This window comes from Magnolia sinica, chromosome 13 (assembly GCF_029962835.1).
Source record: "Magnolia sinica isolate HGM2019 chromosome 13, MsV1, whole genome shotgun sequence".
NCBI lineage: Eukaryota > Viridiplantae > Streptophyta > Magnoliopsida > Magnoliales > Magnoliaceae > Magnolia > Magnolia sinica.
In genome coordinates, this window is record NC_080585.1 from 4295184 (window position 1) to 4367272 (window position 72089).

Sequence of the window (72089 nt, forward strand, 5' to 3'; positions counted from 1 at the left end):
TCACTCAAGTAGTGTCGGGCAAACAATCCAGACCGTTGGTTTTTCTTGGACAAACCATCCAGTCTCGTGTGTTGGTTTTCCCGAGTTCAACATCCAAAATCACCTGGTAGTCGCCCTTGAATTTTTTTTATGAAAATGTTATATGCTTCAGACATCCTAGCATTTAAATTCTGACGGCTGAGGTGGCCTGCTGTATATATCTGTAATAGGAGTTTAGCATGTGATAGGTGAGGCCAGATCCTTTTTGTTGAGGCCCACCCAAATGGCTGTAAATCCCCTGTTTTGCATCTACCACCTTGAAAAAAAAATAATCTGACAGCTGGGGTGCACGTCTTGCTAATCCAAACCGTTGGTTTTTCTTTATACACGCACCTTTGTAGTCCATCATAATCCAGGCCATCGGTGTCTCAATTCTTAGACGTTCAGCATGCTAAAATTACATCATGAAAAACCAATATAAACCCTAATTCAGTGGCCATGTAAATGTGATCCAGTCAATCTAAGCCTTTGATCTTAATTACATAAATTCTTTTATATAATTTACCCTAACTAATACACAGCGTTGCCTTAAACTTATGTGATGTGCATTAATAGACTTCGCTCACATTAAAATATAATATAAAGAAGTTCATATGATGATGGAGAACCATATATACTCAATTCTCTGGAAACCTAACCCTTCCTTATATTAATACCATGTTATAAAAAATAGCTGATGAAAGCGAAAAGTTAGGAATATACTCTCTTGACTGTTATAATTTAGAGAGAGAAAAGAAGTGTTTTCTTTTATCATCCTTCCATCTTCTCCTTCACATGTGGTATGTGTAGTTCACCTTGTGGATGGTGTATGTCTTCCTTTTTACAATATAGATGCGGTGATCAATTGGACCTTTGATTGAGTAACATCTTTTTTCTTTTTCTTTTTTATTGACCTCCTCCTTAATCTGCAGGAGGTCAAATTCAGATTGCAGTTCAAGTCCGAAGTTGTTTTATTGTGATTTGGACATTACAAGAACAGAATCACACTTTGTAGGATTTGAACCTCCGACATTGGGTCTTGGAGACCCACGTTCTACCGAACTGAACTAAGAGGGCTTTTTTATGACAGCATATACAACTGTCAAGGAAAGGATTCATTCCCCAATACATTTTGCATACATTGCATATAGTATCATAAGATAAAGATTATGTCTAATTTTCATCAATCTCAATTGACCCCTCATTACTGCCCAAAGGAGAAATAATAGGTAATGATGACAGGATTTGAACCCGTGACATTTTGTACCCAAAACCAACAGGCTACCAAGCTACGCTACATCCCTTTTAATTGTTGTACAATGTCATTGTAGAGAATCCCTGTCTTGTTTTCCACATCGTTGGACCCCTACCAATGTCGTAGACAGATTAAGAATCGTTAGAGAATTGCCATCCGCAACATCTTGTAGAAAAATTATTATCATGGTCGTGATTGCATTGAGGTAAAATCTGAATCATCCTTTACATTTATAGTAGTAGAAATCTGAGATTATGGGGATCATGGGAATAAATTTAATTAATTAAAAATTTTGAAAAACATTTCCTCAGCTGCATTTTCAAGGTTAAAATCCAACACAATACGTCATGATGAGCACATTATCTGATCAGTTCCATGAAGTTGGTTGTAGATGATAACTCATTCTCAAAACAATATAAATTTATAGAAAAAAAGTTTCTTTATCGCATCGACGTTCATCACAAAACAAACGGATCTGAATTGGATCCGACGATGGACAATACAAACCAACCCAACAAAAGAAGAAAATGAAAAATGTAAAGACAAATCCAACCAGCATTCATTTTTCTTCTTATTCCTTCCTTTGAGAGTCTTCTTTCTTTCTTTTTCTCGTGAGGTCTACTGCATGTAAAAGGCGAAGAAGGACAGGATCGAGGCCCCGACCAGCCCGAGGGTAGGTGCGACCATGGCGGACCCGCTGTGCATGGCAGGCCCGGGCGCAGGGGCCAAATTCTCCTCGGCAGCAAGGACTGCGGTAGCTGAGGCAGCAGCGATGATGACAGCGCAGGAGATCTTTCTCATGTCCATGATGGAGAGTGGGAGAGTGAGAAAGATCACGAAAGCAGCCGGAAGAATTTAAAGGGCTGTGATTTCTCAACCTTTTTCTTCTTCTTCTTCTTTCTTAGACCTGAGGAGGGAAGGTGGGGTTGAAAGGGCATTTATAGGTTTGTCTATGGGGTTGCTGTTGTAAAACAGTCGGAAGTTTGTTTCAGGAGTTTGGGTTTTCGTGGAGGGGAAGGATCCATGTGTTATTACGGGAAAGAGGGAGGTGGATTGACTGAAGACCCGGTCACAGGGGGATGTGGATTGCCTCCTACCCCTGCCATGGCGGACTGGGTCCTGGCAGAGCCTTGTGGGGCTAACATAATGTATGTGTTTATCCACTCTGTCCATCCATTTTGGAAGATCATACAAGATATGATCCCAAAAATGAAGAAGATTAAGTCTCAAGTGGACCACATTATAGTAAACAGCGGGAATTGAACACTTACCGTTGAAAACTTTTCGGGGGCTACATAAGTTTATGATCAAGTTTATATTTGTGTTTTCCCATCATCAAGATACATACGACCTTTTGAACAGGTTGAATAGCAAATAAAAATCAGTGGGCCGTAGTAAGGTTTCAACAATGGCATTAGTATCACCGCTTCTTCCTGTAGTGTGGCCCACGTAGGCCTTGGATATGACTTCTTTTTGTGATCTCATCTTAAAATGATATTTTAAAATTTATAGACGGAATGAATACAGAACATACATCACGGTGGGCCCTGTAGAGCCCCTGTCGGGATCGAGTCTGTCGTGGTGGGGTAGGACGCAATCCGCATGGGTCACCGGAGTTACCTCTGTCACGCGTCTCTTGGGGTCTGAATGCCTACCGTTGAAAACTTCTTTTCATCTATGTCTTTTTTAATATTATGAACTGTTGGATGGAAAATAAACATTATAGTGAGCCCTCTAAGGGCCTATTTGGCCGGACCGATCCCACGGTATTAGGTGGGATAGGATTTAAAAAACATCATTATTATCCATGGCAGGGACTGTTCATTTGATACCATGGGATAAGCTTAAACCTTTTTTTTGTTTGTAATACGGTGGTACATTGAAGGGAGATACCCACCATCATTTGAAACTATTGACAATAACATACATGTGTTATATCCGAACCGTTCATTTGTTTTGTAACCTCATTTTGTGGCATCGGCTTAAAAATGAGGCAGATCCAAAACTTATGTGGACCCAAAGAAATTTTCAACGGTAAGTATTCAGTCTCCATTGCTTTCTATGTTGGGGTCTACTTGAGCTTTAGATCTACTTGCTTTTTTGGCCCATGCTCTAAAATGATCTCAAAAAATGGGTGGACGGTGTGGATATAGTCCACACATCATGGTGGGACCTACACATTTTGCTAACATTGAGTGATATTAACATGGCACCCGATATGATTCCATCTAGCCTGCTTCCAAGCTTTTCCACTCTTCCCAAACATGGAGTGAAATTGGCACAGGACCAAATGCAATTCCGTCCCACCTAAGCCCATGTAATCCAGCCGGCCAAACAGGCCCTAAAGTTTTTCAAGTGTGGGCGTCACCATTCCCACCGTTTCCTGCGGTGTGGCCGACTTAAGATTTGGATCTTTCTCAGTTTTGGACTCATAACGAAAAATAATTGGACGGCATGGATAAAACGCATATGTCATGGTGGGCCCTGCAGAGTCGTGACCGTGTCTCCACGCAATCTGTGTCCGAGAAAAAGTCATGTGTTGGATCGGAGAATAGTTCAAAAAACGCACTGATTGGACGCTCGTAACCATCTGATATTGGCCGTTGAATCTGGAACCTCTCCATGGATGGTTAGAATCACTGGACGAGCGAATCTTCGAGATACGCTGCATACTTCGTGCGCCCACGATTTAGGCAGTCTTGATTGATGTACATGTATGCCACGTGTACGGTGTATGAGTCGCTTTAGTTTCACAAATGGTAGAAATGCACGCTGCTGTCTAGCCCCATGGTGGACTTGTTCATGTCTTGCACGCAGAGAAAAAGATCCGTCCGTTAAAAATTGAGGAAGGCTTTTATACTCTGGCAGAGTTTGATGGATGATGCGCAGGCACTTACAAATTACTCACAAATTGCACACGTGGTATGGAATTAAGTCAAATTAAATTATCTAAATTATGGGTGAGGGGTGCTTCAAATATAAAGTAAGCTATATTGTATCCATAGTTTAAAGACACGGAAACTTGACTCGCCTGAGTTAACTCAGCGCAAGTGGAGAAGGGCTGACTCGATTGAAAAACTCGTTTACGTGGAGTTTTTCATCGAAACTCGTTTGACTCATCGAGTTATGATGAAAACTTGAACGAGTCGAGTCAATACATACATTTAGACCGAGTTGCTTCTCAGTTTGAGACGTTTTTAAACATGAGATGGTCTCTAGTACAACCGGTTGGATTATAATATCCACCGTCCACCTGATGAATAGCTTCTAAACTATCATGTGTGTGTGACATCCAAGCCGTCCAGTACATTGTCCGCATCATGAAGATCACCTTATGTAAAAGTCAGCCATATCCACTCATCAGGTCAAGCACACTTTTATGTGTGTATAAAAACACAATTGTCTGGATTATCCAATTAAGAGGCTCACTTATCAGAAATTGAACAAGGAATGGTTCGGATTATACTTAATTTTCAACATAATATATTGTTTTATTTAATTTTCAATATAATATATTTTTATTTAATTTTCAATATAATATATTTTCTTGAGCTTTTCAGTAATTTACCCTAGTGTTTTTAGTAGACTTGACTCAGTTGCGTCAAATTTTCGAGTTTTTAAACTATGATTGTACCTTTTAATAATATTATTTTTTTCCTTTGAATCTTTTATGCAGGGTTCCTTTTCATTGATCGGCCCAAAAATCATGCCAGTCCACTCACCGAATAGATCTATTTGCATTGAATATCGACTGAGTTGTTTTCTTTTGCTGTTGTTTTTCTTGTTCATGTGTGATGAATGGACAGGTACTCTGATTTTCAGGTGTAGGCTTGTCCATCGTGGGCCCCACCTAATGAATAGTCTGGATCTCATACAGTGTGCCACATTGGCCAATGTGAAAAGAATCACCTCCTTTGATTCGTTAAAACTTGAAAAAACTCAACGAGCCGACTCAACCTGATTCGATTTAACCTGGACTTGTGCTATCTGGTCATGGAAAACTTGAGAAAAACTCAGCAAAATGGACAAAAATGAAAACTCTCAACACAACTCAGCATTGTTTATTTATTGTTTATACTATTTTAAATAATAATTAACACTAAAGAAACTCAAAAAACACATGCAAGTTTTCAAGAAACTCGCTCGAGCTTTCTGAGCCAATTTGACTCGACTGGGTTGTGTAGTTGAGCTTTCATGTTTCTAATGTATGATTTGATCTTTCCTTGTACGAATCACCTTAGCATTTATCATCTCATTTTGCATGGTGGGCCCACCAAAATACACCAACCATGCGCCATCCATCAATGTTAGAGAAAAAGGAACTAACTCACGAGTAGAATTTTAAAGATGAATGATACAGCCAAAACCGCAGGATTGCAAAATATTTAAAGCTGCGTTTGGATGGGACACAAAGTTGCCTAATATTGCCAGTTTTTCATGAAGAGTAATATTACCATATAAAAAATATACACCAAACTCGGTATAAAATCTACCAAACAAGTATCAAACAATTCATGTAAGTGGGCCATCTCTATCATGTAAGATTGCATGAAAATGCCCTAACAATTGGATGTTATACCGTCCATTTAAAGTTGCTGTGACATTTATCTCATTCTTTTCATTATATCATGCTATTATTCAGTTGGTGGTGGCAAGTCAATCATCAAGCACCTTGTTTTCTATCATTGTAGGTTCAACAACCAGCTATATCCCTTGGGATCTGTGGTTCCTACTTGTCCTGCTCTTCCTCCTTGGATCTCTTTTTTGAAATGGTGTTAGACTTCTTTGAAGCTGATTGTAGACAATTTTCCAAGGCTTGTTTAGATTGAGGATTACCATAAAAAAGTCATGAAAATTGCAATGATTAAAAATTTCTTTACGCATCTAAAAATATATGCATTTGATAGAGGATTACTATGTTTGGTTCATTGATGGTAAAATCTTAATGAATGTACTTTTTCATTACTTTTAATATTAAATTATCAAACCTATATATTCATTTGTATGTTTGGATTCAAAATTTTCACAATTAATTGCACAGATAAAAAGTGCAATGATTATAAATTCTTTTATCTATCTCTTTGAAATACTTGCTTTTGAATATTAATGATTATTATGTTTAGTTTTGTTGGTGATAAAATCATAATACTTTTCCATTACATTACTAAGGTAATTCTCAATCTAAATAGGCCCAAGGAAATCTTGGTAGTGGTCCCAAACAAATGTTGTAGGGATATTTACTTGTGCCTTTTATTTTATTTTATTGGGTAGCTCACATAGTTCACAAACTTGCTTTTTTCTGTTAAATTGATTTCTTTATTCATATAGCATTTAGTCATTTCTTAGATTCTCAGGAGTTAGTAGTTTTGCTATAATCATATAAGCCAATGATCTCATATATATCAATGGAGTCACCTAATTGCTCACACAGGTGTACATAGAAGTCATATAGGTATGATATGGTAGCTCTTGATCTCTTTTGACCATTCAGAATAGGAGAGCATCTATAGGCTGCTCACCTGCTGAATCACTGTTTATAAGTGGTTATTCATCCTTGCCTATAACCACTAAGTTGATTCAGTACCAATATGTGTGCTAATCTACTTTCAAAGATTACTTAGATTAGGTTTCTACCTATACATAATTCATTATGTAGATTTAGTTGGAACCCTATTTAGGTTATACATAGTCATGCTTGGGCTTCTTTTCAAAAGGTGTTAAGCAAACTAGCATGTGCCAGCATGGACCTAGGCATATCTAGAAGGGTTCAGTTGTGCCTTCTGCTACATTTTATTGATGTGTATAAGTCATTGTAATACGATGCTTAATTGCATATATCTTTCTGAGAACTTTGATGGTTCTTCCTAATTGATTTTCTATTTTCCTTTTATATCCTAAAATGTTTTCAAGGCCTTTGATTTCTTCCTAATTATATATAATGTTTTTGTGAGTTTTTACATTAAGAGTACCACAATTATCTCAATGTACAACATACAACAACTTTGATGCTCTATTTTTTATAGGAAAATGTTTTCTGGTTATATTATCATAAAATAATGCTCACTTGTCTGGAATTATACTTTGTTTAGATAAGGTATCAAACCCTTATTTAATAGTCTTTTCATTTTATCTTTTCCAGTGTGCCCAACAATAGAAGCCATTGCATCTATTACCAAAAATAAATAAATCTTGTCACTTAAATGACCCTGGACGAATACATTGCCATGCTTTTCGATGAATATTTTCAATGTTTGGAAATAAATATTGAAACCTTTTACAAACCAAAAGTGGACCGAGACATTATTGAGTCATATACCGGCACAAAGAACATATCATTAGAATAAAGTCCAGTTTTTCAAATTTCAATTCCCAGGTTCTCAAATCTAGTATATCGAAGTGGGTGTTATTTTTCATGTAGATCCGCTTCTCTCTAGCTTTAAATTCTACAAAGGTCTTTTAAGCTTCCAATATACCAATTAGCCCCTATGTCAACTCACTAACTCTTCTTTTCTTGTTTAGCGAATAGGTGGTTTGAAAGAACCTAGAGCACCTTATTGGTTCTGATTCTTATTTTCGATTTCACTCCCATTGTTAATTTGATTGTATGGAAATTTTTTTTCATTGACATCAGACTAGTGGCTTTTGATAAATTATTTTCAATCTTTTCTTATGTCATGGTAAAGTTTGTGCTAATTTTTTTTTTTGATTGTGTTTACCAACCAATAGTTAAAAAAAATAAAAATAAAATCAAAACAACTAACCGATTTTTGTCAAAAAAGGGTTACCTTTACTGTTGATGGGCCCCACCTGTCCTGATGATCAGCACCTTCATATATCTTGATTGCTTGATAAGCTCCTTATATTATATGAGCCTTGATTAGACAGTCATGCCGGTTCTAATGCATTGAAAATCCAAGTACGGATGATGAAAATATGGCCCAAGGAAGATTTGGATGGAAGATTGGCTTAAAAATGGGCCCAATCAAAATATGGGCCTTAATGACAGGCTTGAGCTGGATCTTAATACTGGTTTGGAATCTTCAATTTAAGTTAGGCTTGGGCTCAATTTGGTCTTAATCCTGGGTCCGTGCTTGAGTGGCCTTCGTATGAAAATTCGGCTTGTCTCTTCGCTTGGATGGGTATACCAAGTCTATGAATAAAATAATAATAATAACTATTTCCAAACGCTGTTCAATTTTCAAGATGTGAATAGTATTTTTAATTATATATTGCTTTTCAAAAGCCATAAAGTGATTATATTATTCCCATAAAGGCATGATATCCTTTCTGTAAAGGATTACCATGGTACTACTGTCATGATTTTAACACTTTGAGTAGATATTTTTAGAAAATGTATGCATTTAACCTGCTTTTAGAAAAGGTAAAAGAAATTGTAATCATTGCTCTTTTTATTTGATTAGTGTGGTAATTTCAATTCCAAACAAGCACATTAGGGTATGAATTTGATTATTTAGCATTAAAGTAATGAAAAAGCGTCATCATTATATTCTTATCACCAATAAACTAAACACAACAATCCTCAATCAAATACATTTTTTTAAAAAAAATAATTCGGGGATATAATCCGTTGATTTTAGCCATCCTGTAACCCATGGCGAGAGAGAGTAAGAGGGTGAGCATAGAATTAAAGCTTGGCTTAATTCCCGTGTCCAATGATTCTGCAGGGGGTAAAATCTAGATATACTACAGAAATGCGTTTTCTATTTCTGTTATTGGCATGTGCTATACCCATATCCTAAACGGTACCATTCCGAAAGCTTCCGCGGTCCTCTCGGTCGAATTCCAGCGACCCGCGACGCGTAGATAGCAGTTGCGCGCGATCCTGAGTCGTATCCCATATTCCAGAGTTGGCTCGACCCGAGACTTGTATCCTTGCGACCGCGCCATCGCCGCGTCTCGCGCGCTGAGGTGATACCCGAGCCAGGAGATGTGAGCCCGCGTTCAGTTCGAGAAAAACGCCGTGCGTTGCAAATCCCAAGAGAATATATTTCATCAATCAAGTACACATCACACATCAAATATCAAGTACAACACCATCCCCAAAGTCAACTCTCTCTCTTACAACCCTTACCTATCAAGTACACCCATCACTCACCCATCTCTCTCTCTTACAACCTCTCTCTCTCATCTCTCTCTCTCTCTCTTTCTCTCTCTCTCTCTCATTCTCTCAAACAACCCAACGTCCAAGCATTCCATGAGAGGAGGAAAAGCTAGTATGGCGTACCTTCCTACCATCCAATCCCACCCTCCAAAGATCATCTCAACCGATGAAATGCATCCCTTGGAGCTCTAGAACGCATCAGTGGAAGGAGAAGTCTATGATCAAAGGTGGGTGTTCATAAGCATTTGGTTTTGATGATTTGAGGGCCCACTTATGGTAGGACCCATCTTGATGTCTGCATTGGATAGAGAGGGGCCCATAGTGGCAGGGTCCCTCCCCTTCTCACGTTTATCTCTCTCTCTCTCTCTCTCTCTCTCTCTCTCTTGATGTGTGGCCCACCAATGATGCATGCGTTTCATCCAAGTTGTGGGGCCAACCGTGATGTTTATACCTTGCATCTGCACCGTCCAGAGACGGTGGAAACCCATCTAAATGTATGTGTTGTATCTGTACATTGTCCATCCATGTTGATGTGGACCCACCTTGGATGTATGTATTTTATATCCACACCGTCCAGATTGTGCTAGACGGTGCTAGACAGCATGGATGGTGCTGTGCAAGGCCCCACCACTGATGTAAGTGTTTTATCTGATGCCGTCCATCTGGACCACACCTTATATAGCTATTTGATCTCCACTGTCCAGGGATGCACCGTGATGCATGTCCCGCATCCAGGCCGTCCATCTAGGCCTGGACGCTAGATGGAGCCCTTTATTAATATTATTATTAATAATAAATATACATTCATAATATCTGGTGGGCCCCACGTGGGGACCCACTGCTAAGAAGCAGATTGGTTGGTGTATTTCACACTAGCTATACAGTTGATGTGGGACGTCAGCAAGTCCCGTGGACCCCACCTATGTTGTATGTGTTACTACATCCCGTCCTGGATGGTTTAGGCAAGCCACATGTGTGGGATCCTCACCGTCCAGGCCTTGGACGGTGGGACCCACCATGATGTATGTGTTATATCCTCATCGTCCAATCAACTGGACGGTGGGAGTAGACTGGCTGGAGTACCTCACGCCAGCTATATCTGCTGGATGAAGTCAGCAAGTTCTGTGGGTCCCGTATGATGTACGTGCTACATCCAAACCGTCCATATGCACGAACGTCCGCAGTTCTGAGGGTCCGATCATGTGGGACCCACCTTGATGTATTAGGCCCATGTCATGCAGCCTATTGTGATGTGTATTAGGCCCATGTCATGTGGCCCCTTATGATGAATTTTCGGCCCATATGTGTGGCCTATTATGATGTATTCAAGGCTTATGCGATGCGGCCCATTATGATGTATATATGGCCCATTATGATATATTTGAGGCCCATATGATGAGGCTGGTATGATGTATTCAAGGCCATGACTAAGGCCCAATGTGATGTATATACGACCCATGTGATGCCGCCCACGTGCCGTATATTAGGCCCATGTGATGTGGCCCATTGTGATGTGTATTAGGCCCATGTCACGTGGCCCATTATGATGAATTTTTGGCCCATATGATGTGGCCCATTGTGATGTATTCAAGGCCCATGCGATGTGGTCCACTTGATGTATATGTGGCCCGTGTGATGCAGTCCATTGTGATGTGTATTTGGCCCATGTGATGAGGTCGGTCATGATGCATATGTAGTCCTTGTATAAGGCCCAAGTGATGTATGTTAGGTCCTTGTATGAGGCCATGGGCCCACTATAAGTTAGGCTCTATGTGGGCCACTCCTTGGGAGCAATGTTAATTAAATGTCCAAATTGATAGGCAATGATGGTTAAATGTCCTCATTGTGACCTTCCCTTAGGCCTTGTTAGGCCCATTCTCATCATTTTCTAAGTGGGTTGACCCTAATTATTGGGCCTCATAGGAAGTCTAGTTTATTACACGATAGAGAGGGTAAGGAAGGCCACTTATCACTACGCCAAAATGGTCAATTTGCGACGTATTTGCAAAAATCTCTTGGTTTAACGACGGATTTAATCCGTCGCTAACTGAAAAGGTCCGTCGCTAAACTCGTCTTTCTCGAATATCCGTTAAGTCCGAATGTCGCGGAATTTAGCGACGGATGTTAATCCGTTGCTAAACTTTGATTTACGACGTATTTACGACGGATTTTTGTCCGTCGTAACAAGGCGACGGATGAACTTCGTCGCAAATTTTGATTGGCCAACGGGAAACTGAGTTAAAAATTCCCGCCCAAAATACCAAACGGGGCGTTTTTCAATTGCTTTTGCGACGGATCATGGTCCGTCGTAAAAGGACTTTTGCCTTGACAATTTTTTTTTTTTCATTTTTTTAAGAATATGGTGAAAAATTAAGTTTTCTTGTAGTCTAATAATTGTTTTTTAATAGAATTTCAGTAGTTTAATTGTACATATTTGTATTTAAGATTATTTTTTAACAATTGATTGAATGCAAAAAGAAAATTTATTTTGTTTTTATAACAAATGAGTGGAATTTTTATTTTATTTTTTAATTTAAAACTAATATTTAAATGATTTGTAATATCACATGAAAATGAATATTGAGAAGTATAAAAAATTTAACAATGTTTGAGAAAAAAAATTAGATTTTGAAAAAAATAAAAATCATGATTTAATAAAAATCTATTTTGTGGGAACAAAAAAGAATATTTAATTAAGTTGATAAATTTGAAAAAAAAAAGTATTTGATTTTGAGGAAAAATAATATACTGAAAAAGAAAATTAAAAATATTTTAAAAAATGTGAAAAATTTCAGAATGTTGAAAAATGAAAATATTTTTAAAAAGAAAATTGGGGGTTTGAAATTTGAAAAATAAAATATAAATTGTGAAGTTCAATAAAAATTGACAAGTTCGAATAAAATGGTTTTAAAAAAATGGAGAAGTGAAAAAGAATTGAAAATTTTAAAATAAAACAATATTAAAAAATTGATACTTTATCAAAAAAACAAACATTTTGAAACGAAAAATAAATAAGTTGAAAATTTTTGTGATTTTGAAAATTAATTGAAAATGTTCGAAATTCAAAATTCAAAGAAAAAGTTATTTATAAAAACACTAAGATTTTGAAAAAATATATATATAATTTAAAAAAAAAATTTGAAAAGTTGAAAACAACATGATGCTTTTGAAGAAAAAAAATCGGCATTTTGGAATTTTTAGGAAAAGAAATTAAAAATTGTGAAAATTTAAGATATTTTGAAAATAAAAATTCAGAATTTGTATTTTAATTTATTTTTTGAAATATTTTATAATAAAAATGAGATTTTGTTAAAATTTTTCAAAGAAAAAATTAAGAGTAAAAAAATATACGTTTTGAAAAAAAATGTTAAATGGAAATTGAAAATTATCTATGAAAAAAATATTTTTTCATAAATTATTAGGCACATCCATTAATCGAACATTTAACCGTTTTTGGACAATCGAATTAGTCCAGATTGAAGAGTAAATAACTTCATATGTTTAAATCAAATTTCACTCAAATTGTTGATCAATCTTGTATTCCCAATACCTTTCTCACATGTAGTTAACCTGATTGGGGCGAGTAACTAGTCAAATTGAGGGTATTGATCAATAAAATAGAGTGAATGGACTATACATATAAAATATGGTAAATATTATTGTCAAAATTGTGACCCAACTTATTGATCTTGCAGGAACCTAAAAATTGATGTTAATAAGTTTTGTGGGCCCCATCATGATGTGTATCGAACATCAACACTGTGCATTTAATGTGTCCCCTTTAGGTTATGAGATATCTCAAAAATCATCCGTAAACGAAACTCAGGTGGGCCATACCATCTAAAACCATACCAAGACATCTTAAAAAATATAAAAGCACTTGGTGGGCCCCACATGAGTTTTGGATGCGGCTAAAACTTGGTCTGACCCCTCATCCAAGTGGGACATATAATGAGTGGGTTGGATATATGAATCACATTAAGGCAAGCCCAATATATGATTATGAATGTTTTAAGGAAACCCCTTTACATTTAGGTGAGTTAGTCATTACCCTTACCAGAGTAAACTTTGTGGGGTCCACCGTTATTTATTTATTTTATCCATTCCGTTTATCCATGTAAACAAATAATTTGAGGTCTAAAGAACAAAAATGAAGCATATCCAAAGCTCAAGTGGACCACACCACAGGAAATAGTGTGATTGAACCTTTACCATTGAAAAATTCTTGGAGGCCATAGAAGTTTTGGATCAAGCTGATGTTTGTGTTTTTTCTTCATTCATATATATTTGATATTATGAATAGGTTGGATGGCAAATAAACGTTACTGTGGGCGCATTAAAATCCATCTTAAGGCCCACTGTACTGTTTATTCGACATCCAATTTGTTGATTAGGTCATACATGACCAGATGAACGGAAAAACCAAAGATTAGCTTGATCCAAAACTTTTATGGCCCCCAAAAGGTTTTTAATGGTCCACGCTCTTTCAACATTGTTTCTATAATGTGATCCATTTGAGATTGGGATATACCTCAGTTTTGGTCTTATACCATAAAATTATCTGGAAAATTAGATAGACGGCGTGGATGAAACACGTACGTCATGTTGGGACCCACAGAGCACCGACCACTAGCCATTGGCTGGTTGCCACTTTGAATGAGGGACGCGAAAAGAGCCCTTGGCATGAATTTCCTGCATAAGGATGCTGGGTGAGGCCCAACACCGTGTGTTTGGAAAATCTACTCCGTTAATCCATTCTTAGATATCATTTGAAGACGAGACCAAAAATGACTTGGATCCAAAAAACAAGTGGGTCACCTGATAGGAAACAATGGGGAAACAAATACCTATGGTTGAAAACTTCTTGGGCTCCACCTTGATGTTTATATGCCATCCAAACCGTTGATAAGGTCATTAACACTGGGATGAAGTGAAAATACAAAAGAAATAAGAAAAAAAAGCCTGAAACAAAGCTTTTTTATGGCCATAAGAATGTTTCAACGGTTCTCACTGAATCCCCACTGTTTCATCTCGTGTGGCCCACTTGAGTTTTGGATCCACTTAATTTTTGGTATATTTTTCTAAAATGAGCTCTATAAACGGATTAACGGAGTAGATTTCCCGTGAACATGGTGGTGGGCCCCACCCAGCATCCTTTCGCAGGAACCTATCTGTAAAAGGCTTTAGCACGCGGAACGCTCACCTGCGAACCAGTTCACACGGACCACGTACTAACTTTTTTGAGAACTCATCATACATGATGGGTCTCTAAAATCTGAATGGTACACATGAAGCAGAACCTCATAAAACCCTCTGGCATCAATTTTTATTTTGAACCAAGACTTCGGTGGGCTATAAAAAATGCAAACAATTTCTTCCCTTGATTTGCATTTCTCTTTTCTATGGCCCACCAGAATCTTAGATCAGGGTGAAAATTCACCCCCTAGGATTTCATGGGATTATACATCTTATGGACCGTTCGGATTCAACACTCATGACACGTGTGAAAAGGTGCACACGTGCGTAGGTGAGCATGCCTCCTTCAGCACGAAATCGACGTTTGAGCTTTGAGGACTGGTTAGGGCGCCGCCACCCTCTGTTTCAATCCCTCTCTCACACGCTCTCCTCTCTCCCTTCCTACAGATCTCTCCTTCCTCTCTCTCTTCCTGTCGATCTCTCTCCCTCCTCTCTCTCTTCATGGTGAAAATCTGGTGACTCGCCTGATGGCAAAGGTGGATTTGAAGCTCGGGTTAAATCAGATTCACACAGGTGAAAGTATTTCTCTCTCTCTCTCTCTCAATATTAATGCCGATTTAGGAATTTGGGAGTTAGTAGTTTGTAGATTCCCGATTTGAATGTGGACCCTTATTTCAGGATCTGGAGATTTTTGGGTTTACAGATTTGAATGTGGACCCCAAATTGGGGATTTAGGGATTTTAGGATTTCGGGGATTTGCGGACTTTTAAAATTGGGGATTTTCTGATTTTACAAATTGGGATTTTCTGATTTTATGGTTTTTTTTTTTTAACACTCTGTTGCTGTTCTCTTTCTAATTTTCACGATGGATCCTAAAAATCAAGGCCACGCCACAAGGAATAGTGTCAAATCATGCTAAATTTACTATATATGGCCAAGATGAGTCTTGGAATATCCTGATTTTCGGGGAATCCATTCATCCCAGTGTGGCAAATCATATAAGTAGATTGGAAGGCATATAAATATCAGGGTGGAACCTGTATGTACTTTGGACGATTTTGGTGGTGGGAATTACTATTTCAACTGTACCCCGATATTACAGCTGATTAAAAAAATTCACCTTCATTGCTCCATATAAGAATCACAGGTAGTTGCCTTTTTATGTTTTGTTCTGGAACACTACTGATGTTATGCTGTTTCATGTGTCATATATTTTGGCAGGGAGATGTTGTAGAGTCTGCATTGCTATACACGCATGTTTTTTGCTAATTAATTTCATTGCCCTTCCTATGTCACAGAATCTTATTGTGATGGTTCTTGTGAATTTTATGCAGTTGTTTTCTATTAAATTTTTTTTAATTATTAGATGTGTGTGTGTATGCATGCATGGCATTGTGTTGTGATGATTCTTGCGGATTTTATCTAGCTGCTTTCTGAAAAAAGAAAAAGATATGCTCGTTCACATGCACATGTGCAGATACTTTTTAGATATTTTGTTTCCTTTTTGCATTCTACATTTATAGATGAATACATGTAAATGTGCAATGGGTTGATTGTTTTGAACTTGACACAATGACAGATTTATTAACTTACAACTATACCCTACACAATTATTCAATTGATAATACCATGATTAGTACTACTTTTCTTGGTGCATATTCACAAAAAGTGGATGATTGATGATTTTCTTTTTTATTTATTTATAAATTTTTAAAACTTTTTTCCAATTTTTTATAAAGAAAATTGGAGTAAAAAAATCTTATGATTAGACTGATTATAATTTGCAATATGATAACAACAATAACAATTATGACAACATTGGGAACAATGGTTTCCATGAATTAAATCAGCTGGATTCGACCATAAGCCATTAGCTATTGTGCTAGAAAATGGCAAGAGAAACTCAAGCTTTTGCGACTTCAAACAATCACTCCCTTTTGTTGAACATGTAATCAAGGGCTTATAGAATGAAGTACAATCCTTGCTTCTCATCCTAGTCATATATCCTAACACCAGTGGACTCTATCTACAAATCACAAACTACCTAATAACTAAAATACCCATGGTAATGGAGATTGCAACTAAAAACATGTCCAATTCAAGAAAACAGCAGAAGCAAAAAGAAGGGAAGAGGTGTAGGTTGGCTGGACTTTGGGAGATGGCTTGGGTCGAGGAGAAGTCTCATGTAGCACCTTTCACATCATCTCCAGCAGGCCCAGTAGCGTCCATCCTAAACTGAGACAATAATCCACATGCTCAGTTTGGGTCTGTCCTGTGGACCCCAGTGATCCAGATTGCACAATAATCCTGGTCATCTGATCTTCTTGGGCTGATGCAAATGGTCCGTGTAGTGTTCTGCATCATCATGGTTGTATTTTGTCTAATGAATTTTGAAAGGGCGAACTATCTCCCAAACCACTGATCCTTTTTGGCTGCAATTCAGTTTTTGTGCATGAAGCAGTTCAGAGTGGATTAGATGATCCTGGAATCGATTTATCTACCAATGGGGACAAAGGAAGATCTTATATATGGTCTCTCTCATTCTTAAAGAAGATTTGGTCAATATATGATTAAAGGAATCACAAAACAATCATGAATGTACCTCCCAGTGTCAATCAAGTTACTGATAGAGTGAAAAGTAGTGTAATCTCATGGACTAGGTCTTTAAAAAGAGTTCAACATCAGTGAAGAAATTGTATTGTTTACTTGTTGTATCACTTTGGTTGTCATTTCTTCTTGCTGCGTTTTGAATAAAATCCCACTCATATAGTTGAGACAAGGCTATGATTCTTTCTTCCTTCTTGATTGACAAAACAGGTTCTGTAAACTGAACCCAAAATAGCTGAGACAAGGCTATGACGATGATGGTGTTTCTTATTCTTCTTTTTCAATATGTACACTGCTATGTACACTTATAATATTTCATCTCTATATCAAGGTTATGTGTGCTTTTTTTCTTGTTATATTGATCTCTATGTTTGTGTTGCCTTAGATGGGAACTGTAGATGCTATTATTGATATTGTAAGTACTGGAACAACATTACGTGAAAACAGTTTAAAAGAAATTGAAGGTGGAGTTGTCTTAGAAAGCCAGGCAATTCCTTAGTCCTACACCATACTGTGGGATTCTCTAACCATGCATTAGCCTAAGCGAGGTACTAGATTTCAGTACCAAATAGGGCAGCTGCTTCATCTCTTTCTGAGTTCACCGAACCAACCGGTGCTCTATTTTTCCACAGGCTGTACTTGTTGCAAGAAAGAAATCATCCAGCAGAATGGTGCCCTTGATACTACCCGTGAGATTCTTGAAAGACTTGAAGCGCATCTTAGGGCACTTGATCAATCCATGGTATTGTTATAGTTTAAGGGCGTGTTTGGGGTGTCTTCTTGTTCCTGTTTCTTTTTGTTCCAAAAAGCAAGTGGACGTTTGCTGATGACAACTCAGCAGTACTTGTCTAGTGGTAGTACCCTCTTGTTCCTAGAATGTGGGCATTCCTACCTGTTTAGAAATCCACCTTCTTGAAATGAGAGGTGGCTCCTGCTACATGACAGCCTACTGCTGAGTTTGTTGTTTGGTGGGTCCCACATGCTTCTAGAACTAAAAGATGGAGGAAACGTATGTACACTTAGAGAAAATAGTTAATTGTGTCTACTATATAATATAATCAGATTTTTTTTCCAATGGTTTAAACATTGCATTATCTCGTTTGGCATCTCTACTCTAATGGAATAAGAACTTTTAAAATAAGAGCTACTCTAATAACCTCTTTTTGTTCTAGCAGTTGTTTTAAATAAGCTCATTTCGTAAAATTACTTTTTCAAATATGAAAACAGCTCTTATTTAAAATAAGCATGTTTGGTAACATGTTGAAATAAGGGCATTTTTTAAGGGCAATAGATATCATTTTTAAAAAAAAATAAAAATTACAACATGGCTGTGTGTTGATTCATTTAAGAACCTCCTGTTTATTTTTATTTTTTGTAGGGTTTGAAGATAGAAAAAAAAAAGTTTGAATCATTAACCTTGATCATCAATCATTTAGGCCACGTATGATTGATAATAACTCTTGGGAACTACTTTGATTGGATGAATCCAGCCATTTAATCAGTGGTCATTGATCAAATGGCTTGCATTTTTGTTGTCAATTATGTGGGTGGAGAAAAAACATGAGCATCACACCCACTTTTCAATGATCTAACAGTTACGCTTTAGAAGTGGACAATGTTCTCTTCTCTAAGTAACTGATATGCTACTCTCAGCTTATCCTTTTGTAACTGATATGCTTGAGAACACACAAAGCTGAACTACACTTTGCGGGGAACAAAGTATAAGGGAATGTTCAAAAGAGCTGCCTTGATAAGCTTTGTGGGCCAGATTGTGCATTCTTATTTGCCAAACATCTTTCAGGAAGTTTTACATCTGTGATTTATCACAATCTTATGGTTGGATGCAAAGTATGAGCTTCAGAAGTTTCAGTCCAATAACCAAGAAAATTCAGGCATTTTGATTTCCTGTTAGATATCCATGTGTAGTGTCAGCTTTATTTGGATTAGTATTCATATTTAGATTAATTAACACAAAATTCTGTTACTAGTTAAAGATTACTGCTCCCAATTCCCAAGATAGAAACTGTGATACACAAAATTCTGCCTTTGTGAACTAACTCCAAGAATGATTTCGATAATGCTGAAAGGAGTACGTGCTCTCTTTGTTGCAAGGTGGATAGATATAAATGAGCTATTTAGGTGCATTTTTTTTTTTTAAAATCTTTCCACAAAACCAGTGAATAAGACTTCCCTTCCCTTTTTCAACCAATAATTAGGACTTGGCTTAGGCAATTTACACAACTCTGCTTTATGGGCTCCCATCCCATGTGAAATATTGAATATCACGGTACTATTATATAGGCTTTAACCATGTAGAGCATCATGATTGATTTCTACTTTATAATGAGGCATGTTGGAAATGTTTTCCATGATATCTGATTCGGGAGTTGGTTTTCCATGTTGACTATTTTATTTTATTTTTGCACCTTATACTAGTCTTCTTGATGTGATTCTTCGACCCATAACCCAGATTGCGTGTTTATTTCTTGTCCTAATAAGTTGCAGTCTCCTTTGATAGGCAATAGCCTACATACTTTTGAAATATTCTGACACAACAATGTTACCTAAATTGCCAACACCACTATATTTTCCAGTTTGAATTGCCCCCGATTATGGACCATTTACAATTACGCATCAACTATTTTGTCTCTCTATTATCGCTTACTTTCATTTATTTTCCAAATGTATTGTTTCTCATTCGTCTTTCCATTATCTTTCTATCTAGCCTTTAATTATCTATCTTGGGATCTTCCAATGTAGAAATTTTCTTCTAAAAAGTTGTATGTACATTTCAGATCTGTTGCAATTAGTTAGATTTCAATCCTAGTTGCTTCATCTATCTTGGGATCTTCCCTTGTGGAATTTTCAACATGCATGCGCGCAATTTTCTCATATATATGCGGCCCCTCTCAGCAATTTTGGGTTGGCTTTTATATAAAAGTTGTGCTGCCATGTTTGGATATGAATTTGTTGCTCAAATTTACTAAAACTTTTCCTTTATGGCGATCATGAATGTTTTGATGGGTGGCTTCCAGTGTTACTATGACACTTCCAAGGCAGCATATGAGCTCATTCAAAAGATACTACTTGCAGGACTGGAGCCTGGAGCAGTTGATGTGTTTCTTGATTTCATTTACTACTCAGGTGGTCCTCTACCTGACGAACTGCTCACCCAAGTTAAGGTTAGGCATCACCCCACATGATGTCAAATTCTATTTCTTTTAGCCTTTCGGTTCCTCCAATTCATGAAGCTGGTTCTGCATTTCTATGTATTGTTTTCTTCTTTCTTTGAAGTCAAGGTTTGTGTTATTTTGTTGATATAATTTAGAAAATTTTCTGCATCAGTATGCAATCGTTCTTCAAAGCATTTTCTTTTATAAGATGTTATCAGTTGTTCTTTATCTTTATTCAATTTCCTTAGTGCTATTCAATTTTTTCTCATGCCTCATCTTGAAATAAGGTTTTTCTAATGGAGTTATTTTGTTATAACCAGGGAATTCATGTTTCAGAGGACTTTGTTGCCGAGCAATTGAGGTCCATGATTTCTGATATGTAGGTTGATGTGGTAAGTGACAAGTACTCAAAAGCAAGTTATGATAATGATGGTGGAAAAGGATTCATGTAGCTGACCCCAATTAGTTGGGATAAGGCTTAAATGATGATAATGATGGTCTTCCTTATTTTGCTTTAGGTCACTCAGGTTGGCAGCTGGTATACAGGAAGTCAAGTTGAAATGGTAAATGGTTTCCTTTATTCGCTCCATTTTTATACATGCAAATTGATTTTCACATTGTCCTTCATTTGATATGATTGTGTGCCAGAAAATGATGCCCATCCCAAGCATTACAACAAATATGATGTTGAATTGTGGTGCCAATTATTTCCATTGTTAGTTATTATGTTGGAGGTAACTTCGATTTTTTTCAGCTAGCGGTATTGAGGGATTCATTGAGCTAACTGGATTGTATACAGGAACTAGGGTCCATTTAGCTACAAGTGTACTTATACTTCTAAGATGTGAAACTATAGATGAGCCTGAGTCTCTTCTTTGTTGATTTGTCCTAGGTTCCATTGTCTTTCATAAGGTTGATAATCGAGATATTTTTCTAAAAAAAAAATTAATGCTTAATCTTTTGGAGCGCAGTTTTCTCGTTGTTGTTCTTTGTTTCTAAAATGTATTGCTTTCTTGCAGGTATGGGCAAACAAAGCCAGTTTATGCATATCGTTTGATGGCACATGGAACTATGGAAGAAAAAATATATAAACGGCAGGTACAGACAACATGACTACTAATAAATGATGTGTATGAGGCTTTACCATCACATTGTGAAACTCTAGATCTCATTTTATTTTCAAATCTTTCTTCTACAATCAAAGTTTGGAAGAAAATGTTTTTCGTTTCTTTTTCTTTTTTTTTTTTGTGATTTTTTGTTACTGCAATAGGTGACAAAAGAGGGACATGCTGCAAAGGGTGGTTGATAGGCAACAAATACATCGGACCATTTTTAAGTAAGGAGGTCCTGCATCTCTTGGATTTGTATTTTAATTGATGGGACATAATTATGATGATCATTTGTTAAGTTTTCAAGGAAAATGATATTCTTTACATTATCTTATTTCATCAGTAGCTGACCTAATTTTGGCTATTTACTATATATTTAGATCAGTTTCTATTTCAGGCCTTTTGAGCATCCAAACACATTGATATTTAGTCCAGTTCCATATTCATTCTTATCTTGTGAATGTTAAACAATCTTGTGAATTATTTTTTGAATGACTATCAGGTGTAAGATATAAAAAAAATAAAATAAAAAAATCTGATATATATTTTGTTAATCACAGATATTTTAGCGACGGACCAAATCCGTCGTTAATTTCTGAACGTTGAATAAACGACGGATTTGAGGTCCGTCGCTCTAATCATATTAGCGACGGATCTTTCCGTCGCTAATATTTTAATGACGACGTATTTTTCGAATTTTAGCGACATACGAAATCCGTCTTTTATTTGGTTTTATGACGGATTTGGTCCGTCGTAAATTCGTGATTTTAGCGTAGTGTACTACACTTAGACTCGGATCTACCTTCGGTGGGGGATATGGTGATACTCTATCACTGTGATCACATGTGGGCGGGCGCACGTGGGCGGACATTGAGTGGGCAGGGCATGAGGACCTGAGCGAGCAACCAGTGATTAGCAGGCTACTGTGCACACAGTGAAGGCAGAACTTTGTCCCACATCGGGAGCATCGTCCGATGTCATGGTGGCTATAAGTTGGATTCTTTCCTTAACTATCGTGACGCATTTTAAATTAGTGAGCCTATCTTGATATTTGGATTAGATCCGCCGTCCTTCTGTGGACTCCCATCATTCGTATGCATGTTGTGATGGATGATTGATTAAAATAGAGGTCATTGGGCTGAGATATTTATGGGACTCCTTGTAAGACAGAGTTATCCCCACATGATTGCCAGATATGTGCAGGTTTGATGTATGGCCTAGATGAGGTTGATGGTATTTGTGGCTCTTTAGGATTTGCATATTGCATTGAATCATCGGCATCTGATATTTGACTCTCTATGATTTTGTATTTGCATAGCTGATCCGCATTGCGTGCATATTCTGATATTGAATGATTTATAGACTTGCCAGTATTTCCGCTTACTCTGATATTTGCGTGCTTAACACTTACGTTGCGCACATACTTTCACCACCCTCTAAGCTTTCTATAAGCCTATGCACGATAGAAGCGTGCAGGTGGCGTTAGGTCGCAGCAGCGTTGAGCTTGGAGCGTGCAGTTGTCCTCTGGAGCTTTGATTTTTCTATATATGTATTTCTTTTTCAGCATTGTATTCAAATGTTTATATTAGTGGATATGTGATGATGATATTGTCTTTGTGATTTGGGTAAATTTGTGGTTATGCTTCTTACGAGATAAATGTACGTTGGAAAATCTTCCTTATAGGATCCCAGGATCGGAATCTGGGGTATGCACACTGGGAGCCGAGAATGGGGTACTACGGTGGCTGTCGGCACCTGATTCGATGATCAAGAATTTCATGAGCTCGGTTTCTGAGTTTGGGGCGTGACAACATGTCTAACCAAATTATCTCTTTAGATGTGTGTCTTCATAATCAGCCTGACACTTGTAGGCTTTCTTTCGTGTATGCGAAGTGTTTTAGGTACAGCAGAAGATTCCTCTAAGAGGCCTTGGAATCCCTTGCCTCAACCATGGTTGGCCCTTGGGCAGTCAGCGGTGACTTCAATGCGATGGTGGACAATTCTGAAAGGTTGGGGAATAGGACCCTAGACACGGCTAGTGTTGCGGAATTCAGAGAAGCGATTGATAAGGCCGGGTTGTTGGATGCAGGGTTTGAAGGCAATAAGTTCACTTGGTGTAATAATCAAGTAGGGAATTTGAGAGTTTGGGCTAGGCTAGATAGAGTGCTTTGCAATGGGGACTAGGTGAACAAATTCCCGGGTTTCCTAGTTCAACATTTGCCTAGGATGAGCTTAGACCATGCCCCTCTGCTTCTGCGCTTTCCCTGCCCCTTCTCTCAGGTTGCTAGGCCCTTCCGTTTTCAAAGAATGTGGTTGCTTGACCGCTCTTTCCCTCAGCTGATTAAGGATTCCTAGAGCCAAGATATGTCAGATCTGCCCATGACTAATATTCTGCTGAAAACTAAGAAAGTTAAGTAGCGGCTTAAAGTTTGGAACAGAGATGTGCTCGGGAACATTTTTCAGAATCTTAAAAATGCAGTACAGGAGCAAATTCAGCTAGAAGTTAGAGCTCAATCCCCTGATTTGGTGGTCAGCCCGGAGGTGATTAGCGCAGCTAAATTTAAGGTTGGACAGATGGAGCTTGCGGAAGAAATTTTCTGGAAATAAAAGGCTTGCAATAACTGGCTTGAGGAAGGTGATAGGAATACTAAGTTCTTTCACCTTTCCGCCTTTGAGAAAATTAGAAGATCTGGGATCCATGAGATCCAACTGAGCTCAGGAGAATCTACGTCAGACCAGGCTACAATCCAAAGGAAAACAGTCTCCTTTCCTCAATCTTTTCTCTCCTCGAAATCTTCCCCATCCTCGTCCTCGGCAGGTGTGGACCTTTTGGGCTGCATCCCTCATCTCATCTCGGATGAGGACAATACTCATCTCATGAGAATCCCCTCCCTGGACGAGGAAAGGATAGAAGTGTTCGCCCTTCCTAAGGACGGTGCCCCGTGTCCAGATTGTGAAGCCCATATCCTAGACCGTACCATTCCATAGGCTTTCGCAGTCCTCTCGGTCGAATTTCGGTGACCTGCGACATGTAGATAGCATTTGCCCACATCCCTGAGTCGTACCCTGTCAATTTGAGTCGGCTCAACCCGAGACTTGTATCCTTATAACCGCACCGTCGCCGCGGTTCCAACGCCGTGTCTCGCGTGCCGATGCGATACTTAGGCTAGGAGTTGTGGGCCCACGCTCTTTTCGAGGAAAATGCCCGCGTTGCGAATTTCAAGAGAATCTCTACAACCCATCACATCAATCCATCAATCAATCAAGTCAAGTACATATCCCATCATACCCATCCCTCTCTCGCCCAAAGTCAATAACACCATTACGTAGCCATTCCTTTCTTACCAACAAGTCAATGGGACCCATACCTTCCATGTCATACACATCACTTCTCTCTCTCATTTCACACTCCATTTCAAGCAACTCCCAAGGGTGGACGTCCAAGCTTTCCAAGAGGAGAGCAAGTGTGGCCCACTTCCTACCCCAAAATCCTCACCATCTAACCCTTTAATTCTCATCACTCACCATCAAAGGGATAGACAAGGAGCTAAGGAGTCCATGAAGCCTAGAAGAAGTGGAATCGGTGGGTGATCCACCGTTGATTTCATTTGAGGGCCCACTTGTGGTAGGACCCATCTTGATGTATGCATGTGCATGGAGGAGCTTATAGTGGCGAAGCTCCTCGCATCTCCACGTTTCTCTCTCTCTCTCTCTCTCTCCCCTTCCCTCCCCTTGTGATGATGTGTGTGGCCCACCTGTGATATGGTATGATGATCTAGACCGTTCAAGTGTTGGGCCCCACCTTGCTGCCTGTCCATTTGGACAGGCCTGGATGAAGTAAAAATACAAATATCAGCTTGATGCGAATGTGGGGCCCACCTCGTGCCGCCTCTAGCATGTGGGACCCACCTAAAATGGGACGTAGGATTGGCTGGAGTACCCCACACCAGCTGTTAGCTACTGCTGTTGACATCAGCTATGTGGGTCTGATCATGAGGTATGTGTTATACCACCCTCCATCCTCATGATGTGGGACCCACACGTGATGCAGGTGCCTTAAATCCACACCATCCAACCATTGCAGGGACGGTGGGTCCCACGCAGCTATCAACTGCTGGTTGATGTCAGCAGGCTCCGTGGAGCTCATGATGAATATGTTATTCCAGCCGTCCATCTACTACATAGCAGCATTCAGCTGCTGCAAGTGACGTCTCCAGCTCTGTGGCTGCCATGATGTATGTGTTTTATACACATTGTCCATCGGTTTGGACGTGGGGCCCACCCACACGTACTGCACGTGTGGGATGGGACCCACCTTGCTGTATTTGTTCTATATTTACATCGTCCATCTGGACGGTGCTATGTGGGATGGCACCATGATGTATGTGCTTTAAGCCACGCTGTCCATTTATTTGTCCTGAAGATGGGACCCACCTCATGTGCTGGATGCACCTGCCTGGCACGTGTGGGCAGTGAGACCCACCTTGGTGCATGTATTGTATATCCACTCCGTCCACTTTAGGAAGCCTTAACATACCCTAGAATAGCCCTACGGACCCCTATTTATAGTTTAGGTAATTCCCCTTCCGCACCTCTGCGAAACCGCCTCAAATTTACGTAGTCCGCACAAAATCCGCGCAGAATCTGCGTAACCCTCAACTAGTCGAGCCGAGTCCTCGATTGGTTGAAGGACCCCTTCGACTGGTTAAGCCTGAACCTCGACTGGTCGACGCCAAAAATTGTTGCTTGCTGGACTTTGAGTCGAGCGAGCCTCGACCGGTCGAGCAGCGCAGTAATGCTAAGATTTGAGGCATCTGATCTGCACTACCTCTCTTCTAAACTGAGGAGGAAAACCCCATCATTTTTTCTCATGATGGAAGAAAAATAAGTTTATTAAAAGTTAAAACCCAAATGTGGCACCATACATCTTCAATTACCTCATATGTATGTACATTAGATTCACACTGTCCACTAGATGAGAGGCGATTTATGGACTTGATCACAATATTAAAAAAAAAAAAAAAGACTGATCCAAAACCCATATGGGCCAAACCAGATGAACACTGTAAACTCATGCCCCTCTAAAGTCAAGTGGTGGGACCCAATTTTGTTTGGAATGTCCTGATTTTTTTTTTTTTTGTGTGAGGCAGCACATATGATGGACGGTCTGGATCTCATGCATGTTTTTTTCAAGCGTATATTATACCATGAACAGACCTTTACAACTCACTTGGGCCAAAGTCAGGCAAACAGGCTCATGCATAGCCCTATCATAAAAAGAAACAAAAACTATATACTTGGAACGAATGGCACCTAGACCCACCTTATCTAGGAAAATTGAACCCTTGATTGTTGGGGGGAGCTTAGCAACATGACGAGTTATAAAGGAAATTTGGAGCTCCAACCCCAAACCAGCCATCCCATCCGTTGGGCCGTTCCCCTCCCTTAGGACATTGCCAAACTTGAACATCCCAATGGCCCTCATCCTATCTATTCTCAACAACCAATACTTCCATCACCAACTTGGCTCCAAAGAGCCGTTGAGGAGAGCCACAATGATCTTAGAGTCGGATTCGACCTCTACCTTGTGGAAGCCCAAATCCAGGTAATGAGCTAAGCCATTATACACTGCTCTAAGCTCTGCTCTGGTATTTGAGCCAAGACCGTAGCCCACCAAGAAGGTGAAACAGAGATCCCCATTGTGTCGTCTACAAATGACACCACCACCTGACATCTCGAGATTACCCATGGCGGAAGCATCGACGTTAAGCTTTACCCACCTATTGTTTGGCCTTAACCATTTAACAAACCTCGTCGAGAGGGAAATTGAGCTAGCTACAGAAATACCCAGCTTCCTTAGCCACGACTAGGAGAACCGAGGTTGTCTCCTACCTATAGACGTCAGTGAGATCAAGGATGACAGTCTCCACTTCACCCGGGCAATCACCGAGGACACGAGAGGCGAGACCTTGTCGAATTTTTGCGCATTTCTGGCCATCCAGATCTCCCGGAGTATAAGGTAGGGGGTGAGCCCTCGAAAGAGTAGGATGTGTCTCGAAGAAGCCAGAGGGAGCCACCAAGACGAGACCCATTCCACTACCAAAGAGGTTGGCATAGGGGCCATGACGAAAACAGGCGAGAAGAAAATCCAGATCCCAGTCGCCAGTTTGCTACGCAGGAAGAGATGATCTAGAGATTCGGAGGGTCGACTATCTTGGATCTCATGGATGTTACTCCCTTCACATGGCTACATGAGGTGTGTTAAAAGCAGACCTTATATTTTATTTATTTTTTCAAGAAGAAGAAATCTCATTCATAAAAAGGAGATATACAAGCATTCGAATGGGCCTCATAAGAAATTGAGGCACCATCTATCATATAACACCTAAATAACTCCAAACAAAACAAAAAGAAACCCCGACCCGGATGGGGAAGACATGGCACCCGGGCGTATACATACCAAATCATCCTATTCCCTTTCTATGCAGCTTCTTCTCTAATGTTGCCTACCCCGGCAAAGTCTAAAGCTACTGCACCTCTAATAGAAGATTTTTGGGGTGCCTCCATCCATGCTAAAGCTCAAAAGAGTAATTATTTAATTAGGACCCCACTTTAGTTTTATGTGATGGATATTTTTCCTATTGCAATGGTCGTTTTGCAAATTAGATAAGGAATATCATTTTAGGGGCAAAATGATCATTTCACATATTTCTCTAAGTTAAGACATGATGTAAGATATAGATACGACATTTTTTTTTATTAGAGCCGAAAAGGGTTTTTTCATGTGCTAGCAATAGAGGAATGAGCAGAGAAGGTTTCTCAGAAGCATAGAGTTTTCTCCAAGGTTTTCTTCTTATGTCTTGGCAAGGCGGGTCTTAGGAATGTCCACTGGAAATGGCTACCATGCTCCCATTCTATGGTGGTAGTGGTATCCCAACGACGACTCTAAATTCATCCCAAGTGCTTTCTTGAAAAGTTTTGAGCATTTGAGCAACGAGTTTGATCTGTTGTGAGCTACATTATAGTAGGATTAATTGGTTGGTCAATAATTATAGAATGATCATCTGCGACTAAATTACATGTGGACTTGTAAGGCACCTTAACTGTAAGACTCGTATTCTAGCCCGTACCGTTCCGTAGTTCCGCGGTCCTCTCGGTCGAATTCTGGCGACCTGCAATCTTTTATCGGCAGTTGCTTGTGACCTTGAGTCGTATCCCGTATTTCAGAGTTGGCTCGACCCTACACTTGTACCCTTGTGACCGTACCGTTGTCGCGGTTCCAATGCCGCGTCTCGTACGCCGATGCGATACCCGGACCAGGAGATGTGGGTCCACGTTCAGTTCGAGGAATACGCCGCGCATTGCAAATCTCAAAAGAATGTCCCATCAATCACATCTAATGTCAACTATCCCTCCCCTAAATTCAACTCTCTCTTACAACTAAGTACACTCATCCATCACTCACCATCCCTCTCTCCCATCACCTCTCTCTCTCATTCTCTCTCCATTTTTCAAGCAAGCAACCCACATCCAAGCTCCAAGCTCCATGGATAGAGCTTGTGTGGCCCACCTTCCTACCACCCAATCCCACCTTCCAAAGATCATCTCGACTGTTGAATCGCATCCCTTGGAGCTCTAAGACGCGTTGGTGGAAGAAGGAAGAGAAGATCAAGGTGGGTGATTCTATGATTTCTACCGTTGATTTGATGAATTAAGGGCCCACTTGTGGTGGAACCCATCTTAATACATGCATTGTTTAAAGAGGGACTCATAGTGGCGAGGTCCCTCCGCTATTCCGATCTCTCTCTCTCTCTTTTTATTTTTTGTGATGGAGTGTGTCCCACTTGATCCTTATCGTCCACCTACGTGGGACCCACCTAATGGATGTGTTGGATTTGCATCGTCCAACCAGTTACCAGGTCTGGACGGAAAGGAAAATGCAAATATCGGCTTGATACAAAGCAGGTGGGCCACACGTGTGGACCCACCTGATGTATGCGATCTATCCATGCCATCCAGCCCTCATGTGGGACCCACCACTGATGTATATGTTTTATACCCACGCCGTTCATCTATTTATCTAAATCGTCCATCTGATGGATGCTGGGCCAGCAACCCAGCCGTTCAACAGCAAGGCTACTATAGTGGGGCCCTGACGTATATGTTTCTTCATGTTGTCCATCTGTTTTGGCAGCTGTGGGTCACGTGCCATATGGGGCCCACCTTGATGAATTTATTCTACATCCACTCTGTCCATCAGTCTAGGGCAGGTGGGACCCACCTTAATGTATGTATAATGTATTTGCATGATCAGCAGTTCTGATCATGTAGTACCTATTATATCCACACCGTGCAACCGTGGGCCACACTGTGAAGTATGTGATATATCCATACTGTCCGTCCACTTTCCTTGGACGTGGGGCCCACCTCACACGCGTGGCACATGTGAGGGTTGGGCCACCTTATGCATGTATTCTGTATCCGCACCGTTTAGTACCCTGGACGATGGGACCCTCCCAACCATGATGTATGTATTTTATACATACCATCCAACCATTTTTCATATGGCATGGGGCCCACCCCACACGTGTGACACGTGTGGGCTGGTGGGACCCCACCGTGGTGTATTTACCCTTCATCCACGCCATCCATTGGGACGTTGCTGAGGTGCCATCATGATGTATGTGTTTTATACACAGTCCATCTATTTGGGATGTGGGCCCACCCCACACGTGTGGCATGCGTGGGGGTGGGACCCACCTTGATGTATTTATTCTATCATCCACACTGTCCGTCCAGATTGGATGTTGGACGGTGGATATATATATATATATATATATATATATATATATATATATATATATATATATATATATATGGTGGGCCCCATGTGGGGACCCACCTGTTTTGAGATATATGCAATATATATATAAGTATATGGTGGGCCCCACGTGAGGACCCACCTGTTTTGAGATGAGATGCCCGTTAGGTGGACCATCATTAGTGGCCATGTGCCCCATAGAATGATAGTGTACAGTGATACACATGCTACACCTGCAACTAGTGAAATGATTTTTGGTGTGGTCCAAACCCATTTGAGGCCCATTGGTGCAGCCCATTCATGGGGCCCATCATGATGTATTTGTGGCCCATGTATAGGCCCACCTATTTGTATTTTTGGCCCATGTGATAGGCCCCACCTGTTTTATATTTGAGGCCCATGTGATGGGGCCCACCCCTTGTGTATTTGAAGCCCATGTGATTAGGCCCATTATGATGTACTGAGGCCCATGGTCGTGGCCCATTGAGATGTATATTCGGCTCATATGTCGTGGCCCATTGTGATGTATTTCAAGCCCATTGGTAAGGCCCAATGAGATGTATTTTCGGCCCATATGGCGTGACCATTGTGATGCTTTTGTAGCCCATTTAATAAGGCCCATTATGATGTGGCCCGTGTGATTATCTGAGGCCTATGTGCAGGGCCCACCTGTTGTGTGTATGAGGCCCTAAGATGTGGCCCCTTAGTGATGTATATATGGTCCATGAGCGAGGCCCATATTGATGTGTATTAGGCACTTGTGTGAGGCCATGGGCCCACTATACGTTTGGCTCTAGGTGGACCACTCCTTGGGAGCAATGTTGGTTAAATGGCCACATTGATGGGCGATGATGGTTAAATGTCCACATTGTGACCTTCCCTTAGGCCCTTTGTTAGGCGGATTCCGATTGTCGAGGCCAATTGTATAGGCTGATTATCGATATCGATTATCAGTGCCGGTTGTCGATACCGATTATGAGTATAGCATCATGATACATGCCCATGCGCATCATCTGCATGTTTATTATGAGATGTGATTGACCATTGCATATGTCATTAAGCAGGTTGTTATGAGACTCCCTAATAGGCGAAGGTTATCTCACATGAGCACACAGTATGCGCAGAGTTGATGCATGACTGGATTGTATGACTCATGCATCTTGCATTGTGTGTTGTGATTACTGTATGCCCTGGCGATATTAGGGTCATACCCTCCACAGTCATGTCATGGATGGCCAGATGGGACACCGAAAATCTGTTACTAGCATCGGGCCGCCATAAGTGGCCCTGGGTGAAAATTTCTAAACCCTCTAGGTAACAAATGACGCTCCAACGTCGAAACCGAGTGGATATATATGAGTGCATGAGGGCCATATACCAGTAGGCCGCATCTCCCACTATATCGTAGTCGGTTGGAAGGGAGTGTGACTTTACCCGCTTGAGGAGTAGGCAATGCTAGGCTGAGTATGACTAGCTTGAGGAATAAGTCTGCTATCGACAAGTAGGGCCCGATATTGGCAGGCGGATAATGAGGTCTCTTCCACTTAGTTGTGCGCTTAATGGGGCGACAAGTGGCATAAAGTGTACTAGACCTTAGTAATGATCCAAGAGATGTACAGTATTGATTTGTATAGCAGGAGTTGCATACTCAGCATTATATTCATTCATTCACTATCCACTCGGGCTAGTGGTGCGCAACTAATTGTTATGTGTACTTTCGCAATGGCCAGGATTTTGATTGGGCCATGCGACTAACCTGAGATCAGGAGCTTACCACATTAAGTCTATCTATCCAAATTTAGGTATAGGACTGGTTTAGATAGAAGTCCTTTGTGATAGGCCCCATAGCCTGCGATATCACTTACTATCATCCCGACTTTACACTGCAGCTTGGTCATTTCATTTGAACCACATATTGCATATTGCATTACATCCTTAGCATATGAAATTTTGGGTTGCTATGTTTCTGCATTTATATGACCTATATGAGGCTGATGGTATTCATAGCTCTTCCGAATTGCATATTATATTGCATCCTTGGTAGTTGATATCTAGTTCATTATGTTTCCGCATTACGTAGCCGATTTACATCACTTTCTCAGTATATGACATTGGCTTGCTATGTCTTTTCATCGCGTATCCTGAATGAAGTTGATGATATTTTTATGGACTTGTTAGTATTTCTACTTACTCTGATATTGAATGGTTCGTGGACTTACCAGTATTTTCATTTACTCTGATATTACATTCTGAGCACGCATATACTGCTCACATACTTACACCACCTTATAAGCTTTCTATAAGCTTATGCACGATGGATGCATGTAGGTGGCGTTAGGTTGCAGCAGCGTTGAGCATAGAGCATGCGGCCATCTTCTAGAGCTTTGATTTTGATATATGTATTTACCTTTCAGCACTGTATTCAATTGTTTATATTAATGGATATGTGATGATGATGTTGTTCTTGTGATTTGGATATACTTGTGGTTATACTTCTTATGAGATAAATGTACATTGAAAAATTCTCCTTGTATGATCCAAGGATCGGCATCTAGTGTATGAGCGCTGGGAGCCGAGAATAGGATACTACGGAGGCTGTCGGCACCGGATTCGACGATTGAAAATTTTGTGAGCCTGGTTTTCGAATTTGAGGCATGACATTTACTGGTACATTGTCCGAGCTTCATGTGAAGTTCTCCTGCAAGATGTTGCCTCATTATCAAAACACATAAAATTAATAGAAAAATGCTTCTTTATTGCATTTCCGTTCTTCACAAAAATGAACGAACACAAATCTGATCCAACAGTCGATGATCCTGACCAATGTAACAAAAATAAATAAATAAATAAATAAAGGAAAAATAAAAAGAAAAATTCAACCAGCATGCCCTTCTCTTCTTATCTCCCTTGAGAGTCTTCTTTCTTCTTTTTCATGTGAGGCCTACTGCAAGTAAAAAGCAAAGAAGGAAAGGATGGAGGCCCCCACCATCCCGAGGGCGGGTGTGACCGCATCAGACCCACTGTGCATGGCGGGCCCAGGCACTGGGGCCAAGCTCTCCTCGGCAGCAAGGACTGCACTTGCTGAGGCAGCAGCGATGATGATGGCGCAGGAGATCTTTCTCATATCCATTATGGAGAGCGGGAGTGAGAGAAAGATCACCCAAAAGCTGCCGGAAGAATTTGCACGGTTGTGATTACTCAATCCTTTTTCCTTCTTCTTCTTCTTCTTCAGCAAACCTGAGGAGGGAAGGTGGGGTTGGAAGGGCATTTATGGGATTTTTTGGAGGAATTGTTGTAAAACGGTTGAGAGTTTGTTTATAGGGTTTGGGTTACTGTGGATGCGAAAAATCCATGTGTTGCTACGGCAATGGATGGGGTTTTTCGTGGGTCCTGGAGAATAGTTCAAAGACACACTCATTGGACTATCTAGACTATCTCATATTGACCGTTCAATCTGGAACCTGTCCATTTGATGGTGTCCAACTTAATGGTTATGGTCACGAGATAAGAATGATTTTCTAGATATATGATGTATCCTCCGTGTAGCTCACGAATTATAGTTGGATTAATTCGCATGTATGACACTCGTATGGAGGATGAGTTGCACACCGCTGTGCATTAAAGGACTTTGGGAATGTACACCGATGTGCATTAAAGGACTTTGATGCTCTGACTGGGTGTAGATGGATGATATGAAGTAAACTTGTTCAAATTATAGGTGACAGAGGCTTTAAATATAAAAGTAAGCTCCTGTGAGCATTGTACCTTCCAATCTCTTTTGGATATCTTATGTGGGGTTCCCTGGGTAGCGGATTGGCTCTATGGCTAGTATGGGTAAGTGTTGCGTCCAAGACGAGCGTTGAAATTAAAGTTACAAGGGCCCTAAAATGATGTATTTATTATATCCACACCGTTTGTCCATTTTGTGAGATCATTTTAGAGCTTGATACCAAAAATGATTTATATCCAAATCTTAAGTAGACCACACCACAATAGCAGGGGGATAATGATTCTCACCATTAAAATATTCGTAGGGACCACCATTGCGTTTATTTTCCATCCAATCTGTTCATAATGTCACACAAACTTGGATGAAGAGGAAAAACAAATATCATACCGATCCAAAACTGATGTGACCCCTAAAAAGGTTTCAATGGTAGACGTTCAATCCCCACAACTTTTTGCAGTGTGGTCCACTTGATGTCTGAATCTGTGTTATTTTTCAGTTCAACCATTAGGACAAGCTCGCCAAATGAAAGGACTGTTGGGATATAACACATACCTCCTGATGGGACCCACAGAACTTGGTGACATCAACCCACTAGCCATAGACATCAACCCACTGGCCATACTGCTTGTGTGCAGTACACCAGCCAATCCGCTTCACTTCCCTTTGATTAGCCCAAACATCAGGGCCTGGCCCTTATTTGCACTCAATGTAGATTTTCAAATTTATTTATTTTTCCCTTCTGCCTTTACCGAAAGATGGGAGCCCACGTAGTACTAATGACAGGCATGAGCATACCTATTGTTCCCTACGGTGCGGTCCATCAAGGTTTGGATGAGCCTGATTTTTTTGCTCTAGAGGTAATGTGAGACAGCACATATGATGGACGGTCTGGATTTCATGCATGTTACTTCCTTCACATGGCTACACGAGGCCTGCTAAAAATGAACCCTATCAAAGTGAGGTTTGTCCAAATAATCATATTGTAATAAGATGGGGAGACTCTATAATTTTGGGTCATTTTTCTAGTGATCCATACTGTTTATCCGGGGAGCTGCATGTATGGTGGAAAGCTAACAAACGAAAGCTCTCATTTCGATTATTTAAACCCTTCCATAATTTTACTCTTTTTCTTTGAAATTGAACCACATCAATATAACTTTTGTATAATCACTAGGTTAAACATTCAATGGAAGCATTCTTTTGGATATATCACACCTAAAGAGGCCTACCGAATAAACAATTTATATCATTAAAAAATGCTATAATCCAATCAATAGAGTCCATCATATTTTATCATGATTCATGCGGTTCTCTTGTAGTAAATCTCTTTTAGTATAGCCAGATTCCACCTAGGTATCCAACTATATAATAGTGAGGTAATTAACATAGGAGGAAAGTGGCAGTAAAAAAGCACTACTTTGATAACTATATGCTATGCACCTAGCATATTAAAGTACCAAACACTGATCCAAATAACCAAATTTTAATGCCGATAGCACATGGCTCGGTAATCCAAACAATGTATTTGTACTAATTTTCTACGATGCGTTATTGCTTAAAATGGTCATTAATAGGATAGTGTTAACCTTTCAATATATGGCTTACATATAAATGGTCACAAGTAAAAAAACAATAATAACTAATTAAAGGTATCTTTGGATTCATAAAAAAGGAAAGGAGAGGAAACATTATTTCACATAAAATTAACTTTTTGTTCTCTGTCAAGCTTTTTCTTTGTATGAGTTTATGGGAAACGTTATTTCTCGCTTTTTGTCTTTGTTGGAAAATAAATAATTTTACTTTTTATTCTCCTCCATCCATTCCTTTGAAAGGCATTTTTCTCACGGTGAAAGAAAAATAAGTTTATTAAGAGTTAAACCCAAATGTGGCACCATACATCTTCAATCACCTCATATGTACCCCATGTGCTAATATGCTAGATAAGTTAATGTCCATCTTTAGTTACACCACACACATGCTACTATGCCACATGTGCCAATTTATGTACATTAGATTCACACTGTCCACTAGATGAGAAGTGATTTAAGGACTTGATCACGATATTTTATTTTATTTATTTATTTATTTATTTTTAAAAAAAGACTGATCCAAAACCCATATGGGTCAAACCAGATGAACACTGTAAACTCATGCCCCTCTAAAGTCGAGTGGTGGGACCCAGTTTTGTTTGGAATGTCCTTTTTGTGTGTGTGTGTGTGTGTGTGTGTGTGTGTGTGTGTGAGGCAGTAGATATGATGGACGGTCTGGATCTCATGCATGTTTTTTTAAGCGTATATTATACCATGAACAGACCTTTACAACTCATTCGGGCCAAAGCCAGGCGAACAGGCTGAGGCGGAGGCCTATCATAAAAAGAAACAAAAACTATTTACATGGACCAAATGGCACCTAGACCCACCTTATCTAGGAAAATCGAACCCCTGATCGTTGGGGGAGCTTAGCAACGTGACGAGTTAGTAAATTTAGAGCTCCAACCCTAAAGGGGCCATCTCATCCATTGGGCCATTCCCCTCCCTCAGGACATGGCCAAACTTGAACGTCCTAATGGCCCTCATCTTATCTATTCTCAACAACCAATACTTCCTTCGCCAACTTGGCTCCAAAGAGCGGTTGAGGAGAGCCACAACGATCTTAGAGTCAGATTCGACCTCTACCTTATGGAAGCCCAAATCCAGGCAATGAGCTAAGCCATTATACACTGCTCTAAGCTTTGCTCTGGTATTCAAGCCAGGACCGTCGCCCACCAAGAAGGCGAAACAGAGATCCTCATTGTCCCGTCTGCAAATGCCAACACCACCTAACATCCTGAGATTACCGATGGCGGAACCATAGACGTTAAGCTTTACCTAACCGTTGTTTGGCCTTAACCATTTAACAATCCTTGCCGAGAGGGAAATTGAGCTAGCTACCGGAATACCCAGCTTCTTTAGCCACGGCTAGGAGAACCGAGGTTGTCTCCTACCTATAGACGCCACCCAAATCAGGGACAACAATTTCGACTTCACCCGGGCAATCACCGAGGACACGAGAGACGAGACCCCATCGATTTTTTGTGCATTTATAGCCATCGAAGGAGTGGGACGTGTCTCGAAGAAGCGAGAGGAAGCCACCAAGATGAGACCCAGTCCACTACCGAAGAGGCTAGCATAGGGGCCATGCCGAAAACAGCCGAGAAGAAAATCCAGATCTCAACCACCAATTTGTCGCGCAGGAAGAGATGGTTTAGAGATTCGCTGGAGGGCCGGCTATCTTGGATCTCATGCATGTTACTCCCTTCACATGGCTACCCGAGGTGTGCTAAAAGCATACCTTATTTTTTATTTATTTTTTCAAGAAGAGGAAATCTCATTCATAGAAAGGAGACGTTCAAGCATTCGGATGGACCCTAGGGGGTCTCGTTTGAAGAAATTCAATTTAGATAGGGAGAAATTGTCGTTAAGAGTGTGAACTGTACATTGGCCATAACTATTGATCCAGGTATTGATACATGTCACATCGGTCTGTTTTGTGAGAAAATGCTTCTTTCTAATTCAAATTTGTGGTTTTAGGAAAAACTTATCATTTTTAATAAATTTTAATATAAACGTATCTACTTCGTTTTAGAGTTTTAGTATATGCAATTTTCATAGCAATTGCCTGTAATCATGTTAGTAATCATCTAACATGATTAATTTAGGTCTTTCAATACTATTTCTACGTAAAATCCCATTTATTAAATTTTCTATTTTGGATAAATTCTAATTTAGTTGAATTAGAACTCCTAATTAGGATTTTAATTTTTCTTTATAAGTAATATAATCAGAAAATTTGGGGATTCATTAAATAATAAAATTTTAAATTTCTCTTTTTATTTTGTAGATTCAAGAATAACCTTGTGGATTTAATGTTTTGCCTACTTCAGGAAAATGATAATCTTTCTCCTCATCCCATTCCTTGTGTCACCTAGTGTTAAAAAGCATCAAACATAATTAACTATACAAATCGCCAAATAGATGGTAACAAATAGAAATACAAAAATGGTCCACGTTCAACTGAAAAGACATCACATTTGCAACATCTTTTAACACACACGAAAGGCACTCTGTTTACCAGTGAGCCATGGGTTGGAACCCATCACATTTGTAGCTAGCTAGGCTCCTCTTATCTGGAAGATTTTTGGGGTGCCTCCATCCATGCTAAAGCTCAAAATAGTAATTGTTTAATTAGGACCTCACTTTAGTTTTATGTGATGGATATTTCTCCAATTGCAATGGTCGTTTTGCAAATTAGATAAGGAATATCATTTTAGGGGCAAAATGATCATTTCACATATTTCTCTAAGTTAAGGCATATGATGTAAGATAAAGATACGACATTTTTTTATTAGAGCCTAAAAGGGTTTTTTCATGTGCTAACAAGAGAGGAGTGAGGAGAGAAGGTTTCTCACAAGCAGAGAGTTGTCTCCAAGGTTTTCTTCTTATGTATTGGCAAGGCGGGTCTTAGGAATGTCCACTGGAAATAGTTGTCATGTTCCCATTCCATGGTGGTAGTGGTATCCCAAAGACGACTCTAAATTTATCCCGACTGCTTTCTCGAAAGGTTTTGAGCATTTGAGCAACGGGTCTGATCTGTTGTGAGCTATATTTTAGTATGATTAATTGGCTGGTCAATAATTATGGAATGATCACCTGCGACTAAATTGCATGTGGACTTGCAAGGCACCTTTTTTTTTTTTTTTCAAACCACTTGTCTATCATTGGTAATCAAGGGGAGTTATAAAAGCCCTGATTTCGGGGATCCCCAGGTAAAAAAGGACCTGAGGAAACCTATCATATGGCTTTACAACGGAGAAGAAAGGTGAACTAAACCAACACAGAGGCCGATGGAGGCACGGGGACCTCTCTAAACCTGTCTAATCACTCCTATCCCTGTCTTATCAAGTAAAATCATACCGCGAATCCGCGCTGGGAGATCTGCCAGACGGTCAAAAGAGAAGGTGGACTGAGAGTCACTGCCAAGGTGGGCCAACGAGTCTGCCGGGGCGTTCCCTTCCCGAAAGATGTGGACAAATTCTATTCGGCCACCACTCATCAAGGAGAAGATCCTTCTTAACCAGTAAATCCACTTCGAGCCCGCTTTAATTTGCCCGTTCAGAACATTCACAATCTGCATAGAGTCGGATTCGACAATGATCTGCTTGTAGCCCCTAGCTAAACAGATTCTAAGGCCATCATACACTGCCCGGAGTTCAGCGTAAGTATTAGAAGCAATGCCATCACACACCTTAGCTCCATGCCAGCCTGGTTTCTTTGCCACTTGATATTCATGGTGGGTCCCATCCTATGAATGGCTTGATTGCCCTACAGACGTTACTGGTACATTGTCCGAGTTACATGTGAAGTTCCCATACAAGATGTTGCCTCATAATTATCAAAACAAATAAATTGTATAGAAAAATGCTTCTTTATTGCATATATTCTCGTTCTTCACAAAAATGAACGGATACAAATCTGATTCAACAGTCGATGATCCTAACCAATGTAACAAAAAAAGAAGAAAAATAAAGGAAAAATAAAAAGAAAAATTCAACCAGAGTCTTCTTTCTTCTTTTTCTCGTGAGGCCTACTGCAAGTAAAAGGCGAAGAAGGACAGGATCGAGGCTCCCACCAGCCCGAGGGCGGGTGCAACCGCAGCAGACCCACTGTGCATGGCGGGCCCAGGTGCTGGGGCCAAGCTCTCCTCCGCAGCAAGGACTGCACTCGCTGAGGCAGCAGAGATGATGATGGCGCAGGAGATCTTTCTCATATCCATGATGGAGAGTGGGAGTGAGAGAAAGATCACCCAAAAGCAGCCGGAAGAATTTGAATGGTAGTGATTACTCAGTCCTTTTTCCTTCTTCTTCTTCTTCAGCAAACCTGAGGAGGGAAGGTGGGGTTGGTGGGGCATTTATAGGATTTTTTTAGACGGATTGTTGTAAAACAGTTGAGAGTTTGTTTATAGGGTTTGGGTTTTTGTGGATAGGAAAAATCCATGTGTTACTACGGCAATGAATGGGGTTTTTCGTGGGTCCTGGAGAATAGTTCAAAGATGCACTCATTGGACTATCTTGACTATCTGATATTAACCGTTCAATCCAGAACATGTCCATTTGATGGTCTCCAACTGAATGGTTATGGTCACGAGATGAGAATGATTTTCTAGATATAATGTATCCTCCATGCAGCTCACGAATTACAGTTGGATTAATTTGCATGTATGACACTTGTATGGAGGATGAAGTGCACACCGTTGTGCATTAAAGGACTTTGGAAATGTACACCGATGTGCATTAAAGGACGTTGATGGTCTTTTATGTGAGACCATCGACTGGGTGTGATGGATGATATGCAGTAAACTTGCTCAAATCATATGTGAGAGAGGCTTCAAATATAAAAGTAAGCTCCTGTGAGCATTGTACCTTCCAATCCTTTTTCTCTTGGATCTCTTATGTGGGGTTCCTTGGAAAGCGGATTGGCTCCAGCGATATGGCTAGTATGGGTGCCTGTTGTGTGAAGACAAGCGTTCGTATTAAAGTTACAAGGGCCCCAAAATGATGTATTTATTATATCCACACCGTTTATCCATTTTGTGAGATCATTTTTTAGATCATTTTAGAGCATGATACCAAAAATGATTTATATTCAAATCTCAAGTAGACCACACCATAAATAGCAGTGGGATAATGATTCTCACTGTTAAAATATTTGTAGGGCCCACCATAGTGTTGATTTTCCATCCAATCTGTTCATAATATCACACAGACTTGGATGAAGAGGGAAAAAAAAATATCATACCGCTCCAAAACTTATGGGACCCCCAAAAGGGTTTCAATGGTAGACATTCAATCTCCCACAGCGTTTTACAGTATGGTCCAGTTGATCTTTGGATCTTTCTTATTTTTCGGCTCAATCATTAGGACGAGCTCACCAAATAAAAGGACAGTTGGGATATAACACATACCTCATGATGGGACCCACAAAACATGGTGACATCAACCCACCAGCCATATTGCTGGTGTGCAGTACATCAGCCATATTGCTGGTATGCAGTACACAAGCCAATCCGCTTCACTTCCCTTTGATCAGCCCAAACATCAGGCCTGTCCATCCACGGAGTGGGCCCTTATTTGCACTCAACATAGATTGTCAAATTTATTTATTTTTCCCTTTTTCCTTTTACTGAAAGGTGGGAGCCCCCGTAGTACTAATGACAGGCATGAGCATACCTATTGTTCCCTACGGTGCGGTCCATCAAGGTTTGGATGAGCCTGATTTTTTGGCTCTAGTGGTAATTTGAGGTAGCACATATGATGGACGGTCTGGATCTCATGCATGTTACTTCCTTCACATGGCTACACGAGGCCTGTTAAAAATGAACCCCATCAAAGTGAGGTTTGTCCAAATAATCATATTGTAATAAGATGGGGAGACTCTATAATTTTGGGTCATTTTTCTAGTGATCCATACTGTTTACACGGTGAGCGGAATGTATGGTGGAAAGCTAACAAATAAAAGCTCTCACTTCGATTATTTAAACCCTTCCATAATTTTTCTCTTTTTCTTTGAAATTGAACCACATCAATATAACTTTTGTATAATCACTAGGTTAAAACATTCAATGCAAGCATTCTTTTGGATATATCACATCTAAAGACGCCTACCGAATAAACAGCTTATATATCGTTAAAAAATGCTATAATCCAATCACTAGAGTCCATCATATTTTAATATGATTCATGCGATTCTCTTGTAGTAAACCTCTTTTAGTATAGGCAGATTCTACCGGGGTATCCAACTATATAATAGTGAGGTAATTAACATAGGAGGAAAGTGGCGATAAAAAAGCACTACTTTGATAACTATATGCTATGCACCTAGCATATTAAAGTACAAAACACTATGATCCAAATAACCAAATTTTAATGCCAATAGCACATGGCTCGGTGATCCACACAATGTATTTATACTAATTTTCTACGATGCATTATGGCACAAAATGATCATTAATAGGACAGTGTTAACCTTTCAATATATGGCTTATATATAAATGGTTACAAGTAAAAATACCTTTAATTACTAGTAACTAAAGGTATCTTTGGATTCATAGAAAAGGAAAGGAGAGGAAACATTATTTCACATAAAACTAACTTTTTGTTTCTTTTAAAAAAAAAAAACTTTTTGTTCTTTGTCAAGCTTTTTCTTTGTACGAGTTTATGGGAAACGCTATTTCTCACTTATTATCTTTGTTGGAAAATAAACAATTTTATTTTGTATTCTCCTACATCCACTCCTTTGAAAGGCATTTTTCTCATGGTGGAAGAAAAACAAGTTTATTAAAAGTTGAAACCCAAATGTGCCACCATACATCTTCAATCACCTCATGTGTGCCACATGCACTAATTTGGTAGATGAGTTGTCCATCTTTAGTTACACCACACACATGCCACTATGCCACTTGTGCTAATAATGTGTTACATGTGACACCATCCATCTTCCCTTGCACCCCGTAAATACAAAGCACCTCATGTACCGCCATCCATGTTCTCTTGTGCCACACATGTGCAAAGCATCCCATGAGCACCAATGTGCCACATGTGCCATTTTCCTTCTTTAATCATTTTATATATATGCAACATGTGCTAATATATATGCCAATGTCCACAAGTGTTCATTTAGCTTCTAGCTTCCAGTGCTCAGTTTTCCTTAACAGTACTGGTGTACTTGTTGAAACAAACATGCCCTCAGTGTAAGATAGACTTAGGCAGAAGGGAATAGGTGCAAGGGTATATGCTTATTGCTGATGCGGGGTGGGGGGAATAATTTATGTACATTAGATTCACACCGTCCACTAGATGAGATGCGATTTATGTCCCTGATCACAATTAATAATAATAATAATAATAATAAAAAGACTGATCCAAAACCCATATGGGCCAAACCAGATGAACACTGTAAACTAATGCCCCTCTAAAGTCAAGTGGTGGGACCCAATTTTGTTTGGAATGTCCTGATTTATTTATTTTTTGGTGTGTGAGGCAGCACATATGATGGGCGGTCTGGATCTCATGCATGTTACTCCCTTTACATGGCTACACGAGGTGTGCTAAAAGCATACCTTATTTTTATTTATTTTTTCAAGTAGAGAAAATCTCATTCATAGAAAGGAGATGTATGAGCATTCGGATGGGCCCCACAAAAAATCAAGGCACCATCTATCATATAACCCTAAAACAACTCCACACAAAACAAAAAGAAACCCGACCCGGATGGGGGAGACATGGCACCCGGGCCTAAATAGGCCAAATCATCCTATTCCCTTTCTATGCAGCTTCCTCTCTAATGTTACCTACCCCGGCAAAGTCTAAAGCTACTGCACCTCTAATAGAAGCAGAAAACCCTTTCCGCTTTCTGTAAAACATTTTTTGAAAAAAAAAACAAGAAGAAGCAAAACTCATCAAAATGAGGTTTGTCCAAATACATCCCTACAACTTGTAATAAGATAGGCCACTTACCCTTTGAATCTGGGTCATCTTCTAGTGATCCAAACTGTTTATAATGATCTGCGGCTTTTAGGGTGGCTAACAAACAAAAGCTCTTACTTGGATTATTTCAACCCTTCAATAATTTGGCTCTTTTGCTTTGAAATTGAACCATCATTGTAACTTTTGTATAGTAGCTGGTTAAAATATTCCATGGGAGAGTTCTCTTGGATATCCCACATTCAAGGAGTGCCCTATCAAATAAAAAGCTTGTATCATTAAAAAATGCCCTAATCCAATTGCTAGTCCTATCATATTTTATTACACGTCACGTCATTTCTAGTAAACCTCTCTTAGAATAGCCGGATTCCACTTGGGAATTGCAATGGCGTGGGAATTAACATAGGAGGGAAGTGGCACTAAAAAGCACTATTTTGATTAACTATGCTAAGCGCCTAGTGATGTAGGCGGGTCACAAACCTATTCTTGGCACAGCTATACCGAAGGAAACCCAAATGGAAGCAGACATAGTCCGTCAAATCCAGGCCTAGAGCATGATGTAACTTGGCCCTAGGCGGGTCTAGTTCGAAGAAATTCAATCTAGATAAGGAGAAATTGTCATTCAAAGTGTGAACCGTAAATAGGCCATAATTATTGATCTGGGTATCAATACGTGTCACATCGGTCTGTTTTGTGAGAAAATGTTTCCTTCTTATTCAAAATTGTGATTTTAAGAAAAACTTGTCATTTTTAATAAGTTTTAATATAAACGTATTTTATTCATTTTAGAGTTTAAGTATATGAAATTTTTGTAGTAATTGCCTGTAATCATATTAGCAATCATCTGACATGATTAATTTATGGCTTTCTATTTTTGATTAAATTTTCTATCTTGGATAAATTCTAATTTAGTTGAATTAGGACTCCTAATTAGGATTTTAATTTTTCTTTATAAGTAATATAATTGGAAAATTTGGGGATTCATTAAATAATAAAATTTTAAATTTCCCTTTTTTATTTTTTGGATTCAAGAATAACCTTATGGATTTAATGTTTTGCCTACTTCAGGAAGATGATAATCTTTCTCCTCATCCCATTCCTTGTGTCACCTAGCGTAATAAAGCACCAAACATAATTAACTATACAAATAGCCAAATTGATGGTTACAAATAGAAATGCACCAAACATAATTAACTATACAAATAGCCAAATTGATGGTTACAAATAGAAATGCACCAAACATAATTAACTATACAAATAGCCAAATTGATGGTTACAAATAGAAATACAACAATGGTCCACGTTCAACTGAAAAAAGACATCACATTTTCAGTATTTTTTAACACACAAGAAATGCACTCTGTTTACCATTGAGCCATGGGTTGGAACCCTTCACATTTGTAGCTAGCTAGGTATTGAGGGTCAAATATTGCATATTAGACCCCAGTTATTACCTGATTTTACGAACATAATACTGTTTAACGACCTATTTCAATTGTGTTTGTGATGCAAGGTGCATTTAGGAGCCTAGACTGAAACATGATATTAAAGGCAAGGATTTAACGCTCAAAATTCACCAAGACAAGGGATGGACCCCAGGGGACCAAGATCAATGAATTTACACGCCGAAGATCCGAGAAAATCAAGAAACTGAAGCTCAAGTGGCCTGAAAGACGTCTAGAATGCAAGATCATAAGGTTCCCACCATCCATTCAGCTCAAAACTTAGTATATGGTCTGAAGACCATAAATTAACCGTACACGTCAAATTTTAACCATTGGATTTCTCTGAAAGTGGCCCAACGGATAGATCGGCCCCATATCCCTAGTTTGAGGCCCGCCTGATAGATGGATGTGCTTCATTTTTGGTCTCAACCCCTTAATGGGGAGATAAAATGGATGGACGGCACAGATTTCTCATATACATTACAGTGGACCCCACATATGAGGTGAGAGTGCACCGTGCGGTGCACTCTCGCGCCACACTGAACCGCTCAAACCGGTTAAACCGTGAAACAGATTCGCAGTTGGATTCTTGTGGGCCACCACCGTGCATTGACGGTCCGATCCGGACCGTCCATTGGAATCCCACCGATCCTCTTATCACCGCCTAAGTGACACGATTCCAAGAAATAGCGAGGATGGGTTCCCAACCTTTCAAACACAGATTAGAAGGACTTAAGATCAAGTAGGTGGGCCATATCAAAAGTACCCCAAAACCATTCATTCCCACCCGAAATCTCGCCACGAAGCTAATGGATAGAGTGGATTTTCTCATTGACGCTGAGCAGGGGCCCACCAATCATCACAGCACAACTTTCTGCATAGGTCGTGTGTCCGTGAAAACCGGATGCAATATGATGTTGTGGCCCACCAGAATGGCCCATCCGACTAATCCGGACCATCCAAATTCATGTCAGGGGGTGGCCGATCAACTCCAAGGATCCTGAATGGCTCAGATCTTGCACTCGGAGCCCCTGTAGCCGGAACTTCATTTCCAAATGTAGATTGGTTGCATTCTGCTCTGAGACGATTGCGAAAGGAGTGCGTAAACTCCAACCGACTTCCCTGTTGCGTAAAGGGCATTCTCCACTGCCTCTCCAGGCACCGATTCTAGCCTCCCATCCACCGTCCTTCACATCTATAAAGACAAAAGAGAAGAGAGAAGAGAGAGTTGAATGGATTTAATCTCAGCTTGACCGTGGAGTGCAAGAAAGAGAGTACTTTTGTTTCCTGTTTTCATATTTTCTTTCGTAAGTTTTGAGTGTTTTAGCCTCATCGTGTCAGGCTAAACCTCTTAGCTAGGGCTAAGAGGTGAAGCTTGTAGCGTGATGGGGAGACTTTTTTGCTTGTGCCTTTCGTTTAGACTGAACTAATGTTGATTTTGGTTTAATTAAGGGAATGTTTTTAGTTTTTAACGGTCTGTTGTGACTAAAATTAGAATGGGTCTGCGATAGCTTTGAGCATGTTCTTTTCCTTTTTATTATAATGACATCAGGAAGCCCTGTTGTTCACCATCATCTCCTGGCCATGGTTGGATGACGGAACTCTTCCTAACCTTCATATATCTTTTGATTGGTTGTTAATTAGTTTAATTCTGTTGTTTACTTTGTCTCCTGGGCATCGTTTGGTGACGGAATCCATTCTAATTCTTATACCTCTCATCTCTTGAAAACTAGATCAATGGAAGTTTAGTTTGATTTTTATGGTTACACCCTTCAACTGGATGAAGATGAGACTCTAAGTCCAGTTGAATTCTTGAAGCAGGTATAAGATTTTCCTGATCTCTACAAGTGGATCCTCTGAATCCCTAGTTTATTAACTCTGAATTCTTTAAGTTTTAGATTAATATTTCACTATTATTCCCTCATTCGATTTAGATTTCATATTAGTCTAGTTCTAGTTCTACTTAGTTTCAGATTACATATAGGTTTCAGTCCCTTAGGATTCGACATCGGTCTCACCAAGTTTATTACTACATCACAACCCTATACTTGGGGAGTGAACAAGTTTTTGGCGCCGTTGTCAGGGACTGACGGCTTCATTTTTCTAAAATTAATTAGTTTTAGAATTAGTTTAAGATTAGGTTTTATTTTTAGTTTTTCCTTTCTTATTGATTTCTAGAACTAACTTGTTTTCCTACTTCGTAGGATGTTTGATAGATCTTCTAATCTGGTAACTTCGTCCTTATTTCCTTACTTTCTCTAGCCTTTAGATTCAGTTTTATCTTCTAGAAACTAACTTAGTTTGTTTTGTTTTGCAGGATCTTAACTTAGAACTTCAAATTCGGTAACTTCTTTCCATCTTTCCTCTTTATTTCTAGAATTCCTTTTTATTCTTCCTCTTAGGTCTAGGGTTAGAATCTGAACTAAGAGTTGTGAGTGTTTCATGCCCAAGTGGGTTCGTGATAACACTCGTCTCTTGACTGAAGGAGGATTAGTTGAGGGGTTCACTGTCCATCACAGGACTAGACATCGCTCGAGATCCCCAGAGTTAATTGAAGTAATGGCTGCAAATCAACCGGAAACACTACCCCCACCTAGGGTGGAGGACATTCAGGATGAGAACGAGGTGCTTCAAGCACCCCCGCCTCATACTTTACGAGATTATTTACAACCGGCAGGGGTGAGTACGCTCTCATGCATGATTTTTCCTAAAAATACAGGACATATGGACATCAAGCCAGGGGTTATCCAACTCCTTCCTAAATTTTATGGGCTTGAATCAAAAAGTCCATATTTACATCTGAAAGAGTTCGATGAGATTATAGCCACTTTATACTTTTATAATGTATCTGAGGATACAATCAGGATGAAACTCTTTCCCTTTTCCTTGAAGGAGAAGGCTAAGACGTGGTTACATTCACTGCGTCCTAGATCCATTAGCACATGGAATGATATGCAAAGAGAATTCATAAAGAAATTTTTTCCACATCATAAAATGATTACCTTTAGAAAAGCAATCATGAACTTCACCCAAAAGGAGGATGAAATATTCCTCCAATGTTAGGAAAGGTTCAAGGATCTTGTCAATTCATGCCCACAACACGACTTTAAAACGTGGCACATTACAAATTTTTTCTATGATGGACTGACATCTTCCATGCGCCAATTGGTCGAGCCAATGTGTAATGGAGAATTCATGAATAAAGATGTCGATCAGGTATGGGATTACCTTGATAGACTTGCTGAAAACACACAATCATGGGACCATTACCCAAAATCGAACACCACGTCTAGGCTGACTTAATCTAAGGAGAAAGGTGGATTATATCCCCTGAAAGAAGAGGATGATCTCAATTATAAAGTGACTAATCTCATAAGAAAATTCGAGGCCATGAAAGGAAAGAATGATAAGGGTAATGAAATTGTTTACGGCATCTGTGATTGCAACATTCACACAACTGAAAATTATCCTACAATACCTACATTTCGAGGAGTGTTGAATGAACAAGCCAATGTCGTAAATAACTATCAAAGACCTTTCAATGGACTTACCTCTAATACGTACAATCCTGGTTGAAAAAATCATCTAAATTTTAGTTGGAGGAATAGACAAACTGCTACCCCTCAAGATTTCTTTAATCAAACTTCACAACAACAACAAGAGAAACCTTAAGAGGATCCGACTTTAAAATATTTTGAAAGGCAGGATCTTTTCAATCAGGGTATGCTACAAGCCTTGCAAGACCTTAACAAAACACTACAAGAACTTAAGGCTGAAAAGACGATAAGGAATAAAGGAAGCTTCCCAGCTCAACCTCTTCCCAATCCAAAGTTACAATATAAAGTTGGCAACTCAAGCTCTTCAAATCAGATGGAGCATGCTAAATACATCACCACTTATAGGAGTGGGAAGATTATTGATAAAATCCTTCCGATTAGGCCCGAAAGGCCTCAAGAATCAGAAGAGGACAATAATGATGGATCTAGTGATGCCCTACAAAAATTAAAATCGAAACTTCTAGAGAAGTCAGTTGCTCCATTTTTCCAATGGTTGGTTGCACCAAAACCTCTCTCTAACTCTTGTGATATTCTACAAGTGTTGAAAGAAGTAAAAGTTAACATTCCTCTACTTGATGCCGTGAAAAAAACACCTTCATATGCCAAATTCCTGAAAGACCTATGCACGAACAAAAGACGACAGAGTATTCAAAAGAAGATCTTCTTGACTGAGAAAGTGAGTATCATCCTAAAGCAAGACGTGCCACAAAAATACAAGGATCCTGGTAGCCCAACCATATCATGAATGATCGGTAACTACCGCATTGAGCAAGCACTTCTTGACTTAGGATCGAGCGTCAATCTGATTCCCTACATGATATCCAAATAGCTAGGGTTGGGTGAATTGAAAACCACCTTAACCACATTACAACTCGTTGATCGTTCTGTTCGTATACCAAGAAGAATAATTGAGGATGTGTTAGTTTAGGTTGACAGATTCTACTACCCTGTAGATTTCATCATCCTAGATATTGAACCCGTCAATAATGGAAGCACTCAGACGCTCGGAAACGGACTTGCTCTATGCCGACGATACATTGATCTTCGCCAACGCTACATCCTCTTCTCTCTCAGCAATCAACTTATTCCTATCCGAATATCAGTCCGTTTCCACCCAGATAATAAGTCTCCCTAAGAGCATGTTTTTCTGCTCGTCCAAACTACCAAACGAGCGGGTCCGGTCCATTGAACTTCAGCTGCATATGAAGAAAGCGGACGGTTCTACCTCTCAAATAAAAAACCCTTTTAAAGAGTCTGACTACCCCTGAAATGGCTGCGATTCTCCCCCATCTCCCAGCATTATGGCGTTCGTTCTCGTCCTCATCGATCCGCCTGAACTTAATCAAGCAGATCAGTCCGCCGATGAACTGCGGCATAGTTAAAGTTTCTAAGGGTATGGTATTCATGCTAGAGAGAATAGGAAAATACTATAAAATTCTGCCTCCCGGCTTCATTTTCTTATTTCGATAATCGACAATATATCATTTGTTCATTGTGTTGGTGAATATTTGATGTCATTTCCCAATCAAATTGCAATTGCAAAGGATTACGTGAGAGTTTCATTTGACGCGGTCTGTAGTGTCAATATGATAGATCCCTACTTGGCTTCTTATGCTAATGTCACAAATAAATCGGTCGATGTGTTGGCTGACATGTTATATGCTCTGGTTTGTCAGAATGTACTCGAGTGTACCTTCGATGAGGCGGTAATGAAGAGGACCACACTCAACAAAAGTGCAATCACTAAAGTTAATGAAACCGCTGATTTCTGGGGCTATAAATTCGTTAGATATGAGATTACGCGATTCTTATCTCCAGAATTTGAGGCAAACAGAGAAATGAGTGAACAAGCTAAAAGAAGAGGAGCCATAAAAGATTTTGATCGTAACGCGGAAATAAAGCATGCAGTTGCAAAAGCGCAAGCTACGGCAAAGATCATTCATTTGATATCTGACGTCATAAAAGAATGCGAATCTGTTCGGGCTGAAACGTTAAAGATCGCTGACTCGTACTAAGAACGAGATGAGAGGAAGACGCAGAACAAGGCTATTTGTCATAGAATGTTTCAAGTACGAGATGAGAGGAAGATGCAGAACAAAGCTATTTGTCGTAGAATGTTTCACTTGATCTCCTTCCTGCCTTCAGCGGTTGCTGTCATATTTGAGCAATATTTGTGAAGAGACATTTTTGGTACCAATTTGCAGACATTATTTTGAAAAAAGAATAAGAAGAAGAAAAACCCAGATACCACCTTCAAAAAAAATAAAGAAAGCAGGCCCGGGTGCTGCTTATTTAGGTGTGCCAATTATCAGTGGCCGCGTTACTAAGGATGCCTTCAAACCTTTGATTGACAAGTTGGCATCGCGTGTTAATGGGTGGAATGCCAGGATCCTTTCCCAGGCAGGCCGGGTTACTTTGATTAAACATGTGTTGGGTAGTATCCCAGTGCATATGATAGCAGCAACGATTATCCCTGCTTAATCCTTGGCCGAGATGGAAAAATGCTTCGCCAATTTCTTTTGGGGATGGTTCGACACTAAGAAGAAATTGCATTGGACCAAATTGAAGCTTATTGTAGCTCCCTCGGAGGAAGGCGGGATGGGCATCAAGAGGCTTAGCGACATGATGGCTGCGTTGAGACTCAAGATGGCCTGGAACATTGTCTTCGGTCCCAGAACCAGCCTTTGGTCATCTTTCATGCATGCCAAGTATGGGGACCTGCTGTCCAGTAACTTCCAGCAGGATATCGGCAAGCGTCTTGTTGTGGCGTCTCTAATTTTTAAGAAGATCCACTCCTTTCTCCCGCTCCTCAAAGCCAAGGTGTGTTGGCTGGTGGGAGAGGAGATTGCAGGCTCTAGGATGATGACTAGACCGGCCTTGGCCCGCTTTGCAATTAGGCTTCTTCAGTTGTCCTAATGGCCCTCTCTGATCAAAGGGTGAGAGATGTCATCTATCCTAATGGCCCTCTCTGATCAAAGGGTGAGAGATGTCATCGGTCCTCAGGGCCCCTTGCCTCCTTCTTCATTCTTCAGTTTCCTCCTTCAGGAGGTCATCCACCACATTTTTTAGGGAGGCTTTTACACCTTGGACTCTGATGACCAGTGCATTTGACCCTTCACCTCCTCGGGCGAATTCTCTGTCAAATCTGCTTAGGAGGTGATCAGGAATAGAACAAAAATCAGGCGTTGGTCCAGGTGGGTTTGGCATCAGCAGGCTCCCCCAAAAATTTCAATTTTTATTTGGCGCCTTTTGGCAGGAGCGATCCCGATCGACTCTCATGTGCAACAGAAGGGGGTTAACCTTGCCTCTGCTTGCATTTGTTGCGCTTTCGCTGGTAAATGCCCCTCCCTGGAGTCGTTGGACCACGTTTTTTCTTCTAGCGAGCTTGGTGTCTCCATTTGGAACCACTTCCAGGGCCTGCTGGATTTTTTGGGTGCTTCAGATCAGCCCATTCTCGCCAGGTTGAGCAGTGGTGGGGCGGCCTTACCGACAATTTTTTAGGCGCTTCTGATCAGCGTGGGAAGATTATTGATAAAACCCTTCCGGTTAGGCTCGAAAAGCCTCAAGAATCAAAAGAGGACAATAATGATGGATCTAGTGATGCCCCACAAAAATTAGAACTAGAACTTCTAGAGAAGCCAGTTGCTCCATTTCTCCTATGGTTGGTTGCACCAAAACCTCTCTCTAACTCTCAGGATATTCTAGAAGTGTTAAAAGAAGTAAAAGTTAACATTCCTCTACTTGATGCTGTAAAAAAAATACCTTCATATGCCAAATTCCTGAAAGACCTATGCACGACCAAAAGACAGAAGAGTATTTAAAAAAAGACCTTCTTGACTGAAAAAGTGAGTGTCATCCTAGAGCAAGATGTGCCATAGAAATATAAGGATCCTAGTAGCCCAACCATATCATGTATGAATGGTAACTACCGCATTGAGCACGCACTTTTTGACTTAGGAGCGAGCGTCAATCTAATTCCCTACTCGGTATACAAACAGTTGGGGTTAAGTGAATTGAAAACCACCTTAACCACATTATAAATCATTGATTGTTCTATTCGTATACCAAGAGGGATAATTGAGGATGTGTTAGTTCAGGTTAACAGATTCTACTACCCTATAGATTTCATCATCCTGGATACTGAACCCGTCAATAATGGAAGCACTCAGACCCCCGAAAACGGACTTACTCTATGCTGACGATACATTGATCTTCGCCAACGCTACATCCTCTTCTCTCTCAGCAATCAACTTATTCCTGTCCGAATATCAGTCCGTTTCCGCCCAGATAATAAGCCTCCCTAAGAGCATATTTTTCTGCTCGTCCAAATTGCCGAACAGGCGGGTCTGGTCCATTGAACTTCAACTGCATATGAAGAAAGCGGGCGGTTTTACTTCTCAAATAAAAAACTCTTTTAAAGAGTCTGACTATCCCTGAAATGACGGCGATTCTCCCCCATCTCCCAGTATTACGGCGTTCATTCTCGTCCTCATCGATCCGCCCAAACTTAATTAAGAAGATCAGTCCGCCGTTGAACTGCGGCATAGTCAAAGTTCCTGAGGGTAGGGTATTCTGTTAGAGAGAATGGGGAAATACCATAAAGTTCTGCCTCCTGGCTTTCATTTTCTCATTCCGATTATCGATAATATATTATTTGTTTATTGTGTTGGTGAATATTTGATGTCATTTCCTAATCAAACTGCAATTACAAAGGATTACATAAGAGTTTCATTTGACGCGGTTTGTAGTGTCAAGATGACAGATCCCTACTTGGCTTCTTATGCTAATGTCACCAATAAATCAGTCGATGTGTTGGTTGACATGTTATATGCTCTAGTTTGTTAGAATGTACTCGAGTGTACCTTCGATGAGGCGGTAATGAAGATGACCACACTCAACAAAAGTGCAATCACTAAAGTCAATGAAACCGCTGGTTTTTGGGGCAACAAATTTGTTAGATATGAGATTACGCGATTCATATCTCCAGAATTTGAGGTAGACAGAGAAATGAGTGAACAAGCTAAAAGAAGAGGAGCCATAAAAGATTTTGATCGTAACGCAGAAATAAAGCGTACAGTTGCAAAAGCGCAAGCTGCGGCAAAGATCATTCATTTACTATCTGATGCCAAAAAAGAATGCGAACCTGTTCGAGCTGAAACGTTAAAGATCGTTGACTCGTACTTGGAATGAGATGAAAGGAAGACATAGAACAAGGCTATTTGTCATAGAATGTTTCACTTAATCTCCTTCCTGCCTTTAGCGGTTGCTGTCATATTTGAGCAATACTTGTGAAGAGACATTTTTGGTACCCATTTGCGGACATTGTTTTGAAAAAAGAATAAGAAGAAGAAAAACCCAGATACCACCTTCAAAAAAAAAGCAGGCCCGGGTATTGCTTATTTAGGGGTGCTAATAATCAGTGGCCGGGTTACTAAGGCTGCCTTCAAACTGTTGATTGACAAGTTAGCGTCGCTTGTTAATGGGCAGAATGTCAGGATCCTTTCCCAGGCAGGCCGGGTTACTTTGATTAAAAATGTGTTGGGTAGTAACTCAGTGCATACGATGGCAGCAACGATTATCCCTGCTCAATCCTTGGCCGAGATGGAAACATGCTTCACCAATTTCTTTTGGGGATGGTTCGACGGTAAGAAGAAATTGCATTGGACCAAATTGAAGGTTATTGCAGCTCCCTCGGAGGAAGGCGAGATGGGCATTAGAAGGCTTAGCGACATGATGGCTGCGTTGAGACTTAAGATGGCCTGCAACACTGTCTTCAGTCCCCAGAATCAACTTTTGGTCATCTTTCATGCATGCCAAGTATGGGGACCTGCTGTCCAGTAAATTCCAGCAGGATATCGGCAAGCGTCTTGCTGTGGCGTCTCTAATTTGTAAGAAGATCCACTCCTTTCTCCCACTCCTCAAAGCCAAGGTGCGTTAGCTGGTGGGTAGAGGAGATTACAGGCTCTGGGATGATGACTGGACCGGCCTTGGCCAGCTTCGCAATTAGGCTTCTTCAATTGTCTTGATGACCCTCTCTGATCAAAGGGTGAGAGATGTCATTGATCCCCAGGGCCCCTTGCCTCCTTCATTCTTCAGTTTCCTCCCTCAGGAGGTCATCCACCACATTTTTTAGGGAGGCTTTTACACCTTGAACTCTGATGACCAGTGCATTTGGCCCTTCACCTCCTCAGGCGAATTCTTTGTCAAATCCGCTTGGGAGGTAATCAGGAATAGAACAAAAATTAGGCATTGGTCCTGGTTGGTTTGGCATTAGCAGGTTCCCCTAAAAATTTCAATTTTTTATTTGGCACCTTTTGGCAGGAGCGATCCCAATCGACTCTCGTGTGCAACAGAAGGGGGTTAACCTTGCCTCTGCTTGCGTTTGCTACACTTTCGCTGGTAAACGCCCCTCCTTGGAGTCGTTGGACCACGTTTTCTCTTCTAGCCAGCTTGGTGTCTCAATCTGGAACCACTTCCAGGGCTTGCTGGATTTTTCGGGCGTTTCAGATCAGCCCATTCTCGTCAGGTTGAGCCATTGGTGGGGCGACCTTACCGATGATTTTTCAGGCACTTTTGGTCAACGTGGGAAGATTATTGATAAAACCCTTCCAGTTAGGCCCGAAAAGCCTTAAGAATCAAAAGAGGACAATAATGATGGATCTAGTGATGCCCCACAAAAATTAGAACCAGAACTTGTAGAGAAGTTAGTTGCTCCATTTCTCTTACAGTTGGTTGCACCAAAACCTCTCTCTAACTATCAGGATATTCTAGAAGTGTTGAAAGAAGTAAAAGTTAACATTCCTCTACTTGATGCCATGAAAAAAAATACCTTCATATGCCAAATTCCTGAAGGACCTATGCATGACCAAAAGACAGCAGAGTATTCAAAAGAAGATCTTCTTGACTGAAAAAGTGAGTGTCATCCTAAAGTAAGACGTGCCATAGAAATATAAGGATCCTAGTTGCCCAACCATATCATGTATGATCGGTAACTACCGCATTGAGCATGCACTTTTTGACTTAGGAGCGAGCGTCAATCTGATTCCCTACTCGGTATACAAACAGCTAGGGTTGGGTGAATTGAAAACCACCTTAACCACATTACAAATCGTTGATCGTTCTGTTCGTATACCAAGAGGGATAATTGAGGATGTGTTAGTTCAAGTTGACAGATTCTACTACCCTGTAAATTTCATCATCCTGGATACTGAATCCGTCAATAATGGAAGCACTCAGACGACTGAAAATGGACTTGCTCTACGCAGACGATACATTGATATTCGCCAACGCTACATCCTCTTCTCTCTCATCAATCAACTTATTCCTGTCCGAATATCAGTCCGTTTCCGCCCAAATAATAAGTCTCCCTAAGAGCATGTTTTTCTACTCGTCCAAACTGTCGAACAGGCGGTCCGGTCCATTGAACTTCAATTGCATATGAAGAAAGCGGGCGGTTCTACCTCTCAAATAAAAAACCCTTTTAAAAAGTCTGATTACCCCTGAATTGGCGGTGATTCTCCCCCATCTCTCAGCATTACGGCGTTCGTTCTCATCCTCATCGTTCCGCCCAAACTTAATTAAACAGATCAGTCCGCCGATGAACTGCGGCATAGTTAAAGTTCCTAAGGGTAAGGTATTCATACTAGAGAGAATGGGAAAATACCATAAAGTTCTGTCTCCTGACTTTCATTTTCTCATTCTGATCATCGACAATATATCATTTATTCATTGTGTTGGTGAATATTTGATGTCATTTCCTAATCAAACTGCAATTACAAAGGATTACGTAAGAGTTTCATTTGACACGGTCTATAGTGTCAAGATGATAGATCCCTACTTGGCTTCTTATGCCAATGTCTCTAATAAATCGGTCGATGTGTATATGCTCTGGTTTATCAAAATGTACTCGAGTGTACCTTCGATGAGGTGGTAATGAAGAGGACCACACTCAACAAAAGTGTAATCACTAAAGTCAATGAAACCGCTGGTTTCTGGGGCTACAAATTTGTTAAATATGAGATTATGCGATTCATATCTCCAGAATTTAAGGCAGATAGAGAAATGAGTGAACAAGCTAAAAGAAGAGGAGCCATAAAAGATGTTAATCGTAACGCGGAAATAAAGCGTGAAGTTGTAAAGGTGCAAGTTGCGGTAAAGATCATTCATTTGATATCTTATGCCATAAAAGAATGCGAATCTGTTTGGGCTGAAACATTAAAGATCGATGACTCGTAATTGGATCGAGATGAGAGGAAGACGCAAAACAAGGCTATTTGTCGTAGAATGTTTCACTTAATTACCTTCCTGCCTTCAGCAGTTGCTGCCATATTTGAGCAATACTTGTGAACAGACATTTTTGGTATCCATTTGCAGACATTATTTTGAAAAAAGTATAAAAAGAAGAAAAACTCAGATACTAACTTCAAAAAGAATGAAGAAAGTGGGCCCGGGTGCTGCTTATTTAAGGGTGCCAATTATCAGTGGTCGGGTTACTAAGGCTGCCTTCAAACCGTTGACTGACAAGTTGGCATCGCGTGTTAATGGGTGGAATGCCAGGATCCTTTCCCAGGCAGGCCGGGTTACTTTGATTAAACATGTGTTGGGTAGTATCCCAGTGCGTATGATGGCAGCAACGATTATCCCTGCTTAATCTGAAAAGGCCAAGCTATATGTCCTAGAGGGGGGGTGAATAGGACAATGCCAAATAAAACTTATAACAACGGAAATAAAAAGAAAATGATAGCCAAAGTAAATCATAAAGCAGTAAATTAAAATAACCTCAAAATTCAGATCTTGAGAGGTTGATACAAACATTGTTCTAAGGACAACCTTATACCAAAAACCAGAGTTTATGGTAGGACAACCTTATTTCTAGAAAAATCTTTGTATCAAATCTCAAATCGAAGAGGAATACAGAATTAAATACAAACTGAATAAATTGTAATTAAAAATGTATTGTTCTAGGGACAGCCATACACCATAAAAATGGCAGGGCAACCTTGCTGGAACAACTTTCAAATGAAATTGAAAATCAAGCTGATAAAGGAATAGCAGAAAATAAATTCTAAACTATTACAACATTCTCACAAAGCTTGAATTAAATAATTACAACATTCACCACCATACATACATCCCATAAAAATTAATTAAAGATTAGAAGAATCAATCAACCACAACACAAGGGTTTATAGTGATTCGCCTGTGTGTTCACCAACTGTTATACAACAGCCACACAAAATGCTACTCCACTCCTAATATCCTCACACAGGGGATATTAGCGTTCACTAAAAATAGGTTTTCCCAGGTTCACCCAAAACCTTTACAATTGTGTCTTTGTTTGTGGGCTTACACAATTAAAAGAATCCAACTTCTGAGTTTTCCTGGCTCTCCTCAGAAAACCAATACAACAAGATTTTTCTGGCAAATCTTGAAAGAAACCAAAATAGAAAGAAATTTACAATTAAATGTAAAATACCTGAATATCTCCTTCGTTGTAGCAGCCCGGTAGAACCAAATTAGAGTAGATGATTGAATGTCCAAGTTCAATGTCCAGTACTTAATTACAATAGTTCTAATTCTAATAGATTTTAAATTAAACCTAATAGGGCGTGCCTTAATTGATTTTGATTCCAAAGAAAGGGAATAACAATTCCTCTTATCAAATCAGATTGGAATAGCAGAAACAAAATCAATTAAATAAAGCTAAGGAAAGAGAATATTAAATAAGCACACTTAGCTTAGATGGAGCACAGAATTATCTCTCAGAAGTTCGACGAAGATTGGCTTGAATGAATTAATTAAATCGATGATTTCTTCTGAGATTCGTGCACTATTTATAGGTGAGAAGATCGTGTCTTCGACTAGTCTAGAGTGCTCTTCGACTAGTCGAAGCAACAACAGATATTTGAAAAATTCGGCGGGATATGCTCTGATCGTTCTACGACTGATCGAAGGTCTCCTACGACTGGTCGTAGGTCACCTACGACTGGTCGTAGCTCTCCTTCGACTGGTCGTAGGTCCTAAAAAGCTTCGCTGGAATTCGAGTCGAAGATGTTCGACTGGTCGTAGATGCAGTCGACACTGTTCCTACGACTGGTCAAACAGATTCCTGGACTAGTCGAAGCCTAACAGATTTCATCCGGAATTTGTAACAAACTCACGACAGATCGAGGAATTTCTTAGACTGGTCGAAGCAAGTCTAGGACTAGTCGAAGAAAGCCTAGGACTAGTCGAAGAACAGACCAATCACATGTAAAATAAACATTCGGTTTATGTATCCGAAATGACCTACTTCTAAGGTCAACCTATAGTCAGTCAAACCTCAATCATGAAGTATGGACATTGAAACATTAGGAACAAGTGACCTTGAAGTATGAGCCTTGAAGTCTTGACGTAGATCAATCTTGAAATCTTCATGTAGCTCAATCTTGAAAGGGTCTTGAGTTCTTTACCAACTGCCTTGTACTCTTCTTGCAGCTTGAGTCTTGTCTTGTGAGCTTTACTTGTTTATGAATGTTGATCCTTGAGTGAGCTTCACTTATGCAAGTTATATATAACATAACAGTGATTTTGGCACCACAAATTTGACAACAGACAGGGATATAAACTATAGCACTTACAATCTCCCCCTTTGTCAAATTAGTGACAAAACACATAACCAAGATAAACAAAAGTAAAATAACTGGTTAATACCTGCAAATCAATATTCAATATTCAATATTATTCAACATTCAACCAGTTTCAACATTCAACAAGATCAAACATATACTCCCCCTGACTCCCCCTGAGTAACATAACCAATGCTACTCCTCTCATAATCACATTAAGAACAAACCATTCTCAGTATCAACCAGTTTCAACATTCAACCAGTTTCAACATTCAACCAGTTTCATTCAACAAGATCAAACATATACTCCCCCTGACTCCCCCTGAGTAACATAACCAATGTTACTCCTCTCATAATCACATTAAGAACAAACCATTCTCCCCCTTTTTGTCACAATATGACAAAGGAGAACTAAATAAAGGAATTCATGAGAGTAAACATGAGGAGATAAGAGATTATAGCAAAAGAGTGATAGAGATACTCAGCATCACATAGAATAAAATCCAGCATAAAACATAGATAGTATCAAACTCAAAGTCAATCAAGTGCTAAGTTATAAAGTTATTACAGACCAGAAGTCTCATAAAAACTACTCAGAACTAGAACTTGATGACGGAGCAGGAATAGAGGGATCAAGTTGGTGCATGCCTTTGTTCAAGTGCCTAAGATATTTGCGCATGTACTTGAATTGCAAATCATGAGCAACAGACATGTTTTCCAACTTTACATTTATATTCTCAACTTTACCCTCTAATGCACTCAGACGTGCATCAACATCAGATGGTACAAAATCTGGATCATTAGCTGAGTCAGAATCCAGTTCCTCAAAAATGTCATCCATATTAATGTCAACACCAGCTTCTTCAGGACCACCACCACCACCACCACCTTGTTCAGGAAGCAGATCCAACTTCATCTTATTGATATTAGTATTGTTGAAGATTAGATGATGGATAGGTGCCTCATCAACCGGCATATCGACTAACATATGTGTAGCCAATACAGTCATAAAATAGGCAAAAGGAATGTCACTATGACCAGGATGGAGTCAAAACTGAAGAATGAAATGACAGATTAACGATGGCAAACAAATCTGAGTACCATTGGAAATAGTATGGATAACACGAACCATAAACGAAGTCAAGTCAGATTTATTACCCGAACGAGGATAGATTAGACACAAAGATTCTGTGGAGAATTCTGTATTTGGGTAACAAATACCTTGCGTGGAGCACATTCCCTTTTTGAGTCCATTGAACATCCATGTTGCACAAGTCTCTAGTGAGCATGCGTTTTTCAGACATTGAGGGTTTATCAGTTAAGTTATGAATTGGAATACCCTCATCATTCACAGGAATGTCCATAAGGGCTAAAATTAAATGACGATTAACGTCAAAAGGCCCTTCTCTAGTAGATATTTGGAAAGTTAAATTATCCTGTGAGAAAGCACTAATACATGTAAACATGGATTGGGTAATGGACCGGTATGCAGGCCCACCCCAATGTAATAAGCTAACCCAACCTACAGCTTCAAGCATAGAAAGGATGTCAAAAGGTGCAATGTGATTAACATCAACAGGATGTTCAACAATAACATTACGAGATCTAATGTCCCTAACATATGATGGATCATCATTAGGAACAAGAAGATGACGCTTAGAGATAGCGGTCGATCTGGAGGAAGAAGAAGGACCACGTGAAGTAGTTTTTCTACCTCTAGAAGCCATTTGCAACAAGGATTTCAAGAAAATAGAAAGTTGCAAAGGATTGAGAAGTGGGTTTAATCAAAACAGATTTTTCACAATCCAAACCCCAAATCTCAATGATTTTCAAAATAGAAAGCTTCAAGAGAAAAAAGGAAACAATCTAGATACAAATCTGCAAGAAAAATGGAATTTGGAACACTAACCTTGAAGAACTTGAAGGATGGGTTCGACAAATCGAAGTTCGGCTCCAAGGAGAAGAAAGAAGAAATGAGGAAGAAAGTGAAAAATTCCCAATTTGAAGTGAAACCCGTGTTCCAAGACTGGTCGTGGGTATCTACGACCGGTCGTAGGACGACTGGTCGTGTATACTCATGACTGGTCGAAGAAACCCCAAAAATTCAAATTACTTGCAATTTAAACAAAAATTGGAATTCAATCTAGCAAATATATACATTATGATACAAGTAGGCATAAATAATCAATTTAAAATGCACATGCCAAGATCAAATTTCATCTTTTTGAACCTGCTTTTATCGAGAGGTTTTGTGAAAATGTCAGCTCGTTGATCTTCAGTAGGAATATATTCTAGAGATATAACTTTTTCTTCTACTAATTCCCTTATATAATGAAATCTAATGTCAATGTGCTTAGTACGAGAATGCTGAATAGGATTTTTTGAAATATTTATCGCACTGGAATTATCACAATGTAATAACATAGAAACCTGTTTAATTCCATAATCACTTAGCATTCGTTGCATCCAAACAAGCTGTGTACATGCATTACCAGCTGCGATATACTCAGCTTCAACTGTTGAAAGTGATATAGAATTTTGTTTCTTACTAAACCAGGAAACTAGACAATTTTCAATAAAAAAACAACCACCACTGGTTGATTTTCTATCATCTAGTCAGCATCCGAGTACCCAGCTAATTGAACATTGGTTTCATGAGGATACCAGAGACCAAGATTTACAGTGCTTGCGACATATCTAATAATTCGCTTGACAGCAATCAAGTGAGATTCTTTTGGATCAGATTGATATCTTGCGCAAATACCAACACTTAGAGAAATATCAGGTCTACTAGCAGTTAAATATAACAAACTACCAATCATACTCCGATAAAGTTTTGAGTCAACATTTTTACCATTAGAGTCTTTTAATAGTTTCAGGGTAGTACTCATAGGAGTATCGATATTCTTGCCATTCTCAAATCCAAATCTCTTGATTAGATTCAAGGCATACTTAGATTGAGAAATGAATATTCCTTCAGGTTGTTGCTTTACTTGCAATCCAAGGAAATAAGTCAATTCCCCAACCATGCTCATTTCGAATTGTGATTTCATCAAATCTGTAAACTCAGTAGTCAAGTCAGTACAAGTTGATCCATAAATGATATCATCAACATAAATCTGCACCATTAAGATATGATCATTATGTTTCTTAACAAACAGAGATTTATCAACAGATCCCAATTGAAATTTATGACTTAAAAGAAATTTTGTTAGTTTCTCATACCATGCCCTAGGTGCTTGTTTTAATCCATAAAGTGCCTTTTTAAGCCGATATACATGATCAGTATTTTTGAAATCTTCAAAACCCATTGGCTGTTCAACATAGACTTCTTCATGTAAATCGCCATTTAGAAAAGCACTTTTTACATCCATCTGATAGATCTTTATCTTTCTAAAACATGTAATGGATATAAATAGTCTGATAGATTCAAGACGTGCTATTGGTGCAAAGGTTTCATTGAAATCAATCCCTTCAATTTGAGTATAACCTTGTACCACCAGTCTAGCCTTGTTTCTAATTATATTTCCACATTCGTCAGACTTATTTTTAAAAATTCATTTTGTTCCAATGATGTGTTTATCTTTAGGTCTTGGTACGAGATACCAAACATCATTTCTTCGAATTGGTTGAGTTCATCTTGCATCGCAACAATCCAGTTCTCATCAACCAGAGCTTCTTTTACGTTAGATGGTTCAATTTGGGATGTAAAACATACATAATTACATATATCCTCAAGTTGTCTACGGGTGCGAACACCGGTGAGAGGGTTTCCAAGAATTTGTGTGGTTGGATGATCTTTAACAGTCCTCAACTCAGAATCAGTCTGATTCGATGAAGTATCGGGTTTATCAATGATTAGTACTTCATCATTATCTGAATTAGAAATTGGTGTGTTTAAGTGATCATCAATGACAACATTAATGGATTCTTGAATCACACCAGTCCTTTTGTTCAGAACTCTATAAGCTCAACTGTTTAAAGAATATCCTAGAAAAATACCTTCATCACTCTTCGTATTGAATTTTCTCAAATTTTTATGATCACGTAAAATATAGCACTTGCTGCCAAAAACTCGAAAGTATTTAACAGTAGGCTTTTTATTGAACCATAATTCGTAAGCCATTTTATTATTATCTTTGCTAGTGTATACTCGGTTAATAATATAGCAAGTTGTGTTGACTGCTTCAGCCCAAAGATTTTTAGAGAGCTTCATGCTATTCAACATGACATTAGCCATTTCTTGAAGCACCCTATTCTTTCTTTTTACAATTCCATTTTGTTGTGGAGTTTTGGGAGCAGAGAATTCATGTAATATTCCTTAGTCGGTACAGAACTTCTCAAAATTGCTATTCTCAAATTCAGATCTATGATCACTACGAATTTTACTGATTTGAGAAGATTTTTCAGTTTGAATCCTTTTGAGAACTTTTCTTACTTCTTCAAGGGTTTCAGATTTATCCCTTAAGAAGACTACCTAAGTAAATCTGGTAAAGTCATCAACTATTACCAAGATATACTTTTTACCACCACGACTTTCTGTTCTGGTAGGTCCTATCAGATCCATGTGGAGAAGTTCGAGTGGTCTTGATGTGGTATTTGAATTCACCTTTTTGTGTGAATTCCTTATTTGTTTGCCTATCTGGCACTCACCACATATTTTATCTAATTTTTGAAGTTTGGGTAAACCTCTTACAAGTTCTCGTTTGCTCAATCGATATAAATTTCGATAATGTACATGTCCAAGACGTTTGTGCCATAAATCAGTCTCGTCTGTATGGACCATGTAACATGTTTGATTAGATGAGCTGGATTCACTAACAATATAGCAATTTTCAGACGTTCTACGTCCAGTTAATATTACAGAACCCTTATTGTTTAGTATTTCACAGCTTTGATTAGAAAACCGAACATTATGGTTATTATTACATATTTGTGATATACTAAGCAAGTTATGTTTTAAGCCTTCAACGTATAAAACATTTTTAAACACCGGAAGATTAAAAGTTGAACCATACCTTGGCCTATAATCTTGCAGTTGCTACCATCACCAAATGTGACTGAACCATCAGTCATATCTTTCAGATCGGTGAATAAAGCTTTGTCACCTGTCATATTCCTGGAGCATCCACTGTCTAGGTACCACTTTGAATGACTTGTAGCTTTGAAAGTAGTGTGAGCAACCAAGCAGGTAACTTTAGGAACCCATTTCATAATTGTTTTGGGTTTAGGAACATAGTTGGTCTTCTTTTGTGTATACTTGTAGGAATGACCTATAGAGTTAGATTTTAAGAGCTCCTTTAGTAAATCAACTATCTTTTCAGCTAGTGGATTTCGTTTCTGATTAAAGTTGACATGGCTGCTTCTAGGTTTTTGAAAAGTTTTTGAATTTCTAGAAAAATTTTGATAAGTATTTTTCCCTTTTGAATTTGAGGACTCTCCTTTAACAAACATAGGAGGAGTATACTTTTGTTTAGGAGGTAAATTTTTATCATAGCCCAACCCGGATCCATCGCCACATTTTCTTGATCCGGATAAAAGTTTCTCTAACTTTGGATCACCTTGGGCATATTTCCATGTGTCCTTTAAACTCAGAAGAGAAGATACTTCAGTTTTAAGTTTCTCAATTTCAGATTTTAAATCAATAATTAGGGAGTTTTTGAATTCCAAATCGCATTTTGATTTTTCAAAACAATCTGAAATTTGTGATTTTTCTAAGACAAGTGAATCAAAACAATTTTTGAGTTTAGAAAGCTTTTCTTTTTGAAGTTTAAGTTTGACAGCAATTTTACAACTTTTCTTATATAGGGCATTGTAAGCGTCTTGAAGATCATCTTCATTTTCACATTCACTATTCAGATTTTCTTCACTTGTAGAGTCATTATCTGAAAATGTGAATTTGACTAGAGTCATAAGAGCTTTAACCTCATTGCCCAACTCAGTTTCAGAATCTTCTGATTCAGAAGTACCTTCAGAATCAGATGATTCATCCCATGTAGCTAACATACCCTTCTTCTTAGGTTTGTCCCTTTTAGGACATCTATTTGCTAAGTGCTCATATTCTTGACAGTTGTAACATTGACTATCTTTCAAAGATTTTCTAGATTTGGGTCTAAACTTCTTTTTATCATTTGATTTTTGAAAATTAACCCTTTTCTTGCTTTTGAAAATTTTATAAAATTTTTTAGCTAAAAGAGCCATATCATCTTCTGAATCAGAATTTTCTTCTGAATTACATTTAGAAGATTTTAGTGCGATAAATTTACCTTTAGGAGCTTTAAAGTTTAACTCATAGGTTTGTAGAGAACCAACTAGTTCTTCTACCCTCATATTATCCGTATCACGAAGTTCCTGGATCGCGGTTACTTTAGAATTGAACCGTTCAGGAAGTGAGCGTAGTATTTTTGCACACACTTTACTTTCTGGAATTTTATCGCCAAGACCCCACATTGAGTTTACAATGTCATTCAATTTAGTGTAAAAGTCCATAAACATTTCATTTTTCTCCATATGAATTTCTTCAAATCTGGTTGTGAGGAGTTGGACTTTAGATTTTTTGACAATTGTAGTACCCTCGTGTGTCATTTCTAATATATCCCAAGTTTGCTTTGCAGTATCACAGGAAATGATTCTTTTGAACTCATCCGGTGATAGTGCACAAGTAATTGCATTTAGTGCTTTAGCATTTGCACTACTCTCACTTTTCTGAAGAGTGGTCCATTGGTCATATGGTGTGACTTTCATAGATTTTGAACCATCAACCCAAGTAACTTCCATGATAGGAGGATTCCATTCAGTCACTGTGGCTTGCCACACATTTTCATCCATTGATTTGAGGAAGATCCTCATTCTGGCTTTCCAATAGGCATAGTTGGAGCCATCAAAGGGTGGAGGCCTAGTGACTGAAAGGCTATCAAAATTTGACATCTTAAATAGCTTAAATCGTTAGCTCAGGAATTAAATCCAAAAAAAAAAGCTATTATGCTCTGATACCACTTGAAATGGCCAAGCTATATGTCCTAGAGGGGGAGTGAATAGGACAATGCCAAATAAAACTTATAACAGCGGAAATAAAAAGAAAATGATAGCCAAAGTAAATCACAAAGCAGTAAATTAAAATAACCTCAAAATTTAGATCTTGAGAGGTTGATACAAACGTTGTTCTAAGGACAACCTTACACCAAAAACCAAAGTTTATGGTAGGACAACCTTATTTCTAGAAAGATCTTTGTATCAAATCTCAAATCGAAGAGGAATACAGAATTAAATACAAACTGAATAAATTGTAATTAAAAATGTATTGTTCTAGGGACAGCCATACACCATAAAAATGACAGGGCAACCTTGCTGGAACAACTTTCAAATGAAATTGAAAATCAAGCTGATAAAGGAATAGCAGAAAATAAATTCTAAACTATTACAACATTCTCACAAAGCTTGAATTAAATAATTACAACATTCACCACCATACATACATCCCACAAAAATTAATTAAAGATTAGAAGAATCAATCAACCACAACACAAGGGTTTATAGTGGTTCGCCTGTGTGTTCACCAACTGTTATACAACAGCCACACAAAATGCTACTCCACTCCTAATATCCTCACACAGGGGATATTAGCGTTCACTAAAAATAGGTTTTCCCAGGTTCACCCAAAACCTTTACAATTGTGTCTTTGTCTGTGGGCTTACACAATTAAAAAAACCCCACTTCTGAGTTTTCCTGGCTCTCCTCAGAAAACCAATACAACAAGATTTTTCTGGCAAATCTTGAAAGAAACCAAAATAGAAAGAAATTTACAATTAAATGTAAAATACCTGAATATCTCCTTCGTTGTAACAGCCCGGTAGAACCAAATTAGAGTAGATGATTGAATGTCCAAGTTCAATGTCCAGTACTCAATTACAATGGTTCTAATTCTAATAGATTTTAAATTAAACCTAATAGGGCTTGCCTTAATTGATTTTGATTCCAAAGAAAGGGAATAACAATTCCTCTTATCAAATCAGATTGGAATAGCAGAAACAAAATCAATTAAATAAAGCTAAGGAAAGAGAATATTAAAAAAGAACACTTAGCTTAGATGGAGCACAGAATTATCTCTCAGAAGTTCGACGAAGATTGGCTTGAATGAATTAATTAAATTGATGATTTCTTCTGAGATTCGTGCACTATTTATAGGTGAGAAGATCGGGTCTTCGACTGGTCTAGAGTGCTCTTCGACTAGTCGAAGCAACAACAGATATTTGAAAAATCCGGCGGGATATGCTCTGACCGTTCTACGACTGGTCGTAGCTCTCCTTCGACTGGTCGTAGGTCCTAAAAAGCTTCGCTGGAATTCGAGTAGAAGATGTTCGACTGGTCGTAGATGCAGTCGACACTGTTCCTACGACTGGTCGAACAGATTCCTGGACTAGTCAAAGCCTAACAGATTTCATCCGGAATTTGTAACAAACTCATGACAGATCGAGAAATTTCTTAGACTGGTCGAAGTAAGTCTAGGACTAGTCAAAGAAGGCCTAGGACTAGTCGAAGAACAGACCAATCACATGTAAAATAAACATTCGGTTTATGTATCCGAAATGACCTACTTCTAAGGTCAACCTATGGTCAGTCAAACCTCAATCATGAAGTATGGACATTGAAACATTAGGAACAAGTGACCTTGAAGTATGAGCCTTGAAGTCTTGATGTAGATCAATCTTGAAATCTTCATGTAGCTCAATCTTGAAAGGGTCTTGAGTTCTTTACCAACTGCCTTGTACTCTTCTTGCAGCTTGAGTCTTGTCTTGTGAGCTTTGCTTGTTTATGAATGTTGATCCTTGAGTGAGCTTCACTTATGCAAGTTATATATAACATAACAGTGATTTTGGCACCACAAATTTGACAACAGACAGGGATATAAACTATAGCACTTACATAATCCTTGGCCGAGATGGAAAAATGCTTCGCCAATTTCTTTTGGGGATGGTTCGACACTAAGAAGAAATTGCATTGGACCAAATTGAAGCTTATTGTAGCTCCCTCGAAGGAAGGCGGGATGGGCATCAGGAGGCTTAGCGACATGATGGCTGCGTTGAGACTCAAGATGGCCTGGAACATTGTCTTCGGTCCCAGAACCAGCCTTTGGTCATCTTTCATGCATGCCAAGTATGGGGACCTGTTGTCCAGTAACTTCCAGCAGGATATCGGCAAGCGTCTTGCTGTGGCGTGTCTAATTTTTAAGAAGATCCACTCCTTTCTCCCGCTCCTTAAAGCCAAGGTGTGTTGGCTGGTGGGAGAGGAGATTGCAGGCTCTGGGATGATGACTAGACTGGCCTTGGCCCGCTTCGCAATTCTGCTTCTTCAGTTGTCCCGATGGCCCTCTCTGATCAAAGGGTGAGAGATGTCATCGGTCCTTAGGGCCCCTTACCTCCTTCATTCATCAGTTTCCTCCCTCAGGAGGTTATCCACCACATTTTCCAAGGAGGCTTTTCCACCTCAGACTCTGATGACCAGTGCATTTGGCCCTTCACCTCCTTAGGCGAATTCTCTGTCAAATTCACTTAGGAGGTGATCAAGAATAGAACAGAAATCAGGCGTTGGTCCAGGTGGGTCTGGCATCAACAGGTTCCTCCAAAAATTTTAGTTTTTAGTTGGTGCCTTTTGGCAAGAACGATCCCGGTCGACTATCGTGTGCAACAGAAGGGGGTTAACCTTACCTCTGCTTGCGTTTGCTGCGCTTTCGCTAGTAAACACCCCTCCCTGGAGTCGTTGGATCACGTTTTTTCTTATAGCCAGCTTGTTGTCTCCATCTTGAGCTACTTCCAGGGCCTGATGGATTTTTCGGGCATGTCAGATTAGCCCATTCTTGCCAGGTTGAGCCAGTGGTGGGGTGGCCTTACCGACGATTTTTCGGGCGCTTCTGATCAACGTGGGAAGATTATTGATAAAACCCTTCCGGTTATGCCCAAAAAGCCTTAAGAATCAAAAGAGGACAATAATGATGGATCTAGTAATGCCCCACAAAAATTAGAACTGGAACTTCTAGAGAAGCCAGTTGCTCCATTTCTCCAACGATTGGTTGCACCAAAACCTCTCTCTAACTCTCAGGATATTTTAGAAGTGTTAAAAGAAGTAAAAGTTAACATTCCTCTACTTGATGCCGTGAAAAAAAATACATTCATATGCCAAATTTCTGAAAGACCTATGCATGACTAAAAGACGGCAGAGTATTCAAAAGAAGATCTTCTTGACTGAAAAAGTGAGTGTCATCCTAAAGCAAGACATGCCACGATCCTGGTAGCCCAACCATATCATATATGATCGGTAACTACCGCATTGGGCACGCACTTCTTGACTTAGGAGTGAGTGTCAATCTGATTCCCTACTCGGTATACAAACAGCTAGGGTTGGGTGAATTGAAAACCACCTTAACCATAATACAACTCGTTGATTGTTCTGTTCATATACCAAGAGGGATAATTGAGGATGTGTTAGTTCAGGTTGACAGATTCTACTACCTGTAGATTTCATCATCCTGGATACTGAACCCAATAATAATGGAAGCACTCAGACGCTTGGAAACGGACTTGCTCTACGCGGACGATACATTGATATTCGCCAACACTACATCCTCTTCTCTCTCAGCAATCAACTTATTCCTGTCCGAATATCAGTCCGTTTCCACCCAAATAATAAGTCCCCTAAGAGCATATTTTCTGCTCGTCCAAACTGCCGAACGGGCGGGTCCAGTCCATTGAACTTCAGCTGCATATGAAGAAAGCGGGCGGTTCTATCTCTCAAATAAAAAACCCTTTTAAAAAGTCTGACTACCCCTGAAATAGCGATGATTCTCTCCCATCTCCCAGCATTACGGCGTTCGTTCTCGTCCTTATCGATCCGCCCGATCTTAATCAAGCAGATCAATCCGCCGATGAACAGCGGCATAGTTAAAGTTCCTAAGGGTAGGGTATTCATGCTAGAGAGAATGGAAAAATACCATAAAATTCTGCCTCCTGGCTTTCATTTTCTCATTCCAATCATCGACAATATATCATTTGTTCATTGTGTTGGTGAATATTTAATGTCATTTCCTAATCAAACTGCAATTATAAAGGATTACGTAAGAGTTTCATTTGACGCGGTCTGTAGTGTCAAGATGATAGATCCCTACTTGGCTTCTTATGCCAATGTCACCAATAGATCGGTCGATGTGTTGGCCGACATGTTATATACTTTGGTTTGTCAGAATGTACTCGAGTGTACCTTCGATGAGGCGGTAATGAAGAGGACCGCACTCAACAAAAATGCAATCACTAAAGTCAATGAAACCGCTGGTTTCTGGGTCTACCAATTTGTTAGATATGAGATTACGCGATTTATATCTCCAGAATTTGAGGCGGACAGAGAAATGAGTGAACAAGCTAAAAGAAGAGGAGCCATAAAAGATTTTGATCATAACGCAGAAATAAAGCGTGTAGTTGCAAAGGCGTAAGCTGCGACAAAGATCATTCATTTGATATCTGACGCCATAAAAGAATGCGAATCTGTTCGGGCTGAAACGTTAAAGATCGCTGACTCGTACTTGGAACGAGATGAGAGGAAGACATAGAACAAGGCTATTTGTCGTAGAATGTTTCACTTGATCTCCTTCCTGCCTTTAGCAGTTGTTGCCATATTTGAGCAAAACTTGTGAAGAGATATTTTTGGTACCCATTTGGGGACATTATTTTGAAAAAAGAATAAGAAGAAGAAAAATCCAGATACCACCTTAAAAAATGAAGAAAGCGGGCCCGGGTGTTGCTTATTTAGGGGTGTCCATTATCAGTGGTCGGGTTACTAAGGCTACCTTCAAACCGTTGATTAATAAGTTGGCGTCGTGTGTTAATGGGTGGAATGATAGGATCATTTCCCAGGCAGGCCGGGTTACTTTGATTAAACAAGTGTTGGGTAGTATCTCAATGCATACGATGACAGCAACGATTATCCCTGCTCAATCCTTAGCCGAGATGGAAAAATGCTTCGCCAATTTCTTTTGGGGATGGTTCGACAGTAAGAAGAAATTGCATTGGACGAAATGGAAGGTTATTGCAGCTCCCTCGGAGAAAGGCAGGATGGGCATTAGGAGGCTTAGCAACATGATGGCTGTGTTGAGACTCAAGATGGCATGGAACATTGTCTTCGGTCCCAGAACCAGCCTTTGGTCGTCTTTCATGCATGCCAAGTATGGGGACCTGCTGTCCAGTAACTTCCAGCAGGATATCGGCAGGCGTCTTACTGTGGCGTCTCTAATTTGTAAGAAGATCCACTCCTTTCTCCCGCTCCTCAAAGCCAAGGTGCGTTGGCTGGTGGGTAGAGGAGATTGCAGGCTCTGGGATGATGACTGGTCCGGCCTTGGCCCGCTTCGCAATTCGGCTTCTTCAGTTGTCCCGATGACCCTCTCTGATCAAAGGGTGAGAGATGTCATCGGTCCTCAGGGCCCCTTGCCTCCTTCATTCTTCAGTTTCCTCCCTCGGGAGGTCATCCATCACATTTTCCAGGGAGGCTTTTACACCTTGGACTCTGATGACCAGTGCATTTGGCCCTTCACCTCCTCGGGCGAATTCTTTGTCAAATCCGCTTAGGAGGTGATCAGGAATAGAACAAAAATCAGGCGTTGGTCCAAGTGAGTTTGGCATCAGCAGGTTTCCCCAAAACTTTCAGTTTTTATTTGGTGCCTTTTGGCAGAAGCGATCCCGGTCGACTCTCGTGTGCAAGAGAAGGGCGTTAACCTTGCCTCTGCTTGCATTTGTTGCGCTTTTGCTGGTAAATGCCCCTCCTTGGAGTCATTGGACCACGTTTTCTCTTCTAGCCAGCTTGTTGTCTCCATCTGGAACCACTCCCAAGGCTTGGTGTATTTTTTGGGCGCTTCAGATCAGCCCATTCTCGCCAAGTTGAGCCAGTGGTGG

General features: G+C 39.7%; 5 protein-coding genes, 1 long non-coding RNA gene and 1 other non-coding gene across 7 annotated transcripts; 3 read left to right on the forward strand and 4 right to left on the reverse strand.

Moving 5' to 3' along the window:
• Positions 1 to 1693: 1693 nt before the first annotated feature.
• Positions 1694 to 2187, reverse strand: LOC131224012 (arabinogalactan protein 23-like). The gene has a single exon (XM_058219598.1). It carries the CDS (start codon positions 2078 to 2080, stop codon positions 1892 to 1894), a length of 189 nt encoding a protein of 62 aa, XP_058075581.1. The 5' UTR covers positions 2081 to 2187; the 3' UTR covers positions 1694 to 1891.
• Positions 2188 to 14995: 12808 nt separating this feature from the next.
• LOC131224013 (uncharacterized) lies at positions 14996 to 20775 on the forward strand. The gene is made up of 3 exons (XR_009160796.1): positions 14996 to 15164; positions 20292 to 20380; positions 20692 to 20775. It is a non-coding gene; the product is annotated as an uncharacterized LOC131224013 (long non-coding RNA).
• A 12383-nt stretch (positions 20776 to 33158) lies between these two features.
• Positions 33159 to 33431, reverse strand: LOC131223537 (arabinogalactan protein 23-like). The gene has a single exon (XM_058218980.1). It carries the CDS (start codon positions 33429 to 33431, stop codon positions 33243 to 33245), a length of 189 nt encoding a protein of 62 aa, XP_058074963.1. The 3' UTR covers positions 33159 to 33242.
• A 6197-nt stretch (positions 33432 to 39628) lies between these two features.
• On the reverse strand, positions 39629 to 39924 carry LOC131222304 (arabinogalactan protein 23-like). The gene has a single exon (XM_058217328.1). It carries the CDS (start codon positions 39840 to 39842, stop codon positions 39654 to 39656), a length of 189 nt encoding a protein of 62 aa, XP_058073311.1. The 5' UTR covers positions 39843 to 39924; the 3' UTR covers positions 39629 to 39653.
• An 8069-nt stretch (positions 39925 to 47993) lies between these two features.
• Positions 47994 to 48100, reverse strand: LOC131224562 (small nucleolar RNA R71). Its single transcript, XR_009161035.1, has one exon. It is a non-coding gene; the product is annotated as a small nucleolar RNA R71 (small nucleolar RNA).
• Positions 48101 to 50061: 1961 nt separating this feature from the next.
• LOC131223973 (uncharacterized) lies at positions 50062 to 50565 on the forward strand. Its single transcript, XM_058219568.1, has one exon. It carries the CDS (start codon positions 50062 to 50064, stop codon positions 50563 to 50565), a length of 504 nt encoding a protein of 167 aa, XP_058075551.1.
• A 19423-nt stretch (positions 50566 to 69988) lies between these two features.
• LOC131223974 (uncharacterized) lies at positions 69989 to 70636 on the forward strand. Its single transcript, XM_058219569.1, has one exon. The coding sequence runs from the start codon at positions 69989 to 69991 to the stop codon at positions 70634 to 70636; it is 648 nt and encodes a 215-aa protein (XP_058075552.1).
• The last annotated feature ends 1453 nt before the right edge of the window (positions 70637 to 72089 follow it).

What these genes read in the sequence shown, in the direction of transcription:
- LOC131224012 (XM_058219598.1), bottom strand. Translation starts at nt 2,080, where the DNA reads ATGGACATGAGAAAGATCTCCTGCGCTGTCATCATCGCTGCTGCCTCA.
- LOC131223537 (XM_058218980.1), bottom strand. Translation starts at nt 33,431, where the DNA reads ATGGATATGAGAAAGATCTCCTGCGCCATCATCATCGCTGCTGCCTCA.
- LOC131222304 (XM_058217328.1), bottom strand. Translation starts at nt 39,842, where the DNA reads ATGGATATGAGAAAGATCTCCTGCGCCATCATCATCTCTGCTGCCTCA.
- LOC131223973 (XM_058219568.1), top strand. Translation starts at nt 50,062, where the DNA reads ATGTCATTTCCCAATCAAATTGCAATTGCAAAGGATTACGTGAGAGTT.
- LOC131223974 (XM_058219569.1), top strand. Translation starts at nt 69,989, where the DNA reads ATGATTCTCTCCCATCTCCCAGCATTACGGCGTTCGTTCTCGTCCTTA.